The sequence below is a fragment of the Myiozetetes cayanensis genome, unplaced genomic scaffold, assembly GCF_022539395.1.
Source record: "Myiozetetes cayanensis isolate MyiCay16 unplaced genomic scaffold, myiCay2020 scf91, whole genome shotgun sequence".
NCBI lineage: Eukaryota > Metazoa > Chordata > Aves > Passeriformes > Tyrannidae > Myiozetetes > Myiozetetes cayanensis.
Genome location: NW_026088197.1, coordinates 70,729 through 142,817, shown reverse-complemented (window position 1 = coordinate 142,817; position 72,089 = coordinate 70,729). Strand labels below are relative to the sequence as shown.

General features: G+C 42.5%; 1 protein-coding gene across 2 annotated transcripts; it reads left to right on the top strand.

Moving 5' to 3' along the window:
* Positions 1 to 34,252: 34,252 nt before the first annotated feature.
* On the top strand, positions 34,253 to 40,252 carry LOC126653140 (uncharacterized). 2 transcript variants are annotated; one of them, XM_050340664.1, is made up of 2 exons: positions 34,253 to 35,127; positions 35,953 to 40,252. In XM_050340664.1, the coding sequence occupies exons 1-2, from the start codon at positions 34,258 to 34,260 to the stop codon at positions 36,043 to 36,045; spliced, it is 963 nt and encodes a 320-aa protein (XP_050196621.1). In that variant the 5' UTR covers positions 34,253 to 34,257; the 3' UTR covers positions 36,046 to 40,252. The 2 variants fall into 2 exon arrangements, with proteins under 2 accessions (XP_050196621.1, XP_050196620.1); XM_050340663.1 differs by having other exon boundaries at positions 34,254 to 35,127.
* The last annotated feature ends 31,837 nt before the right edge of the window (positions 40,253 to 72,089 follow it).

Sequence of the window (72,089 nt, the reverse complement as noted above, 5' to 3'; positions counted from 1 at the left end):
TGAGTAAAAACATTCTCCAAGAACTTACGCATGTCCTCTAACAATCCATGTCACTCAAAACTATCCACTCCTGGGGCGGGTTTTTGGGCACCTTCCCAATAGATCTTACATACATAAGATAGAGCATAATAATGCAAACCACCAAACATACCACAAAAAGTAAGGTATCTCTATTATCTAGAGGGAATTTAAACCCTTCAAAAATTGTTGTCGCGAACCTAAAGGAGAAATGGGTGAAGGATTGGGAAAAAATGCTCTCCTGCATTTCTCCCCCAGATTGGGTGTCATTATCACTAAACCTTCAGGGGTAAACTTAGGTTGGGATAGGAAAACAACCCTGAAAACACATTCCAAAAGAGACTTATAGGCATTGAATTTACAACCCCATTAATACAAGTTATGAACTGAAAAATAACCACAACTACCTTGGTTTTAGAACCCATTTTGAGAAAAACACCTATGAATGGAAAATACATATACAGAAATATATGCCAAATAAACAGGAATAAATCAAACAACATGATACCTGAGGTATTCTATATGCAATACACAAATGGATTATTCAATACTGTTATTCTTTTTCCACTGTTTCTCTCAATGCCTCACTTCGGGAAAGCCAATAATATTGTCTTGGTTTACTGACAATATGCCCCAGGAGGCAGGACCTTTGACTGAATAGAAACACCAACACCACCCCCAAATTATGATTTTTTTTAAAATATATGAGGTGTTCAAGTGAAGTATGAAAATAATAACAGTTTTACTAAAAACTGAGAAAAAACCAGAACAAAACAAACCCCAACCAATAACAGAAAAGAATGTCACCTAAAACCACTCTTTCAGTCTATGACAGAGATGGCAATGCAGTCCTGATGGAGGTCATCTGCAGAGCCAGGGGAGAGGGGGTACTGATGTGCAGAGTGGTGTTGGAAGCACAGGGCAAACAGTGGTGGTAGGCAGCGGCAGCAGCCACAAGAGGCACTACTCCGAGGTAGTAGCCACAGTAGCAGTGGCAGCGGGGGTTAGCGGTTGCAGGGAGTGTGGGGCAGTGGTGATGGTTGGCCGTGGCAGTAGCCACTAGTGGTGCTACTCCAAGGTAGTAACAGTGGCAGCAGCAGCAGTGGTGGCAGCTATGGCAAATATGGGTGCTGAAAGAAATGAGGCTGTACACCAGAGTTCAATTTTGGGATTTGTCCGCCAATCTTTTTCGGTGTTCCCCTTTTATTAGGGTTCCTTTGTAAACAGTACTTGGTGTTGTCATCCAGTAAACCAGAATTCCCAGGATTGTTCTAAACCAGTGCTTTGATCCCACACATTCACCTCGCATCATGTGGTGATGCTATCATGGAGAGTGTTAAGCAGTGTTCCACTTTGAGAACACAGCACTGTCTTTATCAAAAACACCAGTCAAGGCCAAAACACTCCTTTTTGATCCTAATTAACTGAATGCAGGTGCTGCTGGCTTAACTTGTTCCCACAGCAGTGATGAGTGGCAGTAGTGTGAGCAGCACTACCCTGAGGTGGTGGCAGCAGTAGTTGCTCACCACGCACAAAAGGGATTTCCCCAGCCAGAGGTCGTGAGGAACAGGAGGGCTCCTGCTTGGCATGGGAACCATGAAGCTGGGGTGCGGGGCAGATCTGGGGGTGCAGAGGTTGGCAACCTCTTCCCAGCTGCAACCCCAGGAACTAGAGAGAACATGTTCTGGTCCTGGTAGCAAGTTTATCCTATTAAGTTCTTGTGGTATTTCCGGGCAGGAACCTTCTTCTTTCCCTGCCCCCTGCCCTGCGGAGGGGAAGAGAGGGAGGGCGTCCCTTGGTCTTCTCCAAAACCACATGATGATATGAAAAAATTCAACAAGAAAATCTTCATTTAGATAAACCATAACAGAAGTAGACCCTGCAGAGGCAGGGTAGTGCTTTTTATTATGTCAATGTCCTCCCTTATACAACTGGTTCAGCTGTAAAACTCCCCCTCCCCCCCCGAAGGTCACATTCACACAGGACATTTACACGTAAGCCTGAAGGTATTCATCCCTTCTGGTGGGACATAACTGGTTCTACTACACTGATGTGAGAGGCAGCTGTCATGTCTTAGAAGGTGCCATAAATAATCAAAGACCTCCGAAGTGCCCTCAGACTCCTTTCTGAGGCCTTCCGCCACAGGAATGCACAGTGATCAACAGTGTTACAAAAGACAGTGTAAAACTCCACCCCCTGGGGAGTTACCGGGGAGTTCCCACATAAACCTCAACATATATTAACCCCTTGAACTTTGTGTTTTGTGGGTTTCCCCCACCCCCAACAGATCAAGACTGTGACCGTCACTTTGACAAACGGACATCGAAATTGCAACAATCAAGTCTTGTTGCTCAATCCACAGGTCGTTGATATCTTTCTACTCTAATCCTTTTCTTTCTCTTTCTTTCTATTCCCTTATACATTTTCTTAAGAGTAATTTTTATACTCTTATGTTGTTGCATTTCTACAGATAATAATAACCAAAACAACTACCTACCCCCTTTTTGCTGCAACTAAATTGTTCTAAAATAAACCCTACATATATATATATATAAACACAGACTATTCAGTGTCATTTCACTCTAATCCACCCCAAGGGATCTATTAACAAAAAAATGAGTTACAACACACCCCTGAAGATGAGGGTAACAGCCTCAATATAAGAATGACATCAAACTATTAAATTGTGTCCAGAGGAGGGTGACCAAGATGGTGAAAAGTTTGAAGGGGAAGACTTATGAGGGGCAGCTGAAGTCACTGGAACAGATTCCCCAGGGAAGTGGTCATGGCACCAAGCTTGCCTGAGTTCAAAGAGCATCTGGATGATGCTCTTAGTCATGTAGTTTAGTTTTAGGTAGTCCTACAAGGAGCAGGGAGTTGGACTTGATGATTCTTGTGGGTCCCTTCCCACTTGAGATATTCCATGATTCCATTATGAAGTAAATTAATGCTCTTTGATCAGAATGAAGCTGAAAATAGAAGGATGTGCTGAGGTAATGGGAAATAGTTGTAAACATTTTAGTAGTTTTCCTTTGTTATAGATGACTTTTTAAAACATTTCCTACTTCCTGGGAGTTCAAATATCTTTTAATTGCTAAGACCAAAGGAACTTTATTTTGAAGAGATGACAATCTGAAACCAGTAAAAGATTTGGAGTTTCTTGGAATAATTAATAAAAAAATATAGCTTTCCCCAAACCAAAAATTTTTTATATACATTTTAAAAGTTAAGGTATTAAATAGTTCAACTGCAGACAACAGTATATATTATTGTAACAATATTGTATATCTAATAATTAAATATTTAGGCCTCTTTCTGATACACCAAAACCTTAATCCACTCAGTTTAATGAGACTGAAGTGTTTTGCTAAGGAGGATGAGTTATGAGGAAGACCAAACTCCTCCCTCTAAACAATTGTAAATTCAAAATGAAAAGGCTCCAATGGAGAAAGAAAACATAACAACCCTTTAATGAAGGTTATATGTGTATTGACAGAACAACAAAAGAACACAAAACCAACTAAACAATAATCCAGCACCCAAAGTTCCCTCCAAAAAACCACTTCAGTACCTTTTGCCTTTTGGCAGAATTCTAACTACAATCAGCAGGGGGCACTGTTTGATCACTGGAGGAGCAGAGTCTGCAGTTGCTCTATGGTGGTCAGCAGGGGGCGCTGTTGGGCTCTGGCAGTGGTCATGTGGGGGCCCAAGTGTGCCGGAGAAGCCAAAATGGAGATTCCTCTCCCCACAGAGAAGGGGAAGGGGAAAAGAGGAAAAAGGGGTTCTTCCCACCAACTCACACTGTTGGCAGTTGGGTCTGGTTGGGATTCCCTCCCCCCCCTTCATCAATGGGCACAAGCCACTGCCAACACAGGAGCGGAGGAAGGAAGGGGCAGCCTCCTTCCCCAAAGGTTCCTCAAGAGATGGACCAAACCTCTCTGATGAAATCCGAGCAGGTCTGGGCTGGGGGCAGAACAGAGCACTGGAAAATGGAGGCAAACCGGGACCAGAAGCAACCAGATGACCTGGCCGAAAACAAAATGAACCTTGGAACCCCTCCCCCAAAAACTCTCTCCCTGAGTTGGGGCAAAAGTGAAGTGCCTGCCGTTTCACGAGGATAGTAAAAAGAAAAAAAAAACAACTTACCTCCCCCCCCCCAGTCTTCTGAGGTCCATTAACTAGGTTGCCAGTCAGTTCTTTTGTGTGTGTGAATCACTAACCAAAACCACCACCCTCTCCCTTTTTCAACAACTTACTTTCACAGCAGTGCAGGGGAAAAAATTTCCAAGCTGGATTTTTAGAACAAGTAAACCTAGGACATCCATTTAACCCATCTCTTAGAGGAATGATTTTTAAAAGGAAAAGTATATGGATGCCTTCTATGGAATTGTTCCTTTCTTGAAAAACACCTAAAGTAGTTTAATAAGGTCTTTTAATCTACTTCTTATATATTTCCAAAACCCTTACAAAGGCAATAGGAAAAAAAAAAAGAAAAAAAGTGAACAAGCAATAAGTGAATAATAATTTTACTAGACAGGTTGTAACATGGAATTCGATGAAGCACATATATACTGTGATTTCCACAGGGAATGCATATGAATGGACAGACAAAAATTTCCAAATAAATGTCAAACTGTATGTGTGTACCAGTGAATGGTGACCTGTGAAGTTAGTGCTTTCTGTTTATGCAGAACTCTGAAACAGCAAATTCCTCTGAGAATCAGGATAAAAACAATAGTTAAAAGTCTTCCTTTTCTATTCCTTGGAAAAGATGAGGTAATTTGATTCTGAAATTGACATGAGATCACTAAGTAATGTAACATTCTTTTAAGCCATCATTTCTAAGAGAATAAGAAGCCTCAAAGTAACATTTCTTCATAAAGTTTTGCCTGCCAAAACATTATTTACACACAGTACAAGTCATAGAGATTTATGAAGGCATGATACAATTGTATCTTTGTTTCCAAGAGCAAGTATTTACAAGTAAAAAAAAAAAGGAAGTACTTTTTTATTAACTGTAATCCCAAGTATGTCATCTGTACAATCATTCATGTTGAGGGTATTCATATGGCAAGGCACAGAAAACCCAAGAAGCCTTTGCTTTAGAAATACCCATACAAGTATGCATATTTATGTGTGACCTTAAGCAGATGATCATGATCATGCAAAGCTTTAGAAATTGTGGAAATGAGGAAGAAGGTGGAGTTGTAAATGTTTATGAGGACAGATCCCTTCATGGTGGTACAATTACTGATAAGTATCTTCCCTTTGCCTTTATGCATCTATTCATACATAGATTCACATTTAAAAGACACTGAGCAACATACTTCACAAATGACTACTGTGTGGAAGGAGGTTCCCAAGTAGTTGCATTAACAAGAACAGACCAACATCATGCCTTGAGGTCTCAGCAAGTGACATGTTTAGTAAAAGCCTGAATGGAGCCCCAGAAAGATACACAGGACAGAAACATTTCCCTATAGCTGCTTGAACTGACCTACCCTGATGCTTAGCAGTCTTATACAATCTATGCCTATACAGTTTGTTATCTAGCAAGACAGTAAACCTCAGAATTATTAAACATGGCCATGAATAGAAAGGGATTCTTCTTAAAGTGTCTTGTAGTACAAGCAAAAGACCAAAGCACATCTAATGTTCATGATATGCAAGGACAATACAGAGGGACACTTCAGCCTTTGCATTCTGCAGCTTGGATAAGACACACACACAATGTTAACTTTCTGACTCTGAAACCATGAAATAATGAAAGAACAGGTTCTTGTTGTTTCAAAGGTAATGTCCATTCAACAGGCAAAGACAGAATCTAAGTACCATCAGCAGTCTTTGACAAGTAAAAAATCCCAGTTGCTTCCTTAAGAAAGGTGACTAGGTAGGAGCTGAGGATGAACCTTAAACTGAAAAACTTGTTTCCTTCACATATGACAAGTAACCTAGGTTAATATGAAAAGAACCTGGACCATTTGACCATAAATAAATGCTAAGTTTAGTCCGTACTGCTACTGTTTAGGATATCCATGACTTTGGATGCTACTTGTCCCAACAATCATTTAATAGATATGTCAGTCAGAGGCAACTGAGGTTCAAGGTGACAAGTGAGAAAGTTCAAAAATAAGGGACAAGAGTTCTGGAAATCGAGAGCTGCAAATGCTCCAAAGATCCAGACTTCTGGGCTGATTCCTGAAGTGAGTCCTCAACCACAGAGATCTTTGTCACTCTTTGGATAGATTAGTTAAGTTCAAGATAACAGACTGTGGTCACTTGCTGCCAACAGAAGGCATTTCAGACCACTCATGGGGCAGTAGAAGTCAAATGAATCTAACAAAATTCAAGGAAGTTAACTGTTTATCAGCATGCCAGTAGTTTGGCATTGTGTATTACAAACATAAATAGTCCTACCTAGAGCAACCAGAGATATTCTCATGAAAGCAATCTTAATATTTTACTTCATGAGAGGATCTCATTTCCTGGAAAACAGACTGTGAGAAGAGAAGGAGACTCCAGAAAAGTATTCAATGAACACACTCTGCACTGTGTCCTTAAAGGCAGGTCCTTGCTTCCCCATCTTTGTTTCTATTAGGTCAATGACTTTCTGAGTAGCAACAAACCACTTTGGTGCCTTGAAAGTCGCAAACCACTCAAATTTATTGACCTAATAGAATAGAACAGAGATTGCAACTTTCAAGGCACCAAAGCGGTATTCCTGCCCAAACTCAAGGCTTCCTTTCTGGGTTTGCCTGACATAAACACTCTGTGGCCTCCGAAAGACTCTCCATTGACCTAAAGGTGCTTTGGTATTCCCGGGGGAAAACCAATCTGCATTCCACCTGATTCAATTTCTCCAACAAGAAATGTAACAAAGAAAAATTGATCTCTTAAAAAAAAACCAACAAACAAACCAATGTAAAAGAAAATACTACTAGTAAACTTTCCAAAGGTAAATAATGTCATTCTTTATAAAGTTCAATAACTGTGATAAAATAAAAGGCAGAGGCATGCACCTGCTACACTCTGGTGAAACATGAGGGAAAGAAAACCTGGGAAAAAAAAGATAAACATACTATGAATGGAAATACTGACAATTACCAATCTCTTGAGAGGAGAATTATCCATTTTTAAGTGCAATCTACCTAGAAAATTGTTAGAATCTCTCAGTCATTAATGAAATTTATGTGTCATCCATACAGGGCAGGACCAACAATCACCAGAGAAAAAGAGATGAACAATTGAGACATAGCAGTAAAATATACATGGTCCTCCAAATGGTTGGTTAAGTGCCATGGGTTTTAGTTTAGATCTTCTTGTAATTTCCCCATACCACCATGAGGGGGTGTTTGCCGATAACAGCATGCAGTGCCACTGCCACCGCTGGGACTGGACCTGCAAGGGGTTGGGGCGGATGCTCTAAGGTGCTTGCCAAAAACAGAGCAGGGAAGTGAGGAGAGAGGATTATGGCAGGATGTGACATGGGAGTTGGAGAGGGATAAGAACCACTGGTGGCATGGGGACTGCCTCTTTGTTTCCTGCCCAATACTCTACAAGGAACCATTGCCTGCCTGTCCCAGAACTCCCTCCCCCATGCAAGTGCCCTGCCAGTCCGCCGCTGTCCCGCTCATCCCGAGGGGCCACCCCTGCCAGAACTGTGCCAGTTTTTGCCTCAGTCTCTGCTTCTCTGACCTGGGACTGTCCAGCCGCATCCTGTGATAGTTTGTCACATCCCGCTCCTCCCTGCCAGGACCACAACCACTGCCTCCCATTTGCCACGGTCGCCAACTTCTGCCGGTCTACCACACCCACCAGGGCTCCCTCGCCTTCTGGCATCCTGCACTTCCTGTCGGTCCCAGTCCGCTCCATGCCCTCCACTCCTGGCAACCTGAAACGAAATGCACATCCCGAGTGGCCTGTGCCTGCACTGTGTGCCAGAGCTCTCCCTGCCGCTACTGTAGCCACTGTTGTTGCTTTCCACGTGGCAGTGCCGCAGTGCTACCGGGGCCACATGACTGTGCCGGAACTGCTTTGCCAACTCAGCAACACGGAAATGGACAGAGTGATTTTCTGGGTGATATTCTTTCTATGTTATTGTGTGCTTGTTGTTTTATTTTGGGTTTTGTTTTTTGTTTTTTTAGTAAAAATTGTTACTTTTTTTCCACTCCTTCATCATAAGTCTCATAATTTATTTTTAAATTTACAGTAAGTCCGTTAGGGAGGAATCTCTATTCCATTGAAAGTCCTGCTTCCTTGGCAACATTATCTTGAACCCAGGACACTACACTTTATGTCCCAGTGTCTTCATTTAGACTATTCATTTAGACAGATTCTCCTTAGCCCAGTACAGTACCACTACAGCAAATATATGCAAATATATATTAAAACTTTGTATTAAATTTAAATAATATAATTTGGGTATATTTATATAGGAAATATGAATGATTTAAAGTTGTATCTTATCATTGGAAGTAGAAAGTAAGCCTGTGGAAAAAAAATTGTAGTTTAATTAGGAGAAGACCACAACTGTAATAAAAAGTTGGGGAGGAAAGAGAGAGAACCTGCCTCTAAAGGTTGCAACCGATGAAGAATATATGGCAGTTTACCTCCCCACATACGCCTTCGTGAAACACAGGAAGAGATCACTCTCTAAAACCTACAGTTTATCCTAGTGGAGATAATTAAGAGAAAAAGGAACCATTAAATAGCAACATGAATGGGCTCATGAGTCTTAAAGACTCTGTTGTCTATATTCAAAAGTACAAAATTAGTGTTTACAGAGCCACTGTACTGTCTACTCTTTTATATGGGTCTGAATCATGGGTCATTTGCTACCACCACTTGCAACTCTTAGAAGGCTTCCATTAACGCTGCCTCTATACAATCCTAAACATCCACTGGACTATGTGACTAATGCTTCTGTTCTTGAACAGGCAGCGGTTGCGAGTATTGAGATCATGTTGCTGAGAACACAGCTGCGTTGGGCAGGGTACGTCTCCAGGATGAAGGACTACTGCCTCCCTAAGATTGTGCTCTATGGCGAATTCGCCACTGGTTACCTCAAGAGAGGAACCCCAAAGAGGAGATACAAGGACTCCCTGAAACAATATCTCAGCCTTGGCCTTATTGATCATCATCATTGGTCTACTCTGGTCTCCAATCGGGAGACATGGAGACACACTACTTATAATACTACTGCTTCTTTTGAGAACATGCAGGATCACTCTCGAGGAGAAAAGACAACGCAGAAAAAAACATGTCTTGTTGATACCGTTTAAGGAGTCTTTCCACTGTACCTTTTGCAACCAGGCTTGTCTATCTCTCAGTGGCCATTTTAGCCATCAGTGCACTTGCAGCAAGCGTGGATAGAGCCGTTCTCAAATCTTTGTTCGTGAAACCTAACCATATTGATGTCTATATTCTCTTCAAAAATTGACCCCTTTTAATAAATATATCAGTGAAGACAATAATTCTCATTATGAAATTGAAGTTCTTACGTGCTTCTGCATTCCATTACAATTTGCAATGCAGGCATAAAATGCTTATGTTTCATTTTCCTCACTTCATACTTCTATGATACCATCACCTTTATTTTTATAGCCCATTAAAGAACACAGGTCATTTTATAGACTAAAGAGAACTATATTATTAGAGTGACCATTGTCCACATTAGATATGGTTAAAAAAAGGTATCATAGAATTTAGACAGACTGAGGAAAGAAAAAAAGTAAGAAGTGCCATCATCTAAATGTGTCATGGTTTTGCTTCTTCTTGGAAACTAAGCAGGAATTTTCCCGTCCCCCTGCCCACTGTGTGAAGGGGATGTTGAATGGGCAGATTGACTGTGGCTTAGGCAATTGACTAACACAAAAGAAGTGACTGGTAAAACAAGTTGATGGTCCTCAAGATCTTGTCTTTGGGGATGGGTGAGTAGTTCTTTTTATTACTTTCTTTTTTCTCGTCTCCTGGGAAACGGCAGTGACTCCTTTGTTGCCTGAGTTGGGACGGGGTCCAGATGTCAGAAGCTCCGAGAAGGCTTTGTTCTTGGCCTGGCTACCAACTGGGAAATTGCTTGGATTTTCATCAGCAAGGAACTGTTCGAGAGGTCTCCCCTCCTCCATTTTTTTGGCAGTAGTTCTTGTGCACATCAAAGGAGAGAGGAAACCACACCACACGACTCAACCAACAGGACAGAGTGAGTTTCCATTGGGAAGGACTTTTCTTTCTTTCCCTCCTTTCTCCCTTTTTTATTTCCCAGAGTGGGAGAGGGAAGACCTCCATTTTTGGCTTCTCCAACAAACTCGGGGGCCACCCACATGACCACCAGTGATCCAACAGTGTCCCCTGCTGACTGACTCAGAGCACTGCAGGTTCTGCATCTCCAGTTATCCAACAGTTCCCCCTGCTGACTGGTTCAAACAGCACCAAAGGGCGCAAATTGAACTTTTTACTTTTTGTTTGTTTTGTTTTGTTTATTTGTTTGTTTTGAAGGGGATTATTTTAGGGTATAGGATTACTGTTTGGTTGTTTCATTTGTGTTCTTTCGTTGTTTCTGCCAATTCACATATATCTTTTAATAAAGGGTTGTTATTTTTCTTTTTTCCACATTTTTCTTATTTGGAGCCTCCTAATTTCAGATTTACAATTGTTTAGAGGGAGGAGTTTGGGTCTTCCTCATAACTCATCCTCAACAAAAGACCTGTGTCTCATTAAATTGAGACACGTTTGGTGTCCAACTGGTAGGGACTGAGAGAGGAAAAGTGCAAAAGGAATAACTGCTCTTGTGTGATTTATATGTGTTTTTGAACCTGTAGGCACCATGATGTTTGGGGTCATTGCTTTCCTCTGACATATAACCATGCCAAGATATCTGTCCCACCTGTCGATGTTTTTCAGTTCAGATATTAAGACTATCATTGCAATATGTACCTTTGAGTTTTTACATTGGGTTTATGACAGGGCAAACTGGGCACCTGTGATTTTCGACCAGAATACACTATGCTCTAGCCTAAGGTGTCTCCTCTGGGGGTTTAAGGATAATGGTACCTATCCCTATGGAGAAACACAGGGGGGTATATTTGCCCAACCCTTCATACATTTTCCCTTTGGATCCAGTACAATGGCCTCTAGGAAGTTTAAATCCTCCTTAGATGTCAGAGACGTTTTACTTTTTGGGCTTTGCATGCAATTTTGTGCCATGATGGTATATCTAATATATGAAGCTAGGACCAGGAATTATTGAGAATGGGCCCAGAAGCCTACCCCAGGGGTGGAAAACCTTGAATGGTATGGGTTATGGGAGGATATGGGTAAATTGCTAGAAAGTTGTTCAGCTCCTACAACATGAAAGTTCACTCTCGAACAACTCCTAAACCCTACAAATATAATGAAAGCCGTGAGGGAGACAGGTTGTGATAGACCCATGGAGAGGTAGCTGGCAGCTACCTGCGGGGCTTTGGCTGTTGCCAACCAGAAGCTGCTCAGTATGGTACAGCACTTCCAGAGAACAGAAAAAGATGGGAACAAGATGCCTGATACCAGGGTGACTCAGTGTAAGGCCAGTTCCAAGGGACGGAAGAAGCCAATGGAAGTTGCCCCTACCCAAAAGAGGAAATATAAGACCAAATCGGTCCTCCCAGTTGATGATGATGGGGAGGCAGGACCCTCACAGGCAGCTAGTCCAGAGCCAGAAATCATCACTGAGTCCTTATCGTATAACAACCTCCAGAGTTTAAAAGCAGACTTGATTAATCACTTGAATGAGCCCATATTGACTTTGATGATCCGAGTTTGGGACTCCACGGGTAATGCCATGAACCTTGATGACGGTGAAGCAAAGTTCTTGAGGTCTATTGCCCAGGATGTGGGCATCGAGGAGGCATTTGTGAGAGAATCAAAGCCCCTGTCTCTCTGGGCACGACTGTTGGACGGCGTGAGGGAGAGGTTCATTTACAGAGATTCCTTGCAGGAAGACCATTATGCAAAGGACTGGAAGACCATGGAGGAGGGGATCCTACGCCTGAGGGAAATGGCACTGTTAGAGGTACTGTTTGGAAGGGATGGGAAACCCACCAACAATCCTGACAAGGTTAAATGTACACCACAGATGTGGTGAAGCTTCACATGTATGGGGTAGCCCACACACGCTGGTTACCCAACATCATTGCAGGCTAGGGAGAAGTGAGAGTCAGTGGTGTCTATAACAAATAAACTTTGGTTGTATGACAGTATGATCCAAGGACCACTACAAACCTGCATTTCCTCTGTAAAGACATTGATTAATGACCTCAAGACCCTAACTACAGAGATGAAAGATAAACAGGAGAAACTGAAAGAGAGGACTGAGGGAAACAGTTTCCATATGGCACCAGTGAGAACCAGACGCCTCCCAGCTAGAGAGAGTGGACAGACCTCACAGAATGAGTTGTGGTATTTCCTATCTGGCCATGGAGAAGACATGGGGCAGTGGGACAGGAAACCTACTCGTACCTTGGCACCCTAGTACAAGAGTTGAAAGAGAGGAATAAAAGAAAGTCCATGAGAGTGCAGTGCCGGTATCCTGTGGGCAGGGATCTGACCTGCTAGAAGGTACCTCCCGTTGCTATTCACAGAAGGAAAACTGTGATGAGTAGGACAAAGGCCAGTATTAGAGAGGCCCTGCCTCTAGCCAGGCACGGGACAACAGTGTCTATTGGACTGTGTGGATCCGATGGCCTGGCACGTCAGACCCACAAGAATACAAGGTTTTAGTTGACACTGGCACTCAATGCACATTAATGCCCTCAGGACATGTGGGACCAGAGACTATTTCTATTTCTGGGGCTAAAAGAGAGTCTCAAGAGCTGACCGTGTTGGAAGTTGAAGTGCGTTTGACCAGGAAGGACTGGCAGAAACACTCCATTGTGACTGGTCCAGATGCCCTATGTATCCTGGGCATTGACTGTCGCGGGTTGAGGCGGGACACGACACGAAACCCTTATGGATCCAGAGGCTGGAACACTTTATTGCACGATGTCTGCTACTTTTATACACTTTTTAGGCTACACATGTCAACTCTCCACTGGTTCCCACATACATAAATATTCTTCCATTGACCACTAACGGTGTTATATAACTGCTTACTGCGCATGTCACGAAACACATTTTACTGTGTTCAGCACATTTTACCGGAAAACCATATCGTTACAACTTCTGGGTCCGGGCGTAATTCTCCCCTGAACAAAGGTTCCTGCTATCTTTCACTCTTCCTGAATCCCCCAGGCCAACTGGGGGAGAACCACCACAATTCCCCCTGTTTTTGTATTAAAGAAACCGCCAACGAGTGTCATCCATTGCAGAGCCCCTTGCAAGGGAGACACAAACCACGGCAATATCGATAATACAAAAACAACTAAACGAACAGGCAAGAGTTACAGCCCAGACAGTGCATTCGTTATTAGTCCATGGCAGTAGCATTCAGTTGTGGAGTGCGGTCATAGATGGACTTCACGCAACTTGTGGGCATGGTTCATCCAATACAGGGAGGAAGCAGTGAGCAGGTACCCAGCGCGGTCCTTCATCTGTGGAAACACAAGCATACCCTCTTCCCCAAGTTAATAGTTTGCACTGTTGAGACCACTGCCCTGTGTGCAAATCCTTTACCCTGACTTTCACCCCAGGGGAGACAGGTGTGGACTTTTGTAAGGAGACAAAATGCCGGACCATGGGTGGATCCTACTGGCCCTCTGCGATGATAACAAAATTGAGCACATAGGTAGCCTTAGCGAGGCGAGCTTCAGGGGTTTCCCCAGACATTCCCGCCTTCTGTTTTTGTAATTGACGCTTAAGGATACCATGTGCTCGTTCCACAATACCTTGACCCTGGGGAGAGTGAGGAATACCAGTGACGTGAGAAATTCCCCTCATTTGGAGAAAAGATTGCACCCGGGAAGAGACACAGGCAGGGCCATTATCAGTCTTAATTTGGTGTGGCACTCCACATGTAGAAAAGGCCCGCAACCAATGGCGAATAACATCCCGGTCAGTTTCACCTGCATGGGCAGTAGTGACTATAACGGAGGAGAAGGTATCCACAGAGACATGTACGCATTTCAAACGGCCAAATTCCGCAATGTGGGTCACATCAGTTTGCCAGATCTGTAAAGCTTGCAGCCCTCCCGGGTTAGTGCCATAGAAGGCAGGTACCGATTGACCTTGACAGTCAGGGCATGGAGCAATAATGGAACGAGCTTCAGCAGATGTCAAATGAAACTGCCGTTCCAAGGCACACCGGCTTTGGTGAAGAAATTGATGCGAAGTGATGGCCTGTTGACGAAGATCGGGCACTGGGTCCAAGCAGCTGGTGAAACAAGGCGATCTGCGCGAGCATTCCCCGTGGTGATGAAACCTGGCAAAGTGGTATGACTGCGCACATGTAAGATATAATAAGAATTAGTACGTTTTTGAATCGTTTCCCACAACAGACGAAGGACCCCAAACAAAAGGGCATTTGAAACCTCTCGAAGGACCGCTTTATCCAGGCGTCGAACTAAGCCAGCCATGTATGCAGAATCAGTGACTATATTGAGGGGGCAGGAAAAATGCTGAAACGCAATAGTAACTGCGCGTAATTCGACAACCTGGGGTGAACCTTCCTGGAGTTCAACAATGTGTTGCCAACTGTGACCATCATACCAAGTCACAACCGCCTTGTTTGTCTTTCCGGACCCATCAGTAAATACAGTGGGTCCAGGCACAGGCGTTGTGCAAGAAAGCAGCTTCTGACTTAACGAGACTTGTTCGTGCAATTTTCACAGGGGGTGGGAGGGTAAATGGTACTTAATAGTACCAGTATAATTGGTCAGTGCCGCTTGTAAGGCGGAACTGTTGGCCATGCACCATTCAAAATAGTCTAGTTGCACAGGAACTACGATGACCTCAGGGTCATGTGCAACAAGTTCCGTGCAACGTGTACGTGCTCTGACAATTAGCTGTGCCAGAAGCTCAAACAAACCGGGAGCTGTTTTCTTGGAGCGCACTGACAGGAAAAACCATTCTAGCACATGCAGGGGATCTTACCAGGTAGGGTTTCATTGCGCAATCATGGCAAAAGGAGCCATGCTTTCGATAAGAATATACACGTGAATTGCAACATCAGTGGCAATTCTCCATAAGTGTTTAGTTTGCATGCACTGTTCCACCAAAGCAATAACTTACTTTGCTTGGGGGGTCAATTTCCGAGGAGCTCGAAGGTCAGAATCGCCTTTAAGAAGATCAGTTAAAGGCTGAATTTGGGATGGAGTCAGGCCAAGGTAGGGACGCAACCAATTTATAGTCCCTGCCAATTTTTGGACATCATTCAAAGTCCTAATATTTGTTTCCAATTTGAGGGCCTGTGGCTGAACGGTACGTTTGAGTACCTTCATGCCAAGGTAAAACCATGGCTGAGCACGCTGTACTTTCTCAGGAGCCACAATCAAACCATACTGTTTCAGAGAAGCATGGGTGTTGGACTCCATGGCAGACGGCATCTCACTGGAAGGAGCCGCTAGAAGGATATCATCCATATAATGGTAACAATACCCTTCCGGATAGTTCTCTCTAACAGGGCTCAAGGCCTGGGCAACAAACCATTGACAAATAGTGGGTGAATTTTTCATGCCCTTTGGCAAAAACTTCCAGTGATACCGTTTGGAAGGCTCAGCATGGTTCACCGAAGGAACAGTAAATGCAAACTTTTCCTTATCGTCCGCATGTAGAGGAATGGTAAAGAAACAGTCTTTCAAGTCAATGATAACGATAGGCCAATTCATGGGAATCATTGTTGCCGAGGGTAACCCTGGCTGCAATGCTCCCATGGTAGCCATCACCTCATTGACTCGACGCAAATCCTGCAGGAGCCTCCATTCCTGATTTCTTCTTTATGGCAAACACAGGAGTGTTCCATGGACTGTGTGATGGTTCGATATGACCTGCTTCCAACTGTTCTTTAACTAGAGTGTGCAGGGTGATAAGTTTCTCTTTGTTAAGGGACCACTGTTCAACCCACACAGGTTTATCTGATAACCATTTTAAAGCTACTGTGGGTTGTCTCACACCCTGCATCACAGTGACCCCTAGGGAAAATCTGTAGTGAGACAGACTCCCCACTGAGAAAGGCAGTCCCGTCCCCACAAGTTCAAAGGTGCTGCAACCACATAGGGCCAAAGGGTGGCAGCTTGGCCCTCCGGGTTGGTGATGAACACTGGTTTAACCACAAGAGACCCGGTGGAAGTACCTCCCAGACCTATAACAACCTGAGAGGCCGGGACCAAGGGCCAAGAAGCAGACCAGTCCTTTAGTGAAATGATGGTAACGTCCTCACCAGTGTCCAACAACCCAGATACCTTTGCCGTAGCGGAGACGCAAGTACCATACTCAGCACGCAGGTCATTTGAGGCCGACGGTCCTTCACAGTCGTTGTCCAATGGACTTGAGGAACTCCAGTGGATCCAAATCCTCCTGTGCCTCGGGTGACATCTTTTGTCCTAGGAACACAAATCATAAAGGGTATAAGTTGAGCAATGCACGTTCCCTTTTCAATATAAAGAGGGGGGGTGGGTGTTGATACCATGGCACATATCTCTCCAGTGTAATCGACATCGATTACTCCGACATGCACCATGATTCCCTGAATGGTAGCACTCGACCTACCAATTAACAAGGCACTTAAGCCTCTCCCAATAGGTACTCAAGCGTCCAGAGGGACTTTATGAACCCCCCTGGTTCAATGGTTAGTGTTGAGGCTGTGGATACATCCATCCCGGCTGCTCCCCTCATCTCTCCTGACAATCAGTCGCATAGGCCTGTGGTGTCTGGAAGTGCTGGGTTAGTTGATCGATCGGAGCAGGTACTTGTGTCAGAGTGCGCCGCCTCGCGCTCAGTCTTCCCGTATCCCGACAGCACATGTCCATCAACGTGATGAGTTGACCGACAGTTCTTAGCAAAATGCCCTGTTTTCCCACATATAAGGCAAGTTGTCATTGCTGACTGTGTGGGCGAATTCTTTTTTGATTTCCGGGAGCCCTTTTTACCACAAGAGACACAGCGATGGCCCGTGGTACTAACCGCAGCCATAGCCTTAGCCAATGCAGCCATCTGGTAGTCCACTGAGTCTACTTTTGAACATGCTTGAATCATATCATCAAGCGAGGAATCATCTGGTAAAGTACAAAGGATCTTCCGACAGTCTACATTGGCATTGTCTCTTGCTAACTGTTTCACCAGGGCGTCACGCAGATTAGTATCATAAACCTGCTTCTCCACAGAAGCCAGCAGTCTCTCAACAAAAGGCAAATATGACTCATTAGCACCTTGCCTAATAGAGGCATATCTGGGTTTAGGAGCTGACAGCTCAGCAGTACGAAAAATTGCCTCCATGCCTAGAACTTTAACTTGCTCTAATACTAAAGGAGGCCATTGTGCCTGATGTTGAGGGTTAGAGAACTGTCCCGTGCCAGTAAGGACATCACCACCATTTCCATATCGGGGGTCATCTTGAGGTCATTGCAAATTTCTTAGTCCCTGTGCTGCAGCCCTTTTAAACCAGACTGACTGGAATACTGAGAATTGCACCAGGAGAAATAGAATCTGGGCAAGCATCTGTACATCATATGGGGTCATTTCCTCCATAGCCAATAGCCTAAGCATACGCATAGTAGTGGACCGAGTTGGACCCATACTGCACTGCTGTTTTCTGTAACTCCTGAATCACCTTCCATGAAAACGGGCGGTGCTCATCAGGCTGTCCACTAGCTGGATCCCCCCTCACCACTGGGAAAACCCCAGCCTCCCCACTTGGTAAGGAGGTTACCTGATGAGAAGCGCCCTCCCACGGGGCATCAATCTGATCTGCTAACTCCCAATTTCCTTCTTGCATTGCCCGAGCTTTGACCTTTTACCAGAATGTTAAAGGATCACGGGACCGGACGGTAACTTGTGCAGGGGGTAGCTTCCATTTTCGAGAAGGCTTATGACGGATGATACTGCTTTGTGCCTTTTGTGATTTTACAGGCACCAGAGCGTCCTCCTCAGATGTCTCCTCCTCACTTTCATCAGAATGGTTATCAGATTCCGATGGCAGAGGAGGATACATAGGAGGATCAGAAGGCTCTGGGAGGTGTTTATGAGCCTTCTTGCCCTTGGCCTTGCTGATTTTTGCAGGAGAAGTTTTTTCCAATTCTTGCGGAGATTTATAGGACCTACCCTTGACCGCAAGGGACCTAGGTCCATATATCTCATCTGAATCATCCCATAATAGCCCCCGTTTTGCTGAACTAAACCCTTTTACTTTTGAAAGTTTTGCCCCCCCGCCCTTAGAAGGGGGAGGAGGCGAAACTAGAGGGAGTTTCGTTCTCACAAGGTTCGAGCGGAGGGGCTGAGGGAGTCACAGCAGGAGTACTGGCAGCAGCAGGATTTACAGGGGGAGGATTTGTGATATCAGGAGTTACAGAGTTCCCAGAACTTTCCCCTTGAGCATTCGCAGAGGTCTCCCTAGGAGTTTCTGTGGAAGCTCCTGTAGAGGCTTCTCCAGGGACAGTAACTGGCACTGTCCCAGAACCTCCTGATTTTTTATGTTCTTCCAGTGTTTCCCTTAACACACGCCATGTAGTTAGAAACTCTACTGCTTTCTCATCTTCGTGTGTGGATGCTTCAAATAATCGACAGTCTAAATCATCCCACACAGATTCACTAAAGGCAACCTCAGACGTTGCCTGAAAACCCTGGTCTTTGCTCCACTTCAACATTTTTTGTAGGAACAAGGAACTCATCTTGATCCCATGTTCTTCCAACAACATTTGCCACATTTGGATGATAGATTCATCCTCTTTGGACAACATGGAACCCATTTATGCTCCGGTGGTTCACCTGTTTTTTAAACAGGTGTCTCAAAAATATTTTTGGCCGGCCTATGAACGACTTCCCTGTCGTTCTTACTAGTTACACCGGAGTTTTCCCGCCTCCAACAGCTATCTCGAAGCTGTCTTTCTCCGTCCTCATTCGGGACATGTAACTATTTACTTGACCAAGTTAGAGGACTGACTTACAGAAATTACTTTCCACTGTAAGGTAGTTTAGCAAAGAGAAAATTAAACAGCAACAAAAGTAGAATACAAAACAGTTAGTATTGCAATATAACAACTAAAGTTTGCAGCTGCAGGGGTTAAAAAAACCCCAGCCACAACTCTGTTACTCAGCAATCGTTGTTACCTAGCAACGGGCCAGCAGGCGCAGTTCAGCTCAGATTCCTCAGCTCGGTTTGGCTGGCAAAAGCGGGGGGGGGGGCAGATGTCGCAGTAAAAGCAGAGGCGGAGTTTTCAAAAAGCAAGCAGCGAGTGCAGACTCCAAGTTTGATCTCCTCAGCTCCGAGCTAGCAAGCTAAGCTGCTGCGGCAGACGATTGCAAAAAGCCTGGCTGCTCCGTAACAAAACCGGAGGCAGAGGTAAGGCGGAGACCTCTCCTCTTTCGGTTCAGCAGAAGAGCAGCAGCAGAAGCTACCGCAGCAAACGGCTCGGGCCCCAAGCCCCGGGTCTGCCGTGCTGCGTCTCTGTTTCGTCTTCTGCAGATTGCCGGTCAGGGCTCGCTCGATGGCAAAGTCCAGATCTTTTCGCTGCTTCTTCTCTTCGCTCTTCCTCTGTTGATTGCGTCGAGGTCTCCAGATGCTGCGGGTTGAGGCGGGACACGACACGAAACCCTTGTGGATCCAGAGGCTGGAACACTTTATTGCACGATGTCTGCTACTTTTATACACTTTTTAGGCTACACATGTCAACTCTCCACTGGTTCCCACATATATAAATATTCTTCCATTGGTCACTAACGGTGTTATATAACTCTGCTTACTGCGCATGTCACGAAACACATTTTGCTGTGCTCAGCACATTTTACTGGAAAACCATATTGTTACAGTTTCCGGGTCCGGGCGTAATTCTCCCCTGAACAAAGGTTCCTACTAACTTTAACTCTTCCCGAATCCCCCAGACCAGCTGGGGGAGAACCACCACAATTGACTACCTTAGAAATGGATATTTCAAAGACCCCAAGGGACATAGATGGGTTTTCGGAATAACTGTTGTGGAGATGGAGGCAGCTAAGCAGTTGAATTCACTACCTGGTCTCTCAAAGAACCCCTCTGCTGTGGGATTGTTGAAGGTTGAGGAACAGCAAGTACCATTTGACACTACAATAGTGCATTGTCAGCAGTACCGAGCAAACCGAGACTCTATGATCCCCATCCAGAAGATGATCCGTGAACTGGAGGACCAAGGAGTGATCAACAAGATCCACTCACCCTTCAACAACCCCATCTGGCCTGTGCATAAGTCTGATGGAGAATGGAGATTGACTGTGGAGTATCGTGACCTGAATGAAACCACCCTGCTGCTGAGTGCCGTTGTTCCAGACATGTTGGAGTTCCAGTACAAGATGGAATCCAAGGCAGCGAGGTGGTACGCCACTATTGCAGATGCGTTCTTCTCCATCCCCTTGGTAGCAGAGTGCAGACAGCAGTTTTCTTTCACGTGGAGGGGCGTGCAGTCTACCTGGAACCAACTCCCCCAGGGGTGGAAACACAGTCCCACCATCTGCTACGGACTGATCCAGGCTACACTAGAGAAGGGTGCAGCCCCTGAACTGAAAGAGAGCAAGGCCTAAAGAGAGTTAACCAAGGTATCTTGCCCTGGGGAAGACTCTCCCCTAAAATTTTCCTTTCCATATCTGCTCTGCTCATGCCGTTACAGGAAATTCTGTTCTGTTCAGTTCAGTGGACCTAAACAAGAGAAGAATGCTAGAAGCATTATACAAAGGGTTTAGGGGTAATAAATCAGGGCAAAAGTAAGCTAAGGTAGAAATTTGAATAGCTGGAATAGGCCTAAAGCCAAGGTTCTTTCCAAGTTTCAGTGACTGGGGCAAGAACAATGGAAAGTTAGAGAGGTTACACTGAGGAAGACTACAGAGACCCCAGCCCCAATGATGAAGAAAGGTAGATCTACCCCTGGAATTGAGGGTCAAGAAAGACTCCACCCCAAGCTTCACCTGCACTCCTCCTTTACTCCACCTATTATCAATATGCATGATTAGATGTTACAATCATATGAATATGCATGTGGAATATTGTAATCATAGAAGTTAGACTGTATAAATTACCTTGTTTTGTACAACTACCATGGAGAAGAGTTTTGTGGTGCGAACCACACTTGCTCCTGACGTCATCAAATAAATACCTTTGCTGCTCAAAAGACCAAAAGCTTCTGGGCAGTTTCTTTACCAGATTTCTCGGATTTAGAACATCTGCAGTACACTGATGACATCAACGTATCGGGGAACACAGCAGAAGAGGTTTCCAAGAAAGGAAAGAATATAATCCAGATTCTCCTGGGAACTGGGTTTGCCATCAAAAAGAGTAAGGTCAAGGGACCTGCCCGAGAGATCCAGTTCCTGGGACTAAAGTCACAAGATGGACATCGTCAGATCCCGACTGAAGTCATCGATAAGATCACAGCAATGGCCCCACTGACCAACAAGAAGGAAACACAACCTTTTCTGGGTGCCATAGGTTTTTGGAGGATGCACATCCCCACGTACAACCAAATCGTAAGCCCTCTCTATCTGGTAACCTGCAAGAAGAATGATTTCCAGTGGGTCCCTGAACAACAGGAAGCATTTGAACAGATTAAACAGGAGATTGCCCATGTTGTAGCCCTTGGACCAGTCAGGACAGGACCAGATGTGAAGAATGTACTCTACTCTGCATCTGGGGATAAGGGCCTCTCCTGGAACCTCTGGCAGAAGGTGCCTGGCAAGACCCAAGGCCATCCACTTGGATTATGAAGTCGAAGCTATAGAGGGTGAGAAACCAATTACACTCCAACAGAAATGGAGATCCTAGCAGCTTATGAAGGAGTACAAGCTGCCTCAGAGGTGATTGGCACAGAAGAACAACTCCTCCTGGCACCTCGACTACCAGTGTTAAGTTGGATGTTCAAGGGGAAGAGGTCCTCTATGCATCATGCCACTGACGCTACATGGAATAACTGGATCACCCTGATCATGCAGTGGGCCCACACTGGAAATCTCAATTGCCCAGGGACCCTAAAAATCATCACAAAATGGTCGGAAGGTGAAAATTTTAGTCTAGCAGATGAAGAAGAAGGGGAGCAGGTGGTATGGGCTGAAGAAACCCCAGCATACAACCAACTACAGGAAAAAGAAATACGCTACGCACTCTACTGATGGTTCCTGCCGCATTGTAGAGATGAAACATAAATGGAAAGCAGTTGTATGGTGTTGTGGTAGTTTTGCAATATATAGAAGGATGCAGAAGTTTTTAGTGTTTTTTAAGTGAACATGTTTTCAAAATGGCTTTTACAGTCTTTTTGTAAACTCACCCTTCTTCTTCCCAAGGTTCCTCAGTCTGAGAGATAACTGAAAACTTATCTATTGGTTCTTAACCCTTTATTGTAATTGACTAGTTTGTAAGACCTCCTGAACTCCCAATGGTCACTTTGTAATCCCCCCAAGAGCTATTTAAGTCACTACCCAGAACAAGAAACGCTCTCTGCCTCTCTCCTCGCTGCTGCCGTATCCTGTGGTCTCTGCTGGGGCCATGGAGACCTCATGGTGGGGGGGAGGGGGGGGCACCTCCTCCTCCAGAACTAGAGGTAAAAGGAAGCCTCTAGCTTGGAGTTCCCCTCCCTATCCACCCTCAACTGTCACAGTATTGAACCTCTCATGACAAGTTGCAGAAGCTACTGAAGGAGAAGGTGAATCGAGCCAATTCACAGAGCTCAAAGCTGTCCACTTGGCATTGGACATTGCTGAATGAGAGAAGTGACCAAAACTTTACTTCTACATGGACTCATGGATGGTGGTCAGAAATACCATCCTGGGCCTTGAAAAGCAAGTCCTGTGGTGACATGACACCCCAGAGCGAATTGAGTCAGATAATGGGACACACTTCAAGGGCAGTGTAGTTACCACCTGGGCTAAAGAGCATGGCACTGAGTGGGTCTATCACATCCCATACTGTGCAGCAACCACGAGGAAGGTTGAACAGTGTAATGGACTGTTGAAGACCACCCTGAAGGAATTGGGTAGAGGGACTTTCAAACACTGGGATCAGCTCCTAGAGAAGGCTACATGGTTATTCAACACTAGAGGCTCTGTCAGTCGAACCGACCCTGCCCAATCAGAGTCCCTTCACACTGTAGACAGAGACAAGGTCCCAGTGATTCACATGAGGAGTATGTTAGGTAAAACAGTTTGGGTTAACTCTGCCTCGAGTAAAGGTAAATCCATTCATGGAATTGTTTTTGCCCAAGGACCCGGTTGCACATGGTGGGTGATGCAGGAAGATGGAGAAACCCGGTGCATACCTCAAGGGGATATTATCTTAGGGTGAACAGACCATAACTCTGTATCTGTATTTGTACCTATGTATTACTGAATGTGTATATAGTTTAGAAAAATGCATGTATGTATGGAGTTCAAAAAGTTTAATTTGATAGTGTGGTGAAATGGGAAAGGAAAAATTAGGGGTGGATAATGACACGGTTTTGTTTGTCCTTCGAAACTAAGCAGGAATTTTCCCTTCCCCCTGCCCACTGTGTGAAGGGGATGTTGAATGGGCAGATTGACTATGGTTTAGGCAGTTGACTAAGACAAAAGAAGTGGCTGCTAAAACCACATTCCAAGTTGATGGTCCTCAAGATCTTGTCTTTGGGAAGGGGTGAGGAGTCCTTTTTATTATTTTTTTTTCCTCCTCTCCTGGGAATTGGCAGTGACTCCTTTGTTGCCTGAGTTGGGATGGGGTCCGGGTGGAAGGAACTCCGAGGTGGTTTTGTTCTTGGTCTGACTGTCAGCTGGGAATTTGCTTGGATTTTCATTGGCAAGGAACTGTTCAGGAGGTCTCCCCTCCTCCATTTTTTTGGCAGCAGTTCTTGTGCACATCAAAGGAGAGGGGAAACCACACCACAACTCAGTCAGCAGGACAGACTGAGTTCCCGTTGGGAAGGACTTTTATTTTCTTTCCCTCATTTCTACCTTATTTTTTTTCCCAGTGAAGAGGAGGAAAGACCTCCATTTTTGGCTTCTCCATCACACCCCGGGGGGACCTCCCCACCTTGCGACCACCAGTGGTACCTAGTCTCTTAAAATCAGATGGGATTCATCTTTCTAGGAAGAATAAGAGGACTGTAGCCCATAAGTTAGCGAGGCTGATTAGGAGGGCTTTAAACTAGGTTTGAAGGGGGAAGGGGTTGAAACTGGGCTCTCCAGTGATCAGCCTAAGGATGGAAAGCCTGAGTTAAGAATTAAATCAACAGCCCACCTGAAGTGCATGTACACTAATGCACGCAGTATGGGCAACAAACAAGAGGAGCTGGAGGCAATTGTGCAGCAGGAAGGTTATGATGTAGTCGCCATCACAGAAACATGGTGGGATGACTTGCATGTCTGGAGTGCTGCTATGGAAGGTTACAAGCTCTTCAGGAAGAACAGGCAGGGGAGGAGAGGTGGAGGGGTGGCTTTATATGTTAGAGACTCTCTGGACCCTGTTGAACTTGAGGTCAGCAACGATAAGGTTGAGTGCCTGTGGACCAAAATCAGGGGGAAGACCAACAAGACTGACATCATCATGGGTGTCTGTTACAGACCGCCCTACCAGGATGACGAAGGGGATGAATTATTCTACAAGCAACTGGCGGATGTCTCGAAATTGTCAGCCCTTGTCCTTGTAGGTGACTTTAACCTGCCGGATATCTGCTGGGAGCTCAATACTGCAGAGAAGAGGAAGTCTAGGAATTTCCTGGAGTGTATAGAGGACAATTTCCTTCATCAACTGGTAAATGAACCTACCAGGGGTAAGGCCCTGCTAGACCTGCTGTTTACAAACAGAGAGGAGCTGGTGGGAGATATAGTGGTTGAAGGTCGCCTAGGAAATAGTGACCATGAAATAATAGAATTTTCAATACTCAGAGATTCAAGGAGAACCACCAATAAAACCTCTACACTGGACTTCCGGAGGGCAGATTTTGACCTATTCAGAAGTCTAGTCCAGAGCATACCCTGGGAAACAACCCTTGAAAACAAGGGAGTCCAGGAGGGATGGATGTGCTTCAAACAGGAAGTTTTGAGTGCACAGGAACAGACCATACCGGTGTGCCGAAAGGCAAGCCGGCGGGGAAGACAACCAACCTGGTTAAACAGGGAGATTCTGAAGGATATCAGGGATAAAAAGAGAGTTTATTGACTATGGAACAAAGGGCAGGCTACTTACGAAGAATTCAGGAAGACAGCTAGATCATGCAGAAAGAAAATCAGGGATACAAAAGCGCAATTTGAAGTTAAATTGGCCACTTCTGTTAGGGATAAGAAAAAGTCCTTCTATAAATACATTAATAACAAAAGGAGGGGCAAAGAAAACCTCCATTCTTTGATGGACTCGGAGGGAAACATAGTTAATAGAGATGAGGAGAAGGCTGAGGTACTTAACACCTACTTTGCCTCAGTTTTTACCAGTAAGACAGGTGGCCCTCAAGGCAACTGGCCTCTGGAGCTGGTAGACAGAGAGAGGAAACCAAATAGCCCCCCTGTATTCCAGGAGGAAATAGTTAGTGACTTACTGAGCCACCTGGATCCTCACAAGTCTATGGGACCAGATGGGATCCATCCTAGGGTAATGAGGGAGCTGGCAGAAGGGCTTGCCAAGCCGCTCTCCATTATCTTCCAACAGTCCTGGCTCTCTGGGGAGGTCCCACATGATTGGAAGTTGGCAAATATCACCCCAATCCATAAAAAAGGCTGCAAGGCTGACCCTGGTAACTACAGACCTGTCAGCCTGATCTCAGTGCCTGGCAGAGTTATGGAGCAGATCATCCTGTATGCAATCACACAGCAGCTACAGGATGGACAAGGGATCAGACCCAGCCAGCACGGGTTTAGGAGAGGCAGATCCTGTTTGACCAACCTGATCTCCTTTTACGATCAGGTGACTCACCTGGTGGATGAGGGGAAGGCTGTGGATGTGGTCTATCTGGACTTCAGCAAAGCTTTTGACACTGTCTCTCATAATATACTCCTGGAAAAGCTGGCAGCTCATGGCTTGGACAGGGGCACTCTGTGCTGGGTTAAGAACTGGCTGGAGGGCCGGGCCCAGAGAGTGCTGGTGAACGGGGCTGCATCCAGCTGGCGGCCGGTCACCAGTGGTGTCCCCCAGGGATCAGTGCTGGGCCCAGTCCTGTTTAACATCTTTATCGATGATCTAGATGAGGGGATTGAGTCCATCATCAGCAAATTTGCTGATGACACCAAGTTGGGAGGGAGTGTCAACCTACCAGAAGGCAGGAGGGCTCTGCAGAGGGACCTGGATAGACTGGAGAGTTGGGCTGACTCCAATGGGATGAAGTTCAACAAGGCCAAGTGCCGGGTCCTGCACTTTGGCCACAACAACCCCATGCAGCGCTACAGGCTGGGCACAGAGTGGCTGGAGAGCAGCCAGGTGGAAAGGGACCTGGGGGTGCTGATTGACAGGAAGCTGAACATGAGCCAGCAGTGTGCCCAGGTGGCCAAGAAGGCCAATGGCATCCTGGCCTGCATCAAGAACACTGTGGCCAGCAGGAGCAGGGAAGTGATCCTTCCCCTGTACTCTGCGTTGGTGAGGCCGCACCTTGAGTATTGTGTTCAGCTCTGGGCCCCTCAGTTCAGGAAAGATATTGAGGTGCTGGAGCGGGTCCAGAGAAGAGCAACCAGGCTGGTGAAGGGACTTGAGCACAAGTCCTATGAGGAGAGGCTGAGGGAGCTGGGGTTGTTTAGTCTAGAGAAGAGAAGGCTTAGAGGTGACCTCATCACTCTCTTCAACTACCTGAAGGGAAGTTATAACCAGGTGGGGGTTGGTCTCTTCTCCCAGGCAACCAACAACAGGACAAGGGGACATGGGCTCAAGCTCTGCCAGGGGAAGTTTAGGTTAGATGTTAGGAAGAAATTCTTTACAGAGAGGGTGATCAGGCATTGGAACGGCCTGCCCAGAGAGGTGGTGGATTCACCATCCCTGGAAGTTTTTAAAAAGAGATTGGACATGGCCCTTAGTGCCATGATATAGTAATTAGAGTTGGATCAGGGGTTGGACTTGATGATCTTGGAGGTCTTTTCCAACCCAATCTATTCTATGATTCTATGATCCAACAGTGCCCCCGATGACTGTGGTTAGAATTGCACCAAAGGACACTAACTTAACTGTTTGCTTTTTGTTTGTTTTGGTTTTTTATTTGTTTGTTTTGAAGGGGATTATTTGTGGATATAGGATTATTGCTTGGTTGTTTTATTTGTTTTCTTTTGTTGTTCTTCCAATACAGATATATCTTTTAATAAAGGCTTGTTATTTTTCCTTTTCCCACACTTTCTCAATTGGAGCCTCCTAATTTCAGATTTACAATTGTTTAGAGGGAGGATTTTGGGTCTTCCTCATAACTCATCCTCAGTAAAACACTTGTGTCTCAATAAACTGAGACAAAATGATACTTCTTTTAAACATATGTATTTGCTTTCAATTCAGTAAAATTTTTTTTTTAAATTAAAAATCAAAAAACTCTTATATAGTTAAAATTTTTTCTAACCTAAAAGGTTTTTTGATTCCTTAACATTTCCCGAACCCACTTTTTGGTCTGGACTTGCATTTCTGAAGAAAGTGTGGTACAACAGAAAAACATCTCATCTCACAACCATATCACATAGTCAAATCTGCAGTTTCCCTTCTAGTAATCATTTTCTAAAAAAATCCAATTCCAGCTAATTCTTTCTTTAAAAAAAACCCCTATATTCTCCTTGAGAAGAAACCAAACCTTGTGGTAAAATTGTTAAAGATAAAATTAATTTTTGTGTGTGTGAAGAAAAAACTCACTTTGGAAGAATTTCATGTTTTTCAAGTTTTACTTGAAATAATGCTTTGAAACTAAGAAAATTATGACAGCATTCACAAAAGTGAGTGTCAGAAAGTTCACAAGAAGAGGAAGAAACAACAGAAACCTTTAACTTCATCACATCATGTAAACATCTATTTCCGTTGGTTATTACTTCAGAGTAACAGAACATAAAAGACAGTTCTACACTGAATAGATATATTTCCGGAGCCCCTGGTGGTCTAGTGGTAAAGGCGCCGCGCTATCACCGCGGAGACCCAGGTTCGATTCCCGGTCAGGGCCACTCCCGGGCAGGTGGGGCTCGTTAGCCCTTAAAGGCAACCCACCTACGTCCTAAGGACCTCGCTGCCACCGTCCAAGCTCGCTTGGCCCCAGCAGATGAACCTTAGGATTAAAGGGTGGGCTCAGTTCCGCGCACACTGTGTCTCACCTAAAAAATCCAATGCGCAGGCTGGAAGGTGTAAAGACCTTCCCCGGATCTTCGCTCGCGAAGACTGGCCATTATATAGATATATTTCCATAAGAAAACCAATTAGTTCTTCCTAGGAAACAAACTGAAAGTAGATCCTTAGTCTAACCTTTAAGCAAGTGAGAATGAATCAGAGAGGCAAGATTCTTCTACTAAAGCACAGAAACATTCTCCTCTGGAAAAACTCAGATTGTGATTATGTAGAATTTTGAATAAAGTAAGCTTACTATGAGAAGACATGAGAAACAGGTCTGCAATGATAGGATTTTTTTAAGTTCTATATAGTACACATTTTCTAAATAAATAGTTCTCAAGTCTCTTGAATACTTTCCAGGTTCTTTCTGAAGACATCTCGGACAAGAATGGACAAGACTGACAGAAACAGGCCACATCACATCATAGTTGAAGTAGTAATCTGTCACATCTCTCCAGTTCCCTTTGTTATCCTTCTCCTAGATGGACTTGTAATAAGCAGAAAAGGAGGAAAACCCAAGATGTACAACAGATCAGTTAATTATAAAAGAAAAAAGTAATTTAGATTGCACGGTGTCCCAGTTTAAATGAGACACAGATGTTTTGCTGAGGATGAGTTATGAGAAAAGACCCAAACTCCTCCCTCCAAGTAATTATAAATCTGAAATTAAGAGACTCCAATTGAACGAAAAAAATTATGGAAAAGGAAAAATAACAGGCCTTTATTAAAAGGTATGTGTGTATTGGCAGAAACAATGAAAAAAACACAAGTAAAACAACCAAACAATACTCCTATACCCACAAATAATCCCCTTCAAAACACACCAATAAACAAGCAAAGGAAAAAAGTAAACAGTTCTGTTTGCACCCTTTGGTGCAATTCTAACCACAGTCAACAGAGGGGACCGTTGGATTACTGGAGATGCAGAACCTGCAGTTCTTTTATGCTGACCAGCAGGGGGCACTGTGGCATCACTGGTCATTGCCTATGGGGGTAACACCCTCTGGGGTGTGTTGGAGGAACCAACCAAAAAGAAAATGTGTTTCCCTTCCCTTCCCCACACACTGGGAAAGGGGAAAGAGAGAGGAGGGAAAGAAACAACAAAAAAAAAGGTCCTCCCCAATGAAAAAAAACCTTACTGTATTCGGCTGGTCTAATCGTGCAGCACAGTCCTCTCTCTCCCCCTGATGTGCACAAGGGGAACAGGAAAGGGGACAAACTTCCAGAAAACAACTCCTCTCTGATGAAAAATCCAAGCAGGATCCTCAGTTGGCAAGCAGGTTGAGAACAACAGGAACAACTGAGCTTCCACTCCAACCTTGTTCCAGTCTCCGCAGCAAGTCCAAAATTCCTCCCCCCATTTCCCAGGAGATGAGAGAGAAAAAGTAAAGAGGAGCCCCTCATCCCCCCATTTCCTAGGAGACGAGATTCTGAGCAATTAACCAGAAACCAGCTTCTTTTGTGCCCCTTAAGTGCCCACTTAATAGCTCTGCATGCAGTGGGCAGGGGGAAGGGAAAAATTTCTACTTAGTTTCTAAGAACCAGCAAAACCATGACACACGGTCTAAACTCCTTAACATATCTGAAGCCTGGGACTGTTGCAAAATGTGGAATATGTAAAATTTTCTTAAGAAAGGATATTCTTTAATATATGATCTTTGTATACTTTCAAACCTAATAGACAAAAAGGGATATTTAATCCATGAAACAGAGAGAAACTAACAGGGTTAAAGTGATGTTCATGTGCTAGAAACACAAATTACTTGTGGGTAGAATTACCTTCTTAAGGTTTAGGGCTGGACATGCTTCAATGATCTCAGACCTAGGGGGAGGTTAACAAAGCTTGTGATGAAGGATGTACCACTGATAGTGGATACAAAGAACGCAGAACTTATGGGTCACAAAGACATCTGGCAGAACTCCCAAGATAAGGAAGAAACTAATAAACCCAAATCAGCAACTGTGCTGAAATCAGTTCCAAGTGGGTAAAAGGTAATTCCAGCAGGGGGAGATCTGTGATCACCTACCCACAGACCACTGACCCAAGAAACCCACCAACTCAAAAGAAGAGACAGTCTGAGCATGTGGACTAATTAGTGTGAGAAGTAAAAGAATCATTAACCAATAGAAGGTAGAATACTAATTAATAGGAGAACTATGTAACTTGTAGCCAATGAACACTAATTCACTTTGTTTACTAAAATGTATAAATAGTAAAAAGTTTTGATAATTGGTGTGCTTGATTTGTGGAATACCACCAAGCACCCTGGTTTGCACAACTCTGAAATAAATAATCAATGTGTCTCTTGAGTGTGTAATTATTGGCTTGATACATACCAGGTAACAAATCCAATTTTTGTGGACAACAGGACTAGCAATACAAACTACAGGGGTTTTAATTATCTGAATCAAGGTATAGGAGAATTCCATACATAGTTCAATAGAGATATGGACTGTAAAGGCAGTAACAAGTTAAAAAAGCAAACGATGTTAGGGCACAGAAAGAAGACTAAACAAGAATGTAATTGTACTGTAAAGTGCAGTGATGAATGTTCTTTCTAGAACTATGGAGATTGCTGATAATTTAAATAATATTGAGAAGATAAAAATCATAGAAGATTAGGTTATGGCAAGAGTAAGAGAAATTACTGGGATTATATAACTGTTGTTTTTTTCCCAGACACACAGAAGTGTATATAAAGTACCATTAAAAGCGCTGAGTTTAAGTAATTTATATTGGCAATTTACAGGAATAAGGTTCAGTTGTGCACCCTGAATTATGCTTTCCCTATTTATCCACATGTATATCATACAACCTTTATTAACATTTAAACTTCCTTGATTGAACTCCAGACTAAAAAAAAGGTGCACCTTTAAAAGGTTTTTTAAAAAATTATATATTTTACTAGTTATTGAAAACTTTGTTTAAGCCAGCTCAAGTGGACTTGAGTGTTTCAGGATGTTATAGATACCTTTTGTGGATGAAAAGAATTTGATGGAATTTTAAGTCTTCAGTTAAAAAAAAAAATCTTAACATATACAACGAAGTATTAAGCACATCCATCAAGAATTCATCAAAATATGGTTGACAGTTTTTGAATACAGATATACTGAAAAAAAGTAGAATAATAAGGACATTTAAGTATTAGACAATGTCATGGTTTTGCTGGTTCTTAGAAACTAAGCATGAATTTTTCCCTTCCCCCTGCCCACTGTGTGAAGGGGATGTTAAATGGGCAGATTGACTGTGGCTTGGGCAATTGACTAACACAAAAGAAGTGGCTGATAGAACTACATTCTGAGTTGATGGCACTCAAGATCTTGTCTTTGGGGAGGGGTAAGGAGGTTTTTTTACTTTTTTTTCTCTCTGCTGGGAAACGGGGGGAGATCAGTTTCTGTCTGAGCTGGGACGAGGTCCAGGTGGTAGAAGCTTGGAGGTGGTTTTGCTCCGGGCCTGGCTGCCAGCTGGGAATTTTGCTTGTTCATCGGCAAGGAACTGTTCTGGAGGCCTCTCCTCCTCCATTTTTTTGGCAGTAGTTCTTGTGCACATCAAAGGAGAGGGGAGGCTGTGCCACACGACTCAGCCAGTAGGATAGAGTTCCCATTGGGAAGGACCTTTTTCTTTCTTTCCCTCCTCTCTCTCCCCTTTCCTAGTGGGGGGGGAGGACCTCCATTTTCAGCTTCTCCAGTATACCCAGGAGTGACCACCAGCGATCCAACAGCACCCCCTACTGACTGACACAGGACACTACAAGCTCTGCATCTCCAGTGATGCAAGAGCACCCCCTGATGACTTTGGTTAGAATTGCACCAGAGGGCGCAAATTGAACTGTTTTCCCTTTTTTGTTTGTTTTGAAAGGGATTATTTTTGGGTATAGGATTATTGTTTGGTTGTTTTATTTGTGTTCTTTCGTTGTTTCTGCCAATACACATATATCTTTTAATAAAAGGTTGTTATTTTTTTTCCTTTTTCCATACTTTCTCAATCGGACCCTCTTAATTTCGGATTTACAAGTGCTTAGAGGAAGGAGTTTGGGTCTTCCTCATAATTCATCCTCAGAAAAACACTTGTGTCTCATTTAAACTGACAAGAAGAAATATGAATAAACACATATAACTACCCAAGAATAGGGGTACTGTAATAACTGCAAAGCCCTACAAGACCCAGTATAAAGTCAGCAAAAGATCATGAAAACTTACAGAAAACTTTTTCAAGGCACTACTGAAAGAGCACCAGATTTCAATATATTTACAGATTTAGGTAAACATGGACTTGCAAAATTTACAGTCTCACAATCAAGTTTTTCTATCCATGCAGACCTTCATAAACCCTTTTTCTTGCCCTCCACAGGTTGCATAACATTACTTCAAAGTCCCTTCCTTTTTCTCTCCTTCCCTATCTCCAACACTGTGAAAGAAAAAAAACCAAAACCATACATCTCGAGTTTTCACCCTCCTTTACTCTTATCCTCACAGGGACACAATTTAGTATTTTCTGCACGTTTGAAATCCTTTTGTTGCAGTGTGGAGCATAGGCCTGAAAAGACCCCTGCCAGAAACAAGTCAGGGCTTGCAGCTTCTCCACCCGTACCTCCGATGCGTGCAGCCTCTCTACCTGTACCCCCGACACGCGTACTTTCCCCACCCATGCCTCCATTAGAATCATCTACGGATGAAGAAGAAAAAGAGCGCCTTGATAAAACACTGTTAGCGAGAAGAACTCGGAGGGGGGGAAGGGAGCGGGGGAAACACCGGGAACAAAGGAGGGCTGCGTCACCCTCCCCTCCGAGGTTAATGGCTCCTTTGCGAGAGGCGGTCGGGGCGGGGGGGGCGCGGGTGATGGTAAAAGTTCCTTTTTCACCTAATGATTTGTTAATTTGGAAACAGTCAGCGGGAGCATACAGGGAAAACCCTGAGCGCGTAGCACGTGTTGTTAAAATGGTTATAAAAACTCAGAATCCAGATTGGAATGATTTACAGGTTTTGTTGGATATGGTATTACGAGTGATGGTTGAAAAAGCCAGAGAACGGATACGCGCTCAGCCAGGTCAGGGGACAGTGAATGATTGGGTGCCGCGAGAAGACCCAGAATGGAATCCGAACGCGGCAGACGATTATCATAGGTTGAGATCTTATCAGGAACTGTTAGTAGAAGGAATACGGAGTGGGATTCCGAGGACTTTGAACTGGTCTAAGTTATATTCAGTGCGGCAGGAAAAGGGAGAATCCCCATCTGCCTTTTTGGAAAGGTTAAAGGAAACAGCTCGACAATTCACGGACTTAGATGTAGAAGCGGAATCAGGGAGGTTACAGTTGGTTCTAATTTTCATGGGGCAGTCGCAAGAAGATATTAGGAAAAAGCTGCAAAAGCTGGAAGGTGAAGAAACAAGGAACTTAGAAAAGTTGTTAGAGGTAGCTTGGAAAGTGTATAATAATAGAGAACAAGAATCTGCAAAGAAACAGCGAGCGAACAACATGTTGGGCAATTTTACAAGCTGCAGGAGGCGGAGTACAAAGGGGAAGGGGGCGGGGAATTAGAGGAAGAGGGGTTGGTCGCGGTTTTGGTAACCAAACAGGGTTTGGATTTCAAGGAGGACGTGGAAAATTAGGGCTGAACCAGTGTGCGCTGTGCAGAGGACAGGGACATTGGAAAAATGAATGTCCTATGAGTATGGGATTAGGGGTAAACCCATTTGGTGAAAAACATGCAGGGTGCAAATACTGGGACACCGCGAAGGTGTCGCCCAAGCATTTATGTTGCAGGATTACTCAGAGTCAAAGCTGACTAGATCGATCTTAAGGTTATCCAGATAGAAGGAGAGCCTATGGAATTCCTGTGATACCGAGTTTAAGGTTTTTCCGCAATGAATACATTAATGGGTCCCTTAAGTAATTCAACTGTCCGCGTCGTGGGTGTGTCAGGTCAAACAGAGGAAAGGGCATTCTTGCGTCCACTGGATATTAAATTTAGGGGAAAGCAATTAGATCATCAATTTCTTTACATGCCTAATAGCCCGGAATGTTTACTGGGGAGAGATTTGTTGTCTTCCCTGCAAGCCAAAATTGTGTTTGAAAAGGGTAGGGTCAAATTAGAGATTCCAGAAGAAAATGTGGCACAGATATTTACTGTAAATGAAATAGAAACAGAAACAATTCCTCACGAAATAGAACAAGCAGTGGTCCCTTGGGTGTGGGAGGCTGGAGCTCCAGGATTATCCAAAGCAGCAACCCCAGTAGTAATAGAGCTCAAAGAAGGAGCACAGCCAGTACAGGTAAAACAGTACCCAATCAGTTTAGAAGCAAGAAGAGGGGTAGCACCTTTAATCAAACAGTTTCTAGTTCTTGGAATATTACAAGAATGTGAATCAGAATTTAATACACCTATTTTTCCAGTCAGAAAACCTAACGGAAAATACAGATTGGTACAAGATCTACAGGCGGTCAATTTGTTAACTAAAGACATTTACCCTCTCGTAGCCAATCCCTATACCCTGTTAACATCTGTCTCTGAGAAATTCCAGTGGTTTTCAGTAATAGATCTGGAAGATACCTTCTTCTGCATCCGATTGGCACCAGAAAGCTGGCACCTTTTTTTTGCCCTTGAGTGCCAAGATCCCGACACTGGAAGGAAAAGACAACTCACCTGGACGCGGCTACCCCAAGGGTTCAAATCCTCGCCTACAATATTTGGTAATCAATTGGCAAAGGAACTCGAATATTGGAAGACAACTCAGGTAAAGGACTCTCCTTTCTCTTACATAATACTGCAATATGTTGATGACATTCTTCTGGGCACTGAACAACAAGAATTATGTTGCAAGCTGACTGTTGACCTGTTGAACATGTTAGGTCAGGCGGGTTATCGGGTCTCAAAAGAAAAAGCCCAACTAGTTAAACAAAAAGTTATCTACTTAGGCTGGGGAAATCTCGTCAAGGTGTCAGGCTGGGCGACTGGGAGCAAACAGAGTACAAGCCATCTGTGCTATCCCAGTCCCACGGAATAATCAAGAATTGAGATCTTTTCTAGGGATGATCGGCTGGTATGTCGCCTATGGATTCCTGACTTCGGACTCCTTGCTAGACCACTGTACGAAGCCGTAAAGGAGCCACAGTTAATCTGGAAACCAGCACAGGAAAAGGCGTTCCAAACTCTGAAGAAAGCCTTGCGAGAAGCACCTGCCCTGGGACTGCCCGATTTAACTAAAGATTTCCAGCTGTATGTCTGTGAAAGACAACGACTGGCTCTGGGAGTACTTCTACCCAACGACTGGGACCATGGAAGAGACCCTGGCCGGGTACTTCTCAAAACAATTGGATACTGTAAGTGGGGGATGGCCTGGGTGCCTGGAGGGCGGTGGCAGCCACAGTGACACTAATCCAGGAAGCACGTAAACTGACACTGGGAAGGCACATCACAGTGCACGCACCACATATGGTTATTGCTGTTCTGGAGCAGAAAGGGGGGCATTGGCTCTCCTCTAGCAGAATGTTACAATATCAGGCCCTGCTCAGAGAACAGGATGACAGTGAATTAAAAGTCACTAACCATCTCAATCCAGCTGAGTTTCTCAGGTCCACACAGGAAGAGGGAGTCCTGGAACATGACTGCATGGAGACTATCGAGCATGTCTATGCAAGTCGGAAGGACTTGAAAGATGAACCGCTGGAAAATCCAGATTGGGAACTGTTCACAGACGGATCGAGTTTTGTGGAAAACGGAACCAGGTATGCTGGGTACGCGGTAGTTACTTCACAGGGGATTGTAGAAGCAAAACCACTGTCCCCAGGAACATCCGCACAGAAAGCTGAAATTTGGGCACTGGTGAGAGCCCTGAATCTGAGTCAAGGGAAAAGGGTGAACATATGGACTGACTCTAAATATGCCTTTGGAGTAGTCCATGTACATGGGGCACTGTGGAAGGAAAGAGGGCTACTTACTTCCCAAGGCTCAGCCATAAAGCACCGAGACGAAATACTACAACTCCTGGAAGTCATACATCAACCAGCAGCCGTAGCAATAATGCATGTGAAAGGACACCGGCCTGATTCAGGACCCGAGTCTCAAGGGAACAGACTGGCAGATCAGGCAGCTCGGCGGGTAGCTACAGGAACTTGGACTCAAATGGCTTTGTTACCAACTCGTGATAATCCAGCAACAGTGCACATGGAAGAAAAACCCCATTATACACCAGAGGATGAGAAACTGGCCCAAATGATGGAAGCAAAGAAAAATGTGAAAGGATGGTATATTGCCCCTACTGGACAGGTAATACTGCCAATCAGAATAATGAAGACAGTACTTGAAGTTGAACATGGTAAGTGCCATTGGGGTGCAGAGGCTTTGGTAAAATTTCTAAAACATAAGATTTTCTCAAATCAGATGTTAACACTAGCAAAAAGGGTGAATGCAACCTGCCCGGCCTGCATTAAGAATAACCCTATAGTTAGGAAACAGGTACAAATGGGGAAACTTCAAATTGGGCAACTTCCAGGGGATTATTGGCAAGTAGATTTCTCAGAATTACCAAAAGCTCAAACATACAAGTACTTACTAGTGTACGTGTGTACTTTCTCAGGATGGCCAGAAGCTTTCCCATGTAGAACTAATCAGGCAAAAGAAGTAGTGAAAACCCTCCTAAAAGAAATCATTCCGAGGTTTGGAGTACCGTTAGGATTGTCCTCAGATAGAGGGCCACATTTCATTGCAGGAGTTGTACAGGATTTAGCCACAACATTAGGAATAATATGGAATCTCCACACTCCATGGAGACCACAATCTAGTGGACAGGTAGAGAAAATGAATCAGACCTTGAAAAATCAATTAAAGAAAATTTGTCAAGAAGCAAAAATCCAGTGGCCCCAAGCATTGCCGCTTGCTCTGTTAAGAATTAGAATTAAACCCAGAGAAAGAATCGGAGTGAGCCCATATGAGATCCTATATGGAAAACCATACCATGCAGCAACCTACCAGGGTGATCCTCATGTACTGGGAGACCAAATTGTATTTAACTATATTTTGTCTCTAAATAAGACCCTTGCAGCACTCCGGGGAGCCTTACAGTGGAATCGGCCCCTGCCTCTGGAAAATCCAGTGCATGACATCTCTCCAGGAGACCAGGTCTACCTGAAGAATTGGTCAGCAGAACCACTGAGAGAATCATGGGACGGGCCTCGCCAGGTGTTGATGACAACCTACACAGCAGTCAAGGTCGAAGGCATCGACAACTGGATTCACTACACGAGGGTCAAGAAGGTTCCCAAGCTGTGGTCTGTGGAGCCCATTGCACCGACCAAAATGGTGTTCCGGCCAGTCAAATAAAGACTGTAACACGAGCGATAATATTGTTGTTATTGATAAATACTACTGATGCATTTGTTAAAGTCAGTGTTTCTAATTCCTCTTTCTTAGTACCCGAAGGTACAGCCGTCAATCTGACCTGTTCCTTCTCTGACGACCAGGGAGCTGGATTAGAAGAAGTGAGTGCTAGATGGCGAAAGATGGATCAGGACCACATTATGATGAATGGTGTGACTACAGTATGGAATGTGACACAGCAAAAAGGCTATACCGTCCTGCAGGTACCCAATGTAACCTCTAATGCAAATGGTGTATATTCCTGCATAGTATGGATTCGAATGAGTTTTGATTATGGATATGTCAAAATACAAACACTTAATTTTACACACAATGAAAGCACTACAGTGCAATTACCACCCCCTCACATGCAGTCTGCCAGATGGAATGATCCTACCTCTATTTATGTAAAAACTGGGCGAGTGACCCGACAAACTCATGCATCACAAATCTCGCAGGTCCCACATAGAAAAATCACACAAGAAAATTTAGTAGTTGGATTAATTAGAGATTTTGGGAGAGTTCAAAATGTCTCCAAAATTACTGCATGCCTCCCGATGCCTCAATCAGCCGGAGATCCAATTCCATGGGGAGTAATACCAGTACCAGAAGTCCCTAAAATGTTTAGAAATACTACATGGAATTGTAAATTTGTGACAACTACTTCGACTGATCTAACACTTGCCTGTCTACTAACAAAAGTGAAAACTAAAAACCAATGTAAAGAAATGCCTGGTTTTTGGCAATGGCTAAACAACCCAATTGGTGATCAAATCAAAGGCAATTGTGTAGTGTCACCCTCGGCTGTTATCCTCAATACACCGTGTAAAGCGGTTAAAGTTCCTATCCTGCGAGAAAAACGTGAACAAGTGTGTCAAAATATTACTAGTTCCACTACAATGACAGAATGGCAAACAATTTGGGGGCCGAGCCTCTTAGAAGTTTATAGTTACATTGGACAGGTACAATGGTGCATCCACTGGGTAGGTACCACAAATCAGGATTACTCCTTTTTACATCCGAAACACAAACAGTGGCGAGAAATAGTCTCACCCACAGGACTGTGGAATTGCACTCGCATTTACACATGTGACACTCCCAATAATGACATTAGCTTAGTCCCTGTAAGAATGCTTTTACAATTAGGCTGTGAGTGTCGTGGGTATAATCACTCTATGACAGGTCACAACAATTTACGTAGTCTCGACTGCCTAACTACCACGGTGGCAAGTCCAGGAAATTTAGTCTGGGTAATGGGACATGGACAATGGACCACTCACATGCCCGTAGATGGACCGGCGACACAAATTACCTTGGGTGTTCCTACACTTTGCCCATACTGGAAATCAGGAAAATTGACCACACTTGACATGCAACCTAGGCAAAAGAGAGATACAGAACAAGACTCTGAAAATTGGCATGACCCGTCAGACGGAGTTAAATTTGGGTGGGCAATGGAGTCTTTGTTCGCACCGATAGCATCATATCGCAATAGAGAAATGCTGTTTAAACTAATGCGACAAACTGAAAGATTAGCTGCAGTTACCAAGAAAGGTTTTCGTGATATGAATGTTCAATTACAAGCAACCACACGCATGACCATACAAAATCGAATGGCATTAGATTTAATTCTATTGAAACAACATGGGGTTTGCGGTTACCTGCACGCACGGGATGAGCACTGCTGTGTCCACATCCCAAATGTCACACATGAAATTGAAAATGATATTTCTCAATTAGAACAAATTGAAGGAAACATGCATAAATTACAACAATAAATTAGAACATAATTGGATCGGCTTATTATTCAGCTCCCTCGGTCTTCATATGTCAGGATGGCTGTCTTCCATCATTCAATATGTTTTAATGTTTAGCATAATAATTCTTGTTGCTTTAATAATATATAAGTGTCTCTTAAGAATAATCGCAAAAGAAGGACAACACACTCGGCAAGTTATGATGGCACTGACTCGTAAAGAAGTCCTTCTTCCGGATGGTGATTCTCCTCCCGAAGAATCATAAGCGACTACAGAAAGATTTGAGCATCCTTGCAATTGAAGATTGAAGAATGCTCAAAAGGGGGGAGTTGTTGCAGTGTGGAGCATAGGCCTGAAAAGACCCCTGCCAGAAACAAGTCAGGGCATGTCAGAGCTAAGTTAGGACTGCTTAGACATTAAGGCTGTGCTGACCAAAAAGAAACAATAAGTCAAGTAGAACCGAGACAAGAAAAATTTGCAAATAGAGATAGGATGTAATCTGGTGGTGGGATTTAATTATACGATGTTTACAGTTAGGTAAATGGATTAATACTTGAATATAATCAAAGTGATATGCAAGTTTATGTTTAACTGCTATGTCTCCTGTGAAATGTAAAACCAATCATGTAACCTTGCTTGGAAAATAGTATAAAAGATGCGTTCAAAATGTGGGTCTTTGGGTACCTGTCTTGGGACAGGAGTCCACAGGGACCCCGGGCCCTGAATAAAGCACCGCATAAACTGACACTCTGTGAGTTTGTGTTTGGATTACGGGCAGCACTTTCAGTCTCATCAAGATGCCTTTTTGAATGCAGACTGATTCTGCATCTTTCCTCACTATTTCCCCCATACCCTAATCTTGGGTCATATCCAAAGCTGTCCTGGCCCTTGCTTCCAACTGTAATAACTAACACTTGGAGAAAAAAATCATTTACTCTGACCTTACACTGAAGCTATTTACAGGGAAATACCCTTACCATCCTCACTGCCATCCTGTAACTATTCTGATTCTACAGTATGTTTTTGAGAGGGAGAAACTAAATCTGCAGTGTTCCAGATGCAAGTATACCACGGATATATATCGCTTTCTATTTTGTGGGGGTTTAGGGTTTTTTTTTGCATTTTGCTTATTGTTTTGGTTGTTTGATTCTTTTTAATAATCAAAAACCTTTAAAAATACTGAAAGGTAAGTTATTTTGAGAGAACTCCCCAATATAATTTTCTAACCTTTTTCCTCAGGAAGAGTAGTCAGGTTCACACAAATGTGCACATGTACTGTTGGAGGTTGTCATCACCTTTCTGCCCACACATTACATTTATTGACAATTTCACCTGCCATTTTGCTTGCTATCCAGCTCAGTCCTTTGTAAGGGAACTTAAAAAAACCCAAATAAACACTTTTGGCATTCAAACAAATCAAAGGCCATAAGGTTCACTACTGCACTTCATCACCAAGTATTAAACCAACAAATAAATCTATAGATGTTTGAGCCACAGTTAAAATCATAGTATCATTAAGGTTCAAAAAGACCTTTAAGATCATCAAGTCCAACTGTTAAACCAGCACCACTGTGTTCACCACAAAACCATCTCCCTGAGAACCACATCCATATACCTTGTGAACACTTCTGGGGATGGTGATTCCACCACCTCCCTGGGCATCCTATTCCAGTGCCCTTCAGTGAAGAAATGTTTTCCTAAAATCCAAACAGTGAAATTAACATGCCAAAACTCACTGGTTGAATACCTTTCCATATTATTACATCTAAAACAGCAACAGTCCAGAAATAGTGACATTTTAAAATACCTATATAAATTCAACACATCTTTTATGTGTACATAAATTACAATACTGTCTTCAATTCCTTGATTATACCTTCTCCAGAATTCTGTAAACATAATTAAAGTTCTGAGTGTTTGACTGGTTTATCAAAACACCTTTTAAAATTTACCATACAAAATATAATCATACTAGACATACAAAATATGTCTAGTAAGTATATCTTACATTTTAGTATAGAACCAAGTGCAACTTTGCTTCTTTGGTGGGCATTTCTCAATTTGATAATGTTCCTTCTTACATATTGGCTTTTATTTGTGTCCCCCCAAAAGGTCTTGGGGTGAGCAAGATTATTCTCAAGCTATTTAAAAAACAAGAAAGTAGGTCCCAAACACTGTTGTTTTTGTAATGTCCACTTTTAGCAAGAACGCATGATACTTGGTAAGCATTTTGGCATGTTTAGAAGGAGGTCCCCATGGATTTGAGTAGCACTTACAAATATGAAACATTTCTACAAACAAAACTAGGTTTCTGAAGCTGTGAGTCCAAAAAAAGGAGAAACATTGCTGCTGAACACACTGTTCTAGAGTCAGATGACTAATACATAATTAAATAAAAATTTTGCCAAAAGTTAGTTTTCCAGAGTTATGTTTCACTTAATAAACCCTCCTTTTCTCCTTCCATAATATTCTACCTTTTTCATTATGTTTTCTAAATTCAGCAATATTTAAGTGCTTCATAGTACAGCTTCGATTCCTCACCCATACTAAATGATCCATCCTTCACACTAAATGAGGGAAAATATACTCGAAAGTCTAACACACAATCAAGTTAAAAGATAAAAGAAAAAAAAAGACTTCTATAGTGGACAACACCAATCTGGATTTTCAAGCTTCAAAACACTTTAACTTTGTTATGAACTTTTGTTTTGCTTTTTTTTTTTCAAAGAAGGAATCTGCAGAGAATTCAGATGTCCTAATCTAATAACCCTTCACTGAGTGCATAGAATTTGGTGGGGGTTTTTTCCCTTTCCTCCTGTAAGCTTGTCTCTTACCTAAAGTTTCACAACAACAGCCTAAATTTAACACCCAGATGATACATCTTCAATTTTTTTATGTCTTGCTCCAAAAGAGGACAATAAACACTGTTCTGAAGGATTACAGGCAAAGCAGTTTATTTCCTTTTAATCTAATTCTGAAAACAAACGTAGTAAACATTTGAGCTAAAGAGCATGGTATTGAGTGACTATATCATATCCCCTATCATACATCAGCTACTGGAAAGGTTGAATGGTGTAATGGACTGTTGAAAACCTTTTTGAAGGCATTGGGTGGGGGAAACTTCAAGCACTGGGATCAGAACTTAGCAAAGGCCCCCTGGTTAGTCAATACTAGAAGCTCTGTCAACCAAGCCAGCCCTGCCCATTCTGAGCTCCTTCAAACCGTAGGTGGAATTAAAGTCCCCATAGTGCACATGATAAGTAATAATAATAAATATAATAATAATAATAAAAAAAAAATATAATAATGGCCAGTCTTCGCGAGCGAAGATCCGGGGAAGGTCTTTACACCTTCCAGCCTGCGCATTGGATTTATTTTAGGTGAGACACAGTGTGCGCGGAACTGAGCCCACCCTTTAATCCTAAGGTTCATCTGCCGGGGCCAAGCGAGCTTGGACGGTGGCAGTGAGGTCCTTAGGACGTAGGTGGGTTGCCTTTAAGGGCTAACGAGCCCCACCTGCCCGGGACATGATAAGTATGTTAGGGAAAAAAGTATGGATCAGTTTCACCTCAAGCAAAGGTAAACCCATCCATGGGTTTGTTTTTGCTCAAGGACAAGGATGCACTTGGTGGGTAATGCAGAAAGATGAGGAAACATGGTGCATACCTGAAGGGGACCTAATTTTTGGGTAAACTGTTGGTAACACTGTACCTGTATGTGTATATTTGTATAGAGTTGGAATATGTATATATATGTGTATAGTTGAAAGGAATAAATCCAGTAAAATGTGATGGTATAAATATTTGGGGTGGATAATGTTGTAGTTTAGTTAAATGGGAAGAATTTCAGTAATAAATATTCGTACTATCATGTAATCTGATTTGTGGGGACTGTCCCTGCAGGAGTCGGATCAGAGAAACACCGTTTCCAGGGTCTAAGAGCCTGCTGGAAAGGAGAGGTCCTGGGGGAAGCGCATTTTGGGAGCCAGGGAAAAATAAAACATTGCTCACAGCATTCCAGAAGGACCAAACAAGGACTTGTGATAGGGGGTGTGACTATATATAGCAAACTAGTGTATATGTTTTAAGTGAGCAAGAATATCTAAATGTCATAGTTCTGATTTTAGCAAAGAATTTTTTCTTCCCCTTCCCCCTGCCGTGTGTGTGTGTGTGTGTGTGTGTGTGTGTGTGCTCTGTATATTGCCCATTAGGTGAACAAAAGAATCGGCCTGGCCCAGTAATAGCCGGGAGATTAGTCTCCTTGACAACGAAGGGGGAAGAGTTGAGGGGGAGCTGGTGTGTGGGGCTGGAAGGAGGTGGGGAAGGGAGGTGTGGCTGGTGTGTGTGTGCCAGTGAGGCCAGGACCTGCTGTAAGCTGCAGAGCTGCCTAGTTTGCTTCTTTTCTTCCTGTCAGAGTGGAGTTTGTTGCTGTTCTCTTCTCAGCTGTTGCTGGCTGCAGGCCCTGCTTAACACTAATCCTAATCAGCTGAAGTTCGTGAGTTTTCTTCCATTGGGAGAACTTGCTGTTTTATTGCTGTTGTTTTTTTTTCTTTTCTTTTCCTTCCCCCTTCCCCCCCCCCCGTCTCTCTCTCTCTCTCCTTCCCCAGTGTGGGAAGGGAAGGGGAACCGAGTTTTTTTTGGTTTTTGGTTTGTACCTGGAGAGTACTGTTTTGTGGGGGTTTTTTTCCCATCCCACAGGGCGGTGACTAGAGATTCCATAGGGCCGCCTGGTGATGGGCACTGGACATTACAAGTTCTGCTTCCTCCAGTGATCCAACAGCGCCACCTGGTGAATGATACAGGACATTACAAATTTTGCATCTCCATTGACCCGACGGCGCCCCCTGCTGACTGTGGTTGGAACTGCATCAAAGGGTGTAAAAAAATTGAACTGTTTGATTTTCTTCTTGCTGGTTTATCGGTTTTGTTCTTAAAGGGAATTATTGGTGGGTATAGGAGTATTGCTTAGTTATTTTACTTGTTTTTTTTCGTGTTCCTGTTAATACACACATACCTTTAATAAAGGGCTGTTATTTTCCCTTTTCCATAATTTGTTTTCCTTCAATTGGAGCCTCTTAATTTTGGATTTATAATTGCTTGGAAAGAGAAGTTTGGGTCTTTTCCTCCTAATCCATCCTCAGCAAAAGACCCTTGTCTCATTTAAACTGGGACACTAATGAATATGTAAACAGCGTGTGCAATAAAAAGTCCTGTCTATCTGTCATGTAGCACGTTCTATTAGAGGAACTATTCTCCAAACAACCAGTGTGTTGCAATAAAGAATGTCTGTTTTTTAACACCTACAAATTGGTGTTAAAGAGTTTGTTTCTGTGGCTTTTCAGTATCATTTTTGGCACTCCAAGATGGGACACTGTCTGATCTCCCGTGGATACGAGGGATCTCTGGATCTACACACTTGCACTGAGACTTTCCTGGAGAAGACCAAAGATCCCTGGACCAGTCTGGGATGTGGGTAAGATCCAATTCAATAATAAGGCATTCTTTTTGTGAATCCTGTCCATATAAGTGCATTATTTGGATTATTTGGAATTCTGGAATTTGTTATCTGAATTTGTTTTATTGATCAATAATTGGTTTATATTTGTATTTGTTTCTATATTGTAACATTTTGGATCTACCATTCAGAGATGGGTATACGACAATCTAAAGGGGGCATTTTGAAAAAGTCCCCCATATTTGTGTGGCAGTCCTCAGATGACATCATGAGGAAATTACAAAAAGCTAAGGGACAAGATCAGTATAATTTAGGGACATTGTTGGATGTTGCCTGGGTTGTTTATCAGAACAGGAAGAATCAGTGGGAAGCAACTAAGCAGAAAGTAATTGCAGTTATGGAAGGAATCTCTAAGGGAATGGTACCCCCAGGGAGAGGAGGAGGACGAGGATGTGGACAGCCTAAGCCCTCAGGAGACTTGGTATCAATCAAGGTGCGTGCTGACGCATCAAGACAGACATTGGAAATGGGATTGTCTGCAATTGAAATTTAATAACCCTCTGAACCCTCTCATGGTCATCACTGATGATGACTGAGGGGGGCCATAGAATTCTTCCCCAGCAGAACCTCTGGTTACAGTTAAGCTAGGGAATGAAGAAGTGGAATTTTTACTAGATATGGGAGCTAGTTACTCTGTGTAAATACAGTAAAAGGAAACTTAGGTAACAGTTCTATAACAATTGTTGATATGACAGAGAATCGCAAAACTCATCCATGTTTTAAGCCCATTGATTTTAAAATAGGAAAACAGTGGATGACACGCCTGTCTTTGTATTTACCCAATTCACCAAATCCTCGCCTTGGAAGAGATCTATTGGAAAAATTAAATGACAAGATCAAATTTTAATATGGTAAAATAGAGGTTATTATTCCAGAGTCTAATTATGTGGAAACTTCTATTTTTTTTTACAGTTTTCAAAACCAGAAATAATCCATCTGCCAGTATCACTTGAGGATGCAGTGATTCCAACAGTATGGCCTGGAGAGGTGCCCAGGTAATCCAAAAGAACAGAACCTGTGAGAATTAAATTGAAACTTGGAGGGGGATGAGTAAGGTAAAAGCAATACCCTTTGAAAATAGAAAGTCATAAGGGGTTATTACCCCTTGTAGAAAAATTAATGAAATTTGGCTTGTTGAAAGAATGTGAATCTAAATTTAATACTCCCATTTTGCCAGTCAAGAAGGTAAATGGAAGGGATTACCAGTTGGTACAGGACCTTAGAGCTATAAGTAAATTAGTAGAAGATATACATCCAGTAGCAGCGAATCCTTACATTTTGCTAACTACCCTAAATGAAAGTTAAAAGTGGTTTACAGTATTAGATTTGAAAGATACCTTTTTCTGTATCCCTTTGAATTCTGAAAGTCAAGAGCTTTTTGTTTTCAAATGGGAAATTCCAGACACAGGAAGACTTGTATGGTCCTCCCGCAGGGGTTTAAAAATAGTCCCACAATATTTGGAAATCAATTGGCAAAAGAACTGTAGGACTGGAGAAATCAAACCCCTATTGGAGCTTTATTACAGTATGTGGATGACATTTTGATAGTCACTGTAACTAAACAATAATGTTGGGATCAGACTGTGGTAGTATTGAATTGCCTTGGACTGAGTGGATATAGGGTATCCAAAAACAAAGTGCAAGTAGTCCAGAACACAGTAACCTACATGGGTTTTGAAATTCTCCAAGGACAACAGAGGTTGGGACAGGAACAGAAAGAAGTGATCTGTCAACTCCCACAACCACAAACGGTAAGAGAATTACGTGCATTTCTTGGGATGGTCAGATGGTGTCACCTGTGGATCAGCAATTATGGGTTGCTAGTGAAGTCACTGTATGAGCTCTTGAAGACAGTTCAGAAGGACTTTATATTCTGGACTGATGATTCATGAACTGCCTTTTTGCAGCTCATGTTAGCCCTTATGCAGGTCCCTGCTTTGGGACTTCCAGATCAAATGTGCCCATTTGAACTATTCACCTATGAAAGACAAAATGCAGCAATGGGAGTATTATTGCAGTTCCTGGATGATCAGAGGAGGGTCGTGACCTACTTTTTAAAACAGACAGATAATGTCAGTCAAGATTGGCCTAGTTGTTTGAGGGCAGTAGCAGCTACTGTCCTCTTGATCCAGGAAGCTCAAAAACTGACTTTGGGACAAAGTATTGTCATTTATGTACCACATATAGTGCAGTTGGTACTCGAGCAGAAAGGGGGCCACTGGTTATCTCCTAGTTGTATGTTAAAATACCAGGTAGTCTTGCTAGAGTAAGACAATGTAACACAAAGCAAATTCTGTTGTTAACTCTGGCATGTTCTTATCTGCTGTAGTAGGTTTCTGTGGTCAGCTTTTGGTAGCGGCAGAAACAACAACTGATCGTAACCCCCATTCCCTGTCTCCCTGCACCACTGGGGGGAGGAGGTAGAGTTTGGGAGGAAGGAGGGGCAGGGGAAAAGTGTTTTTAAGATTATTTTACTTCCCACTCTTTTACTCTGATCCTGTTAGTAATAAATTTAAGTACTATCCCCACTTTGAGTCTGTTTTGCTTGTGATGGTGATCAGTAAGTGACCTCTCCCAGCTCTTAACTCATGAATCCTTTGTTGTTTTTTTCTCTCCTCTGTCCCGTTGCAGAGGGGAGTGAGAGAGTGGTTTTAGTGGGTACCTGGGGTGCAACCAGGGTTAACCCACTATATCTGCCCAACGAGTAGAAGGAACCCCAGAGTATGCTTGTTTACAGACTACAGAAGTGTATTCTGGTAGACCTGACTTAGGAGAAAGCCCCTTGGAAAGTCTTTATTGGGAATCGTTTACCAATGGGACAAGATTGGTCCAGAATGGAAAACGATTATCTGGATATGCAGTAACTACCCACCATGAGGTAATCAAAACGGGGGCACTCCCCTCCCATGTTTCGGCCCAGAAAGCAGAACTAATTGGGCTCACTCGAGCTTTGGAATTGAGTAAAGGAAAACAAGTTAATATTTGGACTGATTCGAGGTACACCTTTGGAGTGGTACATGCACATGGAGCCATCTAAAAATAGAGAAGACTCCTGACAGCACAAGGAATGACAATCAAAATGGCAAACAAATCTTGCACTTACTTGAAAGTATCCAGAAACCAGCAAAGGTTGCTGTCATGCATTGCAGAGAACACCAAGGGGGTAAGACCAAACCAGAATTGGAGAATCTTTTATTTGATAAGGCTGCCAAAGAGGCAGAAAAAGGTACTTTAGAGAATAAAGTTTTGGTTTTAATACCTCTCCCACTAGAAAGAGTCAAGTATAGTGCTAAGGATTGTCAACTAATTGAAACCTTAGAAGCAAAATTTGATCCACGAGGTTGGGCAGTTACTTCAATCAGGCAAATAGTTTCCAAACCAATCTTGCATGGACTAGTGGACCGGGAACATGAGGCTACTCATTTGAGTGCAGAAAAATTATTGAAACATTTGTGCAAGTCAGTTATAGGTCCAGAAATGACACAAATTGTGCAAACAGTTAGTCAGCAATGTGGTATGTGTAAGAGAAATAATCCAAACACTGCCAATAAAGTAGTAATATGAGATATAAAATCTGGAAATGTTCCAGGTGAATATTGGCAGATTGATTTCACCGAATTACCTAGAAAAGGGAGATATAAACATCTCCTAGTCTTGGTGGATACCTTCTCTGGGTGGCCAGAGGCTTTTCCTTGTCGCACCAACCAGACTATGGAAGTGACTACAATACTGTTGAATCAAATAATACCTAGATTTGTGGTACCTTTGCGAAAGTCATCAGAGGTTCCCACTTTATTGCAGAAGTGGTACAACAAATGCGAAAAGCCTTGGGAATAGCTTAGGATCTTCATACTCCATATAGGCCCCAAGCTAGTGGCAGAGTGAATGAATTATACAATTAAATTGCAAATAGGTAAAATATGCCAAGAAACTTCTCTGACATGGGTCCAAGCTTTGCCTATTGCTCTACTTCAAATTAGAATTCAACCACAGGGCTCCAGTAAAATAAGCTCCTATGAGTTGCTATATGGCCAACCCTACCAAGTACCACACGTTCCTGGAAACATATGTAAAGCAAAAATTTTATCTGAATAATTACCTAATTTCACTTAGTAAAACCCTACAGGATTTGCAGTCAGCAGTGGTGATCACAAGGCTGACAGGGTTGGACACATCAGTGCATGAGTTTCAACCAGGAGACTGGGTCTACTTGAAAGACTGGGAAACCACTCTGCTCCAACTGAAGTGGAAAGGACCTTTCCAAGTACTATTGATAACTTTTACTGCATTAAAACTAGACAGAGTAAAGTCATGGATACATTATTTCAGAATTAAAAAGGTCAAAGCCCCTTGGGTAATTGATTAGTTGTCTGAGAAGAAACAAAATGTTTAAGTCTTGTTTTGCTATCATGGCAATAGTTAATTGAATCTTGACTTGGGAGCAAAATTTACATCTAGTTTTAGTACAAAATGTGACCCGAGTGTTGCATAAAATGATTGTTGGTTGTGCACTCATTTACCTGAAAACACAATGAAGCCATTAACCATTTATGCATTTCCAATTCTGGGAGAAATGAATACTAGTCACTGGGTGAGCACTTCCTTTCACCGAAAAGTAGACATACCAGTTAGTGTGCAAGTACTCACCAACATCCCTTATAATCATAAATGTGTACAAAGATGTAAACCCCCTAAAGGAACAGGAAAACTAGATTGTATTAATGAAAGTGGTACGTTTGTCGGAAATCACAGACAATGTACTCAAACACTTAATATTGGGGAAATTAATCATCCTTGGCCGGTACCAGGTGGAACAGGGTGGTATTGGATATGTGGAAATAAAGCCTGTAAAGTGTTGCCCCTAGGTTGGAAAGGCATTTGTGCTCTAGGAGCCTTGATAGGAGAAATAGAACATTACTCACAGCATTCCAGAAGGACCAAATAAGAACTTCTGATAAAGGTGTGACTATGTAAAGCAAAGTAATGAATATGTATTAAATAAGCAAGAATATATAATGAATATATAAACAGTATGCGTAATAAAAAGCCCTGTCTATCTGTCACTTAGCACCCGTGATTAGAGGAGGTATCCCTCCAAGTGTCCAGCATGCTGAATGAAGAATGCCTGCTTTTTAACACCTACAAAGTGGTGTTGTTTCTGTTGCTTTTTGGTATGGCGGGGGGGAGGGGGGGACAGAAGATAAAGAACATGAGCACATTGGAACTCGCTCTTTTTTCCCTGGTTGTCACTGCCAGAGTTGGGACCACCAGAGCTGGGAGTGCTTGCTCGGAGCTGTTTTGCAACACCTTCACTTTCCCCACTGCTACTGCTTGACCAGGACAGCTCCCTACCGCTTGGTTCGCCCCCGCTCTGGACTGCACCGCCATAGCAGGAGGGAGAGGCACCCGTTGCATGGCCAATCGCTACTGCTACCACACCCTCATCCCCGTCACCACCACCACAGCTGTGGACTTACCCTGATGCTATGCTTGGAGATTGCGAAAGCAAAACAAAAGTTGCATCATGTCTGCAAGGAACTGCAACTCCCACACCAGACTCGAGAGTAACCAATAGCAACCCGTTTACCACAGAACTTTTCTTTGTTCTGTCGGACCACGTAGCCCAGCAGCACAGGAATGGGAGCCATTGGGGAGGTTTTTTTGCCCTGGGGGGTGGGCTAGGTAACATTCTGCTACTGTTGTTGTTTTTACTGTTGTTGTTGACCTTGCAGTTGAGAATGACCCTTGATAAACCATTGTGAACAGTAGGCTGGTCATCCTCTAGCATGGATGGAATTTAGGTGCCTGCATCTTCGCTTGTGTACCTCTACCTGGGTGTTGCTTTGGGGATCCCCCAGTTAGCGAGGTAACAGAAATAAATTTAGTCTTTCTAACTGTGAGTTTACGACTGTTCCAGCTGTCTGCCTGTGCTGTCTCACACATCAAGTCCAACTGTAAACCTAGCATTGCCAAGTCCAACACTAAATCATGTCCCTAAACACTACATCTACGTGTCTTTTAAGCACCACCAGGGATGATGAATCAACCACTTCCCTGGGCAGCCTCTTTCAATGCTTGACAACCCTTTCAGTGAAGAAATTTTTCCTAATATCCAATCTAAACCTCTCCTGGCACAACTTGAGACCATTTCCTCTTGTCACTTGGGAAAAGAGACTGACACCCACCTCACTACAATCTCCTTTCAGGTAACTGAAGAGAGCAATAAGGTCTCTCCCTCCTTTTCTCTAGACTAAACAACTCCAGTTCCCTCAGCCACTCCTCATAAGACTTGTGCTCCAGACCCTTCACCAGTTTCGTTGTTCTTTGAATGCACTCCAGCACCTCAATGTTTTTCTTGTAGTGAGGAGCCCAAAACTGGACACAGTATTCAATGTCTTGCCTCACCATTGCTGAGTACAGAGGGACTATCACTTCCCTAGTCCTACTGACCACACTATTTTTGATAAAAGTCAGGATGCCATTGTCCTTCTTGACCACCAGGGCACACTGCTGGTTCACATTTAGATGGTTGTCGACCAGCATCACCAGGTCCTTTTCTGCCAGACAGCTTTCTAGCCACTCTTCCCCAAGCCTGTACCATTGCATGGAGTTCTTGGGACCCAAATAGTCAAGTGACGTGGCACTTTGCCTTGGAGAACACCATTTTTGACCAGTCGCCAAATGGATTTAACTACATTTAACTCACCACAACTCTTTAGGTCCAGCCATCTGACCTGTTTTTTACTCAAAGAGTACACCTGTCAAAGTCATGAACAAATACCGTGTAAATGGTAAACTATTAAATCACTTCCATAACAGTACGACATTTCAGAAGAGAGCAATTTAAATTGGTATCAGTCAAAATCAGATTTGTATTCAGTGGTGTTACTTGTTTGGGTTGGTTTTGTTCCTGTTTTCATGAAGAAATGAGGGGGAAAGGATACACAGATTAAATATTATGGAGAAATAAAATCCATGCATGATAAAGCAGTATAACAAAACAGTTGAAATAATACATACAATTTACCTATTAATTCAACTCTTCCACAAATCCAATATTTCAAGTAGTTTGGGATTTTTTAAACTTCTCCCACATAGGGATTTTTTTGCTGACTTATACTACTCTAAAGAGACAAAAGAGTACAGTTTAAAATTCTGACATCTGATTATTGTAAACAAATATCGCACTGCTGAAGTCTGAAGAATTTGGACTCTGAAGCCACAGTGCTATATGTAAATAAATTATAACCTTTCAGAGACCTCCAAAACGGATCTACAGATTTTCTCCCTCAAAACTCTATTTTTCTTTTTTTTTTTTTAAATTTTCTTAAACCAGATATAACCACAGTGTTAAGGTTATGGATTTTTTTAAACAATCCCTAATCTAAATTAGTTCTACTTTAAGCATGCAGGTCCACTTCAGAAAGCAGAGGTACTGAATTTACTTTCAGAAACAATAAAAAAAAGGTTGCGGAGTGACTGGACGTGTTTCATAACACCATTTTAGGAGTAACTCATTTACAAAAAAAAAAAATAATACACTAAGCATTCAAATTTCTCTGAACGTGTAATGTTTGTCTGCCCCATACGTAACACAAAAAAAACCCACAAAACAACAAAACCCAAAAAATACATTTGATAATATCTACCATACAAATAACACAAACAGAAAAGAATAGATAGAAAGGAAAACCAGAGATAGATCTTACCAGTAAGAGGTTTTAACTGAAAACAAACTTAGCCAAAATGTTTGCAACTGGTCGGGTGACTCATAGACAGATATACTACTAGCATTTTATTTACATCTACTCTGAATGGTTCCAGATTACAATTTTCAAAAACTAGCTTGCCAGGGAAGCTGTATTCACATTAAAATACCTTTCTACCTATGACTAGAAAAGTTAATCCAGAAGTAAAATCCAAACTGCACAAATTAATCTCAAATAAGAGGTTATTAGAAATAAAAGACACAATTGACAAACAAGAGCTAGTAAACAAGAAGAAATTTGTGGAGACATTGCAAGTTCAAAATCTAGTACGGTGTGTTAAAATTCTCCAGGAATGTTTCAGACAAACTAGAAACAGTTTGGTTTATATTTCGGGCCCAAATTCTTCAGAAAATGGGAACTGGGCACATTTCAACAACAAACTAATTAATAGGGAAATGCGGTTTTGTTTTAATTTATACCATATATGACTGAAAGATACTATGAAATCATCTAACCTCCAGTCAAACAAATTTGGACTATTTTCTTTATTTTTAGAATCCTGTTTCAAGTTATGAAAGGGTTTTAAAAAATATTCTTTAATACATAACCAGTATTCTAGCAGATATCACCACCAGATTTCTGATTAAATTATACTATTACTTCCTATAAGGGTACAACAATTCTTTCCTGACCATTCTTAAAACATTCTTGCACATTTGTTTTTAAACAGCACTGTACTTAAAGCAGGGAATTTCAGTGAACTATCGAAGATCTTTGTTCTGAATGTTTACAGTGATGTTAATACTATGCAAGATATATGAGCAATTAAAATAAATTGTTATAATGTATTATGTGAGGGATGACACTGAATACACCTGCTGGAAGCAGCATATTTAGAGGAAAAACTAATGTGAGTGCAACTTCCCAAAGTTGACACAAGAAACTCTGTATCGCCAATCTGTTGTGCCGAAATCCCCCATGCTATGTAAAAAAAACCTCATTCACTTTGTTTACATGTGGTCGTTGTGGGCCCACAAAGTTAGCCCATGCCCCTTCCCTAGCCCCATTGGTTGTTTTACCTGTCTCTCCCTGGTTCATGGGTTTTCATTGGGTGTTAACCTCCCGTCCCCTCTCATTGGTTAGTCGAGTAACCAAGCCCCTTCCTTTCTTCCAGTAACCTTATAAGCTGTGGGAAACTTGAATAAAGCTTCTTCGCCTCAGAACTGCCTGCATGTCATGTGTTCCTGCTGCCAGCCCGCACCAGGGTTTACATCACAGCAACTCCGTCTCTGCGAAACGGATCGAGGAGAAGTTTTTTCCCTACAAACCGTCAAATGGTGCCCCATGTGAGGAACTCCGTCTGTATTTCTACCGTGTAGAAATTTCTTCAGACGTCTCTGGGCTCAAGCGATGAAGTGAATTCTCGACTTCCTGCTGGGACAGAATGTACAACTCAGCTTTGGATTTTGACCTGCCCGTTTTTTTAGGTAGACCCGCAGTTGTACAGCCCTTACCCCTTTGAACCCTGCAAACCATGGGTTCACTATCCTCTAAAACAGAGCAGGATAGCTACAAGTGCTTAAAAAACTTTATCTACCTTCACGGACACCCACTAGATAAACTATCCTCAAAAGAGTTGATTAAGTGGATTTCTAAAAATAATCATATCTTTCCCTATATAATCAACTATGAAGAATGGGGCAATCTGGGACATAAATTGTGGAACACCACACAGGCAAATGACTCTCTTGTGTCTCAAACTACCATAGCATGATGTTTAATTGTGTCGGGAACAGCTGTAAGGGGAGAAAACCCAACCCCTGTGCCATCATTACAGCCACAGCATGCAGTGGCTGGTTCACCCCCCTAGCCCCAAGATGACCCCAACCACATGGCCAGCTCACCCCCTCCCTACAGAAGGGCAACAACCAGCAACAGCCTATATCACAGAGTTGTACTGTTCCCCCCAAGCCACCACCAGGGGACACTACCTTTTTGGCAACGACTCCAACTGCTGGCAATTATTCTACCACGCAGCCGGGTGGCACTATACTGCCTCCAATACCATCGAGTTATTCTGGTCCCCTGGAAGACAGGCCACCCCCACAAGCCTCGCTCACTTCTGGTCTTCTGGAAGTGATGACCTGTCAAAATGGCAACCCCCACGAACTCACTATAAATGGGCCATGTGCTCTAAAAATCCAAGGTAGCTACCCTTTACAACAAGAGGCAGTCATAGATGATTTCTATTTCAACGAAGCATACCCTGTTTTCCACCGGGGCAACCATCCTCCACAATGGAATCTGCTACTACTTCCAATCCTTAAAGATACAAAAAAAGCAATAGCTGATTACGGCCTCAGCTCACCTTATGCAATGGGGATTCTGAGGTCCTTATTTGGAGCTTACTCAAATCTCACTCCAAATGAAATAAAAATGCTAGCAGAGGCATTTTTAACAAAAAAACAAAACACTCTTTTTCTACAAGAGTGGAAAGCTTTAATCCGCAAGCATGTGGAACAGATCTTTCCTACCACGGGTATCCCAACTGTCGATACAATTAATATGATGTTTGGCACTGGACCATATGTCTCTAATCAAGTCCAAACCACAGTCCCTTTAAACAAATTGCAAATATCCAAGTTCTTAGCTTTTGATGCAATTCAAAATATTGCTGAAGCCTCTGAGGTAACTAAGTTCTACACACAAATCCACCAAAAACTGACAGTCTTTCACAGACTTTGCCGAGAGATTAAAGGATGCTCTCACAAAGGAATTTAAACATCCAGAGGCTCAAGATTCCATGTTCCAGAGACTGGCTATTGAAAAAGCAAACGAGGAATGTCAGCGCGTTTTAAAGACACTCAAAGACTCAAGTCCTATGGATATGGTTATAGCATGCTGAGATGTGACACCTAATACCCCCAATAAATCCCCACAACCTGAAGCCATGGCAGTGCAACATCAACAAACAGTTCCTACCTGTCACTATTGCAAACAAGCGAGACATTTTAAAAAGGACTGCCCCAATCTGAAGAGAGCCCATACAGTACCACCTATCTTGTGTCTCCGATGCAAAAAGGGATTACACTGGGCAAGTGATTGTAGATCGTTCTTTGATAGAGAGGGGAGACCACTTTCACCAAGAGCTACACAAAAACTGACCTTGGTTCCTGGAAACGGGGAGCTGAGCACTTAGGGAAGCTCTATGATATAAAATACCCCTCAATCCAACCACAACCACCTGCTCCCCCCACTCCTGAACAAATGCACAGAGCAAGTGTCTCTATGGTGGAGTTAACATTTCCCCACCCAGTCACCATAAGCAGTGATGACTACCAAACAATTCTTGTGAAACCAACTGGTAATTTACCAGTACCTGCTGGACAATACACCTTAACTGGAACTGCTACCTCTAATGAAACAGATATAACAGTTTTACCTCAATCAGTGACTACGGACAATCCAAAGGTAATAGGAGTGACTGTGAAAACTCTGTTTCCACCTGTGGTGCTTGACCCAGACACACCTATTGCCAATTTAACTCCCATTGATGCAGGGGAAAACACCTTAGACTCTATGCCTTTGGTTCAATGGACACAGTCTATTTTGCTTGATCGACCAATGCTAACCTGTTCTGTGTTTTTCCCAAACTCTAATCAATGTGTTCAAGTTAAAGGTCTTATAGACACAGGAGCAGACGTCACCATCTTCGCAGAAATGGACTGACCGAAGGAGTGGAGCACCATGAAGCCCTGCATCAACATCAAAGGGGTAGGAGGAGCTCAAACACCACTCCAAAGTGTCTGCACTTTACCAATCAAAGGACCAGAAGGTAAAACTGCTTCAGCAAGGCCCTATGTCCCCTCCCGCCCTCACATGGCTCTCAGACGACCCCATCTGGGTATCCCAGTGGCCCCTAAAAAAAGAAAAACTGTGGCAAATCAACCTGTTAGTAAATGAACAACTTGCAAAAGGACATATTGTACCAACAGATAGCCCCTGGAACTTCCCCATTTTCACCATACAGAAGTCCTACTACAGGACTTTAGAGAACTTAATAAAATAATAGAGCCTATAGGAGCTCTCCAACCAAGGTTTCCCTCACCAACTATGCTACCCTCTAATTTACCTATTGTTATTATTGATATCAAGGACTGTTTCTTTAACATCAGGTTAAACCCTAAAGACTCTCAGGTTTGCATTTACAGTGCCTTCCACTAATGCGTCAGAGCCTTCTTGTTGTTACTGCTGGGCTGTTTTACCACAGGGGATGAAGAATAGCCCTTCTATTTGCCAGAGAGTCGTCGCAGACATCTTACCACCAATCCAGCTACAGTTTCCAGATGCCATTCTCTATCACTATATGGATGACATCCTACTGGCAGCAGAATCCGAAAGGCAACTCAAACAAGTACATCTGTCTGTAAAAGCTGAACTTTTGACACGTGGCCTGGAAGTAGCACCAGGAAAAGAACAACTGACAGTTCCCCGTAAATACCTTGGGTTTCAGATCAATAACACTTCCATTCAACCCCAGACTCTCTTTACCAACTAATATTCACACCTTAAATGAATTGTAATCTCTTTTAGGATTGATTAATTGGGTTAGACCTATCCTAGGAGTAACAACAGATACCCTGCAGCCACTGTTTCAACTCCTGAAAGGGGAAGCAGACCTAACCTCCCCTCGTTTACACCGGTAGCCTTAGCAGTGCTAAAGGAAATAAATCAGAGACTGAGTTCCTGTCAAAGCAAAAGAAAAGTCTGTGGGTTAGCTGTAATTGTGGTAGTCTTTAAGGGTATCAGAAAACCTTATGCTGTAATAGGACAACTTGATTTAAAAGGCAAAAAAATTCTGTTATGGGAATGGGTTTTCTTAAGTTTCCAGTTTTCCAAATCGATTACTACATACTCTGAGAGGCTTTCCAAGGTCTGTCACAAAAGCATATTGCGACTTTGGGAGCTTTTAGGGAGAGATCCAGATTTCATTTATTTTCCTATGTCTCCTGTTCAACTAACCCAATTGTGAATTCATAGCTCTGATTTTCAGCTAGCCATCGCCGATTACAGAGGACAATTTTCATTTCACCTTCAGTCTGTTCCTTTTTAACAGCTACTAACTCTAACACAACCAGTACTAACACATAATTATTCACCAATTCCACTAACGAGTGCTAGGATTGTTTTAACAGATGGTTCGGGAAAAATGTCCAATGCAGTAGTCACCTGGTTTGCAGCAGGAGAGTGGGTATTTGACAAGCACAAGGTAAAAGATTCCTCTCAAATAGCAGAACTCTCAGCAGTCATACGTGCTGTTCAACTATTTCCAGAGTCCTTGAATAGTGTTTCTGATTCAACCTATGTTGTCGGGGTAGTTCGGTGAATTGAAAATTCATACATAAAAGATATCTCTCAATTACAATTGGCTCATATGTTCAAATCTTTACTTTATGAAATTGGGCATCGTAAACATAAATTCCATATCATCCATATTCGCTCTCATACCTCTCTCCCAGGGCCCATTGCAGCAGGAAATCGGGTTGCAGACCAAATTGCTAATACAGAACCCCTGGCACAAACTGCAGTGGTTCCAAATAATTTTAAGAAAGCAAAGCTGTTCCACAGCTTTTTTCATCAAAATGCAAAATCCCTTAAAAAATCATTCAACATTACCCTACCACAAGCCAAGACCATTGTCTCTGCATGCCCTGACTGCCAGAGACTCACTCCTCTACCATCTGAGGGGGTAAACCCTCGAGGGATAAACCCTCTAGAAATCTGGCGGTCAGACATAACACACCATCCACCCTTTGGGAAATTAAAATATATCCATGTGTCTATTGACACATGTTCTGGTACCATTGCTGCAACAGCCCATGCAGGAGAAAAGACTCAAGATGTTAAAAAGCACTTCATGACTGCAATATCAGTTCTTGGTATCCCCAAAACCATAAAAACGGATAACGGACCAACTTACACTTCAAACTCTCTAAAAGAGTTTTTTAATGAGTAAGGTATCTCCCATGTCACCGGGATCCCTCACTCCCCCACTGACAAAGCAGTGGTAGAACGAGCTCATCAGACTCTCAAAAATATGTTAACCAAACAGCAAAATACCACAATTGGACTTACACCACAAGAAAAATTAAATAAAGCGTTATATGTGATCAATTTCTTAAATAGATTAGATCAAGACACATCTCCTATAGAAAGGTATTTTAAAGCACACCGAAACCAAATCAGTACCAATGCTAAAGTTATTTATAAAGATGTTATAACAGATGAATGGGTTGGCCCTGTTTCACTTATTACCTGGGGAAGGGGACATGTTTGTGTCTCTACAAGTTCCGGTCCCAAGTGGATTCCATCACGCCTAGTGAAGCTGTACAACAGAGATTAATCACCACCATGATTTCCCTCTTCATCATCCTCACCCTAAGCCATCGGACCATGATCTCATATCAACCGTCTCCCAGGCCTCTCCTACCAGACTGGGTTGCAACTGAGTATACAAACGTGGTTTTCCCTGGTGTCGTGGTTTTCCCTGGTGTCATGGTTTTCCTGGTTCTTGGAAACTGGGCAGGAATTTTTCCCCTTCCCCCTGCCCACTGTGTGCAGGGTTGTTAAGTGGGCACTTAAGGGACACAAAAGAAGTGACTTTCTGGTTAATTGCTCAGAATTTTGTCTCCTAGGAACCGGGGGGGATGATGAACTCCTCTTTACTTTTTTCTCTTGCCTCCTGGGAAACGGGGGGAGGAGTTTTGGGGCTTACTGTGGAGGCTGGAACAAGGTCGCAGTGAAAGCTCAGTGTGGTGTTCTGTTGTTCTTGACCTGCTTACCAGTTGTGGATCCTGCTTGGATTTTTCATCAGAGAGGATCTGTTCTCTGGAAGTTTTTCCCTTTCCCTGTTCCCCTTTTTTTTTTTATGTGCACATAAGGGGGAGAGAGAGGACTGTGCCGAACAGAGTGAGGTTTTTTTTCATTGGGGAGGACTTTGTTGTTGTTTCTCTCCCCCCTCTCCCTCTCCCCTTTCCTAATGTGTGGGAAGGGGAGGGAAACCCATTTTTTTTTTTTTTTTGTTTCTTCAACACACCACCGAGGGTGTTACCCCCACCTGGAAATGACCAGTGATTCCACATCGCCCCCTGCTGGTCGGCATAAAGGACTAAAGGCTCTGCATCTCCAGTGATCCAACAGCACCCCCTGTTGAATGTAGTTAGAATTGCACCAAAGGGAGAAAACTGAACTGTTTACTTTTTTTCTTTGCTTGTTTATTGGTTTGTTTTGAAGGGGATTATTTGTGGGTGTAAAAGTATTGTTTGGCTGTTTTACTTGTGTTTTTTGTTGTTGTTGTTTCTGCCAATACACACATACCTTTTAATAAAGGGCTGTTATTTTTCCCTTTTCCATAATTTTTTCCCTTCAATTGGAGCCTCCGAATTTCAGATTTATAATTGCTTAGAGGGAGGAGTTTGCATCTTTACTCATAACTCATCCTCAGTAAAACATCTGTGTCTCATTTAAGCTGGGGCACCTGGCTAAGTCTTTAAATACTGATTTATTGTGCCTTTAAGTTTTAGATCCCTCCAACCCTTTAAAAACATTTACTCGCAACACCTTGGTCCCCTAAAAAATGGTCTAAATTCCAAGATCAATTTTCCATATGGTGTAATGGGCTTGACAGAAAAGAAAACCAAGGTGTGCCTTGCTTCCTCAAACCCCCAAACCCTGAAAACATTTTACAATCTCTTAAAAATTATCCTGAGGAATTAGGAATTCTAGGCACTCTCCCCTCAGCCCACTGTTTCTATTTTTATATAAGAAAGGAGGAGAGAAGTAAATGGCAGTTTAATGTAACATCGTATGGTACCTATTCCAATTTTGAGTTCTGGTGCAAGGAAAAAATACCCTTTAAAATTGAATCTCCCTCACTGTCTGTTGCCCTCTCTACAGGGGTATTCCTTATCTGTGGATTCCAGGTATGGAAATGAATCCCTAAAGAGGCAGTTGGAGGACCTTGCACCTTTGGACAAGTAACACTTTATAACCCTGCAAAGGCATTGCCTTCCCTAATTAATAATCCCCCCCAAAAAAATCATAAAGCGTGAGATACCAGTCAGTAAGAATGCAGTCCCTCAAATCAAATTGTGCAACAATTCAAAGAGGATTGTGACTCCACCCTTTATTTCTGGTCTCACAATATAGATATGTTGAGCACTATTCTAATGCCAACTCTGGGCACAGTGCATGCCCTAAACTTGTTTGTGAGTTTAGGATGTTTGTTAGCCAAAGAGGTAAATGCAAATAGTGCAGCACTAGAAGACCTTTTACTGGATTCCCAGCAAATTGAGAAAGTTACCTTGCAAAATAGAGTTGCAATAGATTTTCTGTTATTAGCTAATGGACATGGATGTAGTGAGTTTGAAGGTTTGTGCTGTTTAAATTTCTCAGATCATTCTCAATCCATCCATTCCCAAATAAATGAACTCTGCACCCTCATTAAACAAATGCAACATTCAAAGTTAGCTGGGATGATATGTTTGGTTGGATATTTCTAAAAGGACTTTCATCCCACCTGAAAATTTTTTTTCTATTTCTACTTTTAGGTTTGTTTTTGTTATTAATCCTTCTGTGTGTTCTCCCCTGCATAGTCAAGTGTCTTCAAAGTCTTACGATGCAAAGCATGTCTCAAGTCTATGTTTCATTATTAAATAAAAATGGAGGAATTGCGAGGGATGACACTGAATACACCCATTGGAAGCAACATATTTAGAGGAAATGCTAACGTGGGTGCAACTTCCCAAAGTTGACACAAGAAACTCTGTATCGCCAATCTGTTGTGCCGAAATCCCCCATGCGTGTAAAAAAACCTCATTCACTTTGTTTACACGTGGTCATTGTGGGCAGCGCCATGTTTGTTCAGCCCACAATGCTAACTCATGCACCTTCCCTAGTCCCATTGGTTGTTTCACCTGTCTCTCCCCGGTTCATGGGTTTTCATTGGGTGTTAACCTCCCGTCCCCTCTCATTGGTTAGTCGAGTAACCAAGCCCCTTCCTTTCTTCCAGTAACCTTATAAGCTGTGGGAAACTTGAATAAAACCTCTTTGCCTCAGAACTGCCTGCATGTCATGTGTTCCTGCTGCCAACCCACACCAGGGTTTGCATCACAGCAGCTCCGTCTCTGCGAAACGGACCGCGGAGAGATTTTTTCCCTACAAACCCTGTCAGTATATATAATAATATAATGGTTATAATTAACTTTGGTTCCCTTCCTCAAAAACTCTCAGTCTTCTAATCTATATCAGTACACATTACATGGGTTAACCTAGAGTTGGTACTGTCGTGGGCGGGAGGGAGTGGAAGGTTTAGACAAAGTTTATTAGAGAAGCCCTCTCACTGAGCTACGAGGTGCAGAAAGGACCTCTTTGCTTTCTAAACTCCTTCTCAAAGAGGAGCCTAGGTGTGGCCTCAGATTTTGTCAATGGTTTAAATTTAAGGAATTATAGAGATGTTATTAAATCACTTTTGTCCTGCAAGTTTTAATGATGGAAAATCAGATATATTTATATAAAATTAATAATTTATTATTACAAATGAACAGACAAGTGAACAGACAAATGAATAAAAGCTAAAAACTACTAGTAGCATAGTATAAGATAGGATAGTATAGTGCACTATGTCAAAACAATTATATTAAAGCAATTGTATCAAAGTGAGCAAAAAGAAACAAACATTAGAGACTGATGTAGCTCACCACACAATGATCGTGGGCAGATCTCTATCTTTCACTCAACCCCGGGGAGTAACCATGAAGAGGTGTCCCTGCTTCACAGGAGAAGCACACTCCAGTAAAGTATGTAGAAGAATCTACCATATGAGAGTTGGACTGGGCTTGTATATCATATCTCCAGGCCAGCTAGTAGCTTATCTGTCAAATCTTGCTTCAAAAAGCAGGATATGTGTTTGCAGTTGGTAAAACAGACTGGTTTTAGTATAATTCAACACTAAAAGCGATACCATAGCACCACTGGTAACTCACCACAGATAGTTTGCATTGTTTGGATTCTTGACCATATTTTAAGCCAAGGGCAGATAAGGTCTATCAAGGCAGAGCATCCTGCTACCAGCTACTAGCCTCATATGCCCCAGTAGCAGGACAAAATTTCTGGAAACTCAAATTTTAACATAGTAAAATGTTTACAATAGCAGCATATCTTCTAAATAAACTTTTACTACATAGTAAATTAACAACTTGAGACAATTTTTAAAAAATAAACTTAATTGATTTTAGCTAGAGTTGTTGGGGGGGGTTAGGGGGTTTTTTGTTGTTTGTTTCCAGGATAGACAGAAGAAACAATGTAACTGTTATATTACTGGCAACTCCTGAGTACTCCAGTTGCCCAAGAATCACAAAATATGTTTGAGGTGCAGGTTCCTCTATAGAGTTCAATACATGTTCATTTGCTTCTCTTGCTTTTGTACAGTACTAAAAAAATACATTGTGGCATTACAGAAGCACCCATAGTAGAATTATTGTATCACCAAATGTTAATAGTTGATTCTTCTCCAAAGAAAAAAAAGGAGAAAGAGGAGGAATTTAGACTCAATGATCCTTATGGGTCCATGTCAACTGGAGATATTCTACAATTCTATTTAGAAGATACTCTCAACTGCTAAAGCAACAGGCTCAACAGACCACAATGCGACCTTATTCTTCTGCCAACTCCTATTTTGTAGAATGTATTGGGTTTGCATGGCAAGGGTTTGGTAACATGGGGGCAACAGGAGTGGCTTCTGTGAGAAGCTACTAGAAGCCTCCTCTATGTCTGATAGAGCCAATGCCAGGTGGCTCCAAGAAAGACACACCACTGGCCAAAACCAAGACAATCAGCAACAGTGGTTGTGCCTCTTTGATAACATATTCCAGGGGAAAAAAACCAAAACCTGTTGGAGAACAGGAGCCAGTAGAGAGAAGTGAGAATATGTGAGAGAAACAACCCTGCAGACACCAAGGCCAGCAAAGGAGGGGGGAGGAAATGTTCCAGGTGCTGCAGCAGAGATTCCTCTGCAGCCCATTGTGAAGATCATGGTAAAGCAGGTTGTCCTCCTGTAGCCCATGGAGGTCCACGGTGGAGCAGATATCCACCTGTAGCTCATGGAGGGTCCCACAACCGAGCAGGTGGATGTGCCTAAAGGAGGTTGTGATCCCATGGGAAGTCCACGCTGGAGCAGGTTTGCTGGCAGGACTTGTGACCCTGTGGGGGACCCACACTGGATCAGTCTGCTCCTGAATGACTGCACCCCATCAAAGGGACCCACACCGGAGCAATTTGTGAAGAACTGCAGCTTGTGAGGACTCACATTGGAGAAGTTCATGAAGGACTGTCTCCGGTGGGAGGGACCCCACGTTGGAGCAGGGGAAGAGCGTGAGGAGTCCACCTTCTGTGGAGGAAGGAGTGGCAATGTGTGATGAACTGACCATAACCCTCATTTCCCATTCCCCTGTGTTGCTGGTGGCAGGGGGGGAGACAGAATTTGGGAGTGAAGTTGAGCCTGAGAAGAAGGGAGGGATGAGGGGAAAGTGTCTTAAGATTTGGTTTTATTTCTCATTATCCTACTCTGATTTGATTGGAAATATTTTCAATTAATTTTCCCCAAGTCAAATCTGTTTTGCCCGTGACAGTAATAGGTGAATGATTTCTTCCCATTCTTATCTCAACCCATGAGCCTTTCATTGAATGTTCTCTCCCCTGTCCAGCTGAGGAAGGGATAGAGCAGCTCTGGTGGGCACCTGACATACAAACAGGGTAAACCCACCATACGTTCTAAGCAGTAGCTCAGATGTATATACATAACATCACTGAGTTAGTCAATACATATCTTAAGAATATCATTGTTCTCCTTCCTTCTCCTCATATCCTATCTTTCTTCTTTCCCTATTATATTCCTTATGGCTAAGTTTTCAGCTCCTGAAAAAATAAACAATTTCCTGGTGCACTGCACTGGCATGTTCCAACTAAAATTAAAAAGGGATTCTAAAAGCACCTCCACAAAGAGGAAAAATGGTAGGTGCAACCATTTCTGAAAACCTCTGCTTTTCAGTAACTTCTTCAGCTCTGTGGTAGCAATATTTACATATATAAAGAACAACATAAACCTCACTGATCATCTCTAAACCATGTCTTGTCATATTATAGAAAGAAATATAAAAAGATGCAATGATTGGAATGAATCTGCTTTCAAATTCTAAACCTGTTTGTGTAATACTATCTCAACCAGAAATGGAGGGGGAAAATAGTTACTGAATTTAGAAAGGAGTATTATAAGACATTGACTTGAAGGCCTTGAAGGCAGGATATCCATTTAAAGAGAAAGAAAATAATGCTGGGAAAAAATATGCAAGAATACAAAGTTAAACATGAAGAAAAGACAAGTCAATATCATCTCTAAAAGCTAAGAAATTAAGTGGGCTATGAATCCCAAGGAGCACAATGGATTGCAGTGTTTATTACATAAGTGGTGCACAGTTCTTCAAAATATTCTGGCACATGAAATTGCTACAACTGCATATCAACTAGAAAAACTTTAAAAGAAAAATAGAAGAGAGTTAGTCAATCTCTATATCTAGAGAAACAAACAATTACAATTGTGAATGGGAATATCAAATAAAATAATCACATCATCAGAATACTCCCCCAACCGAAGACAAAAATGGTTACTCAATCCCAGTTAACACAGTTAAACAGAGCACATATTGCATTTTATTTCCTTTTTTTTCCTCACAGATGTTTTGATAGGGAAATGAGACTGGTAAGTTGCTGTCTTCGGTTTCTAAAAACTAAATCTAAGCTTACTGACTAAGAGTCATGGTGAACAGTTTTCCTGTATTCTATAGAATGCATTCTTATTTTTCATGTAAGACTTAAGTTCTGTCAAGGAAGACCTAATTTTTCAAGCAACTGTCCTTTTCTTTGTGTACATATCATCTGCACTTGTTTTGAAGAAGTGTGCATTATTTTAAGCATTCTACTGTTTCCAGACAGAGCAGCAGTATTCCTCTTCAGCTAGCTCTTGTCAACCTAACAATGCATGAAGTCTATCTACATATGTATGCAAGAAGTGCATTGTAGAATGATGGGGGGGGGGAGAAAAAAAATTACTTCAAATCCAGAACAAGCATCCTACTGAGACTGGAAACAAGACAACACAAAAAAAGATTGACAAAAAAAAAGGCAGTAGACAAAAATCTAATTAATCTACAATCACAAGTCTTTACATTTGCAGCTACCTATAAAAAAGAAGTAAAAGAAAAGGGTAGTAGAAAAAAAAAACAACAACAAAACATTTATTCAAGAAGATATCAAATGGAAGAAGGACAAAAGATAAACGATTTCCAATTAAAAGGTAAATTGTTCTTTTGCTTAGGACTTAGGTTTTACTACATAGACTAAAGAGAGAAGCAAATACTGTGATAATGTGGTCTTATGTCCTTTAAACACTTCCTAGAAGCAATTTTAAAGCATGTTGATGCCTCCAAGCTTTTTGGTTTTTTAACTTTTGTAGATTTTAGAAGTAGTTGTGAAGTGAATGTAGATTTTAATGTAGCTGTATTATATCCCTTACCCTTAACATAGTGTTTACACATACCCAACCCTACTACCCTATTCCATATCAATCCCTCTAAATTCTGTTAGCGTGTTTAGTCTTCTTTTCAAGGTAGAATTGTAGAAAAACACCCTAAGGCCTGGATCAGAAGATATCACACAGACACAGTGACCTTCAAGCCCAGAACTTTGGAGGAACTCCAAGGATTGTACGTGAAGAAAATGAAGATGAGGAAGAAGGGGTCCCAAAGACCCCAAACCCAATTCCTGAAGGGGCATGTCAGGTGGTGGAATGGGGTAGAACCAGGAGTGGATAAACCTGAGATTGGATGGACCTTATTATAAAATCATAGAACCCCTGTCTAGGCAGGCGTGCGTGGGTTTGTATTCCTGGAGCCTGGAGGCTCATTAAAACTTCTACTCCCTTATCTTATCTCCTACCTAATTTGGCCTGGAGTCTTTTTTTCCTCCTCAGTCTTTTAGGCAACAGTGTATTTTAAAATGGTATGTAATGACACGTTAGACTTTTAGCAACTCTAAGTCCACCATATCATTAAGATGTTGCATATTTTGTTATGCTTGCTGCTATAAGGGTCCAAGAGTCTCAAGTGATATAGTCCTCTCTACTTTATATCCACATCTTCCACGAGTATCACATCATAATTTTTTAACTGGGAACATGTATTAGTATATACAGAACACATTTCAGAAACTCACCGAAACACATTGGAAACAAAATATCTCTGTGACTTGGTGTATTGGGTCTGGAGTTCATTTTCCCATAGCAGCCCTCACAGTGCTGAGCTTTGCATTGGTAGCTAGAAAGGTGTTTTGACTACTGCTGAGCAGCATTGCCACATCATCAGAGTTGTCTCTCAACATTCCTCCCCCATCAAGGGGTTGGGGATGGGCAAGATCCTGGGAGGGGACACAACCAGGCCATCTGACCCAAACTGTCCAAAGGGATATTCCATACCATATGACATCAACTCAGATATAAAAGCTAAGGAAAGGAGGAGGAGAAAGTTTGTGCACCTGCAAACTTTCACTTTTGATTTAGTAAACTACCTTATCTCAACCTAAGAGTTGTTTTCCATCTCATTTTCTCTCCCCTGTCCAGCTGGGAAGGGGAGTGAGAGCTGCTTGGTGGGCACCCGGCATCCAGCCAAGATCAACCCACCACACTTGGATTTTTATTATTTACAGAAAAGGCGAGGGGAGTACCACTCCACATTTAATTTTGCTTATCTGAAAAAGTATGGCAGTATTCTTACTATTGGGTGTGATGCTTGCAGGAGTTAGATGTGAACTTCCAATACTTAAAATGATGAGCCTTTAAAATATTTATTAACTTAGGGACAAGTTTGCTACAACCAGAAATAACTGTTAATGACTCCAGTTGTAGATTAGATAAATACAAATATGATGGTTGTAGCAAGAGAATGGAAAAGAATTTTATCTACCTTCCAGATGCTAAGATTTTAGAAATACTGTCCAAAAAACTGGAATCCCAATTTGTTACTTACTTTACTTCTCCACACCAAAGAACATAAAAGAAACTGCAAGGATTTCTCATGTAATATTCTAACTGCACAGGAGAGTTTGTCCTGGAAAAAGAGATATATGAAATTATTATAAACAACAGAATCATATTTTTAAGTGTTACACCAAGGGCTTGGAGTTCTAAACTTGTGGGTTTTTGCAAAATTTGATATTAATTAAATATTTCTACATTAATTATGCTCCTTGATATTATTTTGGTTGTCAGTGCTGCTCAATCCCTATCCCTGAAGATGAGCAAATGTGTAAAGAGTTAACTTAAAATACTTAGTTAGAGATAGAAACTAGGTCTTAGGAATTTTAAAGGACAGTACCTTGCATCCCAGATAGAACTACACACCCAGATAAGAGCACGAACAAAAAGACAGAACAGGAACACCAAGAGATAAGGGGCGAAATAGGGGCATGAGTCCAAAATCTTGCAAAATTCACCATCAGGAAATCAACCAACTAAGAAAGGTGAGAAGTTCAAGCAAGGAAGAAGAGAAAAATATGACCCCCTGAGGCCAAAGAAGCAGGAACAACCACCAGAACAGCACCCCAAAAGAGGACTCCACCCCAGACTCCACCCAGACTCCGCCAATTATGAATATTATGAGTAGATGTTGCAATTGTATGAATATGCATGTAAAGATGTTGAAATCTCTCACCAAAGCTGTATAAATTACCTGACTTTACACTGATAACTTTGGGCTAGTTTTGTCCAGTGCGAGTTGGTTAGCTCCCAGCATTGCTTGAAATAAATACGTTTTGCTGCTTAAAGACTCAAAAGTGTCTCTGAGCAGTCTATTGTGCCTTTTGGGGCATCATGTTGGCAAACCAGCCAGGCGACCTCTCCGTCGGTGCTGGAATCCAGGGGGTCTGGGGACACTTAGGGACCCCCCCTACCACAATCTGTTGGCGAAGTCTCCACTACCCCTCGGCTTCACACAGGTGAAAAAGGACTTCTGCTCAACATAACAAAAAGGTGTTTATATTTGTTTTTATTTGGAGAACTAAAGGTTGACTGGGTAACCCATAAGACGGGATGGGACGCTGTCCTGTGGGGAGTAACCCCATGAGACTGGGACAGGACACTGTCACAGGGGGTATTAGGAAGGGACGCCTTCAGGTTGTGGGTTCGAGTCCCACATTTATATAAGGATAAGATTGTGGGTTTGAGTCCCACAGAGTCACTAAGGGAATTACCCATTTGTATGACTTGAAAATTTGGGGGGGCTTTTTGCTTTAATCCTCCTTTTGGTTTTCTTCTCATCTTGTAAAAGAATGCATGGAATATAACAACTGGAATAGCGCTTTTATGGTTTTAATTGTTTTGTTTGTCTTGTGTGTTGTTCTGTCATATGTTTAAGAATAAGGATTCGTATGGGAAGTGATTTTGACAATCTTAAACAGATAGCTGGAAATTTACCATGCCAGTTGAAACCTAGAATTAAAATTTGTCCTTTTTGCAATTGTTCATTATATGTGAGAGCTTTATGCAACCACTGTAATAAATATATTTTAGGACCAGGGGGAATGCAAGAAATAGGAGTAAATTGAACTTTAAATTTGTATTGTATTAGGTGTGGGGCTAATCAGAAATTGGAAGACACCCAGTAGGCAAGATATTATTGTCGCTTGACCCATAGGTATGTGTATCTAAAACATACTTAAAGTGTATTTTGTGGTTTGCAGTGACATCTTGTGACCTTTTGTAGTAATGCAACTGAAGTGCATAAAACTTAAAAAATTTTTAAAGGACTTAACAGGTGTACTAGTGTGTGTGTGTGTGTGTGTCTGAGACGCAACTTGGTTGCGAAGCGAGTGCAGAGTCCTGATTTGCCGTTCCATGTCTTCCGCGAGGAAGCCAACCAGAGATGGACGAAGCGAATGATTGTTTGGCATATGAAATGGTGGAAAAAATTGAAAAATACAATTAGATGGGAACCAAAGTCCTGTAAGAAACCAACTCAAGTAGAAGGTGCAGATTGGAGCCTAGCAAAGTCAGAACTAGAACAAGAAATCCAATGGGGAGAGGTACTTGAGGAGTTACAAGAGGTATTACATAAATTCGGAAGACACCTAGAACACAAGGGGTATGATTATTCCGTAATTCAAGACTTTAATAACTGGGAACCCGTGTGGGCTTTTGATCCTTACACAGGGTGGTATCTTACTGATACTCGAGTAAAAAGTGACATCAGGTAGCCCCCAGACCAGTATTTATAACATTGATTGAAACCACCCCTGCTTCAAAGGGGCACCCCTTAAGGCAAAATAATGGGGAGCCAACAAAGTGAAGAAGTAAATTCAAAAATCCCCTTGGGATGTATTCTGAAACACTGGAGAGAAATGGGTGGAATTCCGGGAGGAAATTTAAATAAGAAAACCTTTTTGAAATATTGCCAAGACTGGTGGTCCTTGTACAAACTAGATGACAGAGAAAAATGGTGACCCGAGGGAAGTCTTAATTACAATACAATCTTAAAGCTTATGCTGTTTTTCCATAGAATGGGGAAGTGGGATGAAGTAATGTAGGCAGACTTATTTTTCACCCTGAGAAGTAAACTGGAATGACAGAAAAACTGCGGAATAAATGTCCCACCCCAAGATCCTTTTGTCTTAACATTGGAAAAGGATCAGAAAAACCATAAACTGAAAAAATGTTGTTGTGATGTTTGCAGTATTGGGCAGCGGTGCCTTAAGCTGGGAAGAAGAGATAGTGAAGAAGAGAGTATAATAGACCTCCAAGAACTACAACCAACAGGAATAATAAAACAGAGGTCTAGCAGCCTGCAAGGGCCGGGGGGGATGGAACAGGTGATAAAGATGAAATACAAACAGAAAGCATAGCAGAGTAGAGACGACCCAGAAAAAGGAACTGGTCATCGATATCAAACCAGGGCTGTTGTGCAGAAAGCCAAAGACAAAACAGGGGGGAAAGTAAAAGCTAAGACCGAGGTTAGCCATACAGTTTCCCCCCTCTGACAAATAATGCCACCCTCAGGGGGGCAGGCAAGGATAAAGATACCTTTCTCAGCAAGCAATTTAAACAGCTGGAGAGAGGAAGCAAAATGTTTTAGGGAAAACCCAGAAAAAGTAGTTAAGAGATTTGAACTAATTGCAAAGAACCAAGATATTGATTGGGAAGATATAGATTTAATGTTGTCAGAACTAACAGAGACAGAAAAAGGACTGGTATTAAAAACTGCCAGGACACACATAGTAGGACAGCTTGCGACAAGGGCTCTTCAAGGAGACGTAGGGAACATATTCCTGATGGAGGACCCAAATTGGGATCCAAACAACTCAACCCACTATGCATTGTTAAAACAATACAGAAAATTAGTTGCAGTGGGCTTACAGAATGCAATGCCTAAAGTAGTGAACTTGGTCGCCTTATATGATGTCAGACAAGGACGAGATGAGACACCTTCAAATTTCTTAGGCAGACGTAGGACTGCTATGAGACAATATACTACTCTGGACCCTTCGTCAGAAATGGGTAAACACCAACTATTGGGATTATTAATGGGACAAAATAACCCAGATATTTGAAAGAAATTGCAAAAACTTGAACATCCTGCAAATAAGGACCTGGAGGTATTAATGAATGAGACCTGGAAAGTATACAACAATAAAGAGAAAAAGGAAGATAAGAAATTAGCAAGGGGTGTATAAGTGGTTGTGGCTCAAGATTCAAATTTCCCAGGGCCAAACATCAGAGGCAGAGGTCATGGTTATCCTGTGAGAGGGAGAGGGGGAAGTTTCCCTTCCCAGCAAACAAGAATAAGACCAAACCAGTGTTCTTATTGTCTACAAACAGGTCACTGGAAACGAGACTGTCCTAAAAGAGACTCAGAAGGGGCTGTCATTGCTCATCAGAAGAATGAATGAGGGGGAATGGTGAGTCATTCCCTAGCAGACCCACTGGTTAAAATGGAGTTAGGGGAAAATGAAAAAGAATTAGACTTTCTGATCGACACTGGAGCTATGTTTTTGGTTTTAAATCAAGAATTAGTGCCCAAAAGTGATGAATTCGTGCAAGTTGTGGGAGTGACAGGCCAATCAGAAAAGGTTTTCTTCCTGAAACCCTTTAAATATAAAATTGGGAAGCAAATGGGAATTCATCAATTTCTATATTTACCCAATTCACCAAAACCTCTACTGGGTAGAGATTTATTGGAAAGTCTGAGAGTGGTAATTAAATT

Coding starts and splice junctions, on each gene's coding strand:
- LOC126653140 (XM_050340663.1), top strand. CDS start 37,553: ATGGGACGGGCCTCGCCAGGTGTTGATGACAACCTACACAGCAGTCAA.